Source organism: Watersipora subatra, chromosome 7 (assembly GCF_963576615.1).
Source record: "Watersipora subatra chromosome 7, tzWatSuba1.1, whole genome shotgun sequence".
NCBI classification, from domain to species: Eukaryota; Metazoa; Bryozoa; class Gymnolaemata; order Cheilostomatida; family Watersiporidae; genus Watersipora; species Watersipora subatra.
In genome coordinates, this window is record NC_088714.1 from 18,638,597 (window position 1) to 18,710,685 (window position 72,089).

Here is a 72,089-nt window from a genome sequence, read left to right on the forward strand (position 1 = left end):
AAGATAGTCTTCAGTAAACTTGCCGTGACTACAGAATCTTAAACAATTTATTTTGTAGCTCAAACAGTAAAAGACTGTTTTCATGTTTCATCAAGGTAAACACGTCTGTTTGGCTAGATGTACATCTACTAATATTTTTCACTGGGTTATTTAGACTCTAACAACAATTAAAATGCTGATTATTCATTTCTGCTAGTTTTTGTTTGTTACAGTTTAGGTCTTTCCATCATCATTTGGACTAAATCGCAAACTGGTTTTAAGCTTCCTGAGTAGCTTTGCTTTTAAAGCCTATTGCTTTTTTTCTTAAGTTAAGCTTATTTACAAATAATTTACTGAGACAATTTTATTGCATCTCAAATTTTTTTATAGTCAGAAAGTTTGAATAATTTTGTGATCATTAAAAGAAACTCCATATTATTTTTTTCGGTGACTGTCTGAAGCTCTGTCAATATTCTAAAATTTTAGGGCATTTAAGGAAAGTTTCCAGCAAAGCAAGTTTCTATCAAAATTAAGCAGCTCGTTTTAAAAGATAAAAAAGCAAGTTTTCAAAAAAAATAATGCAGATTATAAATTTATACAAGATGCTGGAGACTTTCTTCGCCACTAAAATTATTAATGATTCTGAAGAAAAAACTATTTACATGTTCAAAAATTCTGTAGAACTAACAGCTTGGTTATGGACATATATCCTGAAAACACATAAAATATTTTATTACTATATTAGACATATTTATTTTATGTAATTAAATTCACAAGTTGAAAGTTGCAAAGCAAGAACATATTGTTGATGTTGGACACGAATAAACTGATAACCAGTGTGTGTATGTGATTCGCTTATTACTGAGTACTACACAGAAAGTTAATAAAACTGTCACACTTTTACATAACAATGAGGTGAACAACATAAAATTGGTAATAAGTCTAACTATCTATCAGAACTACAAAGATATACACCACCAGATTACAACTAAAAAATTGGAACTAAAATAGATTTTTAGCGGCCGGATGAACTTGACTAGTGCAAAGTGACTGAAGCCTACTCCAAACCGTCTGTACATATCCACGATTTACAAATGCATACAGAGAGATTTTTGCGATGCCAAATGCCGCTTGAAGAACGTTTCTGACATACTCTAGAATATGAAAATATTCATCGATTTTCTTTTCATCTTTGAATGTCCGTCAGTGTTCGGGGATTTGTTCATATTGCCGCATGATCGTTACAAAGACAACCTTTATATTCGGCTGCTTCTGCTTCAACTGATGATGTGCCCAAATTCTAATTGTTGTGAATTACATTGGTTATTCTCATTTATTGTCAACGATTTGAATATCGAAGTTGCTTGTCGTAAAAGTCAGCAAATCTCATGAGAAAAGTGGTCTGGTCAACATTGATTGGTAACCACTCTTTGTTTAATAACTTGCTTTAATCTTACTGCAAAAAGCATGAAAAAGCATGAAAAAGCATGAACTATGTCCAGTTCAAATAATCATTTGTAGTTGAGATAGATTCATTACAACTACAAATGATCACATCTGCAAATGGATCATCAAATGCTATGTCACAGATCCAAATAATCGTCTGTAGTTGTATTATACATTCATCACAAGCTAATCGATAGCACTTGAGCACTTTTAATAATTGTTCCTGTAACTATACCAGCACTCATTGTTAATGGGTATTTAACAAGTTGCAAGAATAAAATAGCATATAAAAACAGTCACATAGCACTTCATGAAACTAATTTTATTACATTCATGTGATAACTTAATAACCATTTGTGAATAACATCGGAAAGGCTACTTTACTTACACCAAACCAAATCTTGATCAACAACCAAGTTCTGTTAAGATAGATATATATGCAAATTCGCAAATAATAATAATAATAATACATGAAAAGTCTCACATAGACGCAAGGCTCAAATCTGCTCTAAATGGTTTTCTGTATTGTTCTCTCTATATATGAAGGTCATCATTAGGTTCCGCCTGTTTGCTAATCAGGCTCCAGGTTGAACATATTTGCTTCCTTGCTGAAAGTCCAAAAAGTTAACAGAACTTCATCACTACTGCATGCATTTATCAAAATATACATGCTTGTAGACAAACTCTATAGAAATCAGAAACATAGATTATTTTTGCAAGGTAAATGGTCAATCATGTCAAGTTTATCAATGCTAAATTTTTATCATTTGAAATTTTCTTTGTTGTTTTAGGTGATTTGACTGCTAGCATTTGTAAAGAGTTAAATTTGTAAAACTTGATCGTAATCAAACACTTAAAAAAATGTCTTTTTTTTGTTCATAATAAATAAATCGGCATCAGTGTACGCTAGGTGTGATGTATTCCATGTTTCATCTTTTCTTTTTTTACCTCTCCAACATTACCGCAACGGACTTTCTAAAAACTCTGTGACCACCAAAAGAGTCTCATTTTTTTGACTTGGCACCACCTTTGATTCAGCCGTGAGTAGCTGTAGTATTATTTCTACATCTTTAAAAATTTTGTTAGCCTTGTTTAGTAAAATAGGTTTATCAATAAGTGTGGCTTCATCCCACGCTAATCAGCAACAAACTAATCAAACTTTGGAAAATCGCTTAAGATTGATGAACTTTGATATAAAGTACTGACCTTACCTTCTTTTTCTCTTTAACTCATGTCCACACGGTACTTTTTAAAAGGTTTTTCTTTTTTATGGCTGATAGTTTTTAATCAGCATTAATCTCATCAATGATTTTTGGTACATCCGTAGATTTTAAAGATTTCTCTTGCTTTTGTGAAGTCATTGCAATCTGGATTATCTTGTGAAATATTGACTTGCAAACCTTTAAACAAGCCGTTTACTAAAAGATTTTGCTGACTAGAGAAATAATAACATAAAAAGCACTAAAAATTTTAATTTTTGTTTTTATGGTTTAAAATAAAACAATCTTTTAAAGTCGCAATTACAGTCTCAATAGCTGTTGAGCAAAACCCACTGTCTGAATTATTAATGTTAGATTCAAGTTATCTAAAGCAATTTATCATTGCGCGAGACTAGACCAAAGTAAACTGTCTGAGTTAATAATGTTTTTGAGTTATTTGTGGGTGATTTATCTATGTTTGACTGTATTTTATTATAAAACTTGGCAGGGGGAACTAGCATCGGATAACACATCAACAGCTACAATAAGCAAATAGCCGTCTTTGTAATAATAAAGCAAAAAACTTTTAACAAGCTCCTATTTGGAAATTGCTCAAAACCGTAAAAAGATTTAAAACCGCAGCTATTGAAATATCGTTTAACCTGACTTATACTCCAGTGCTAATGATGTGTCACAACTAATTAAGGTAGTAATTCAAAATTAATACTTTGCTAGGACATTAACTTGCGCAAGAAAATAACAGATATGGTCTTTTTTATGCAGCTGACCATAAATTTTAATTTATTTTCTAAACATCTTAGATAGTTGTATCAACGCTTTGTATTCAAGTAAATTTATCCAATCATATTGTCATTTTCATATTATTCTTGACATGGGAGGTAAAGGAGTTGTCTATACTAACAGTGGCAGAAAATTACCTCTTAAATTTAGAAGGAAGAAATGTGCTAATACAGTAAGTGTGATAAACACACAGCGGCAACTAGCAAAGAAAAAAACCCAAATGTTTGTATTCTCAGAAAAAAAGGATTTTTAATTGATTCTGTTGAGTCAAGATTGATCAACATTTTCCCCACTTACGCAATTGTGTATTGAGCATTACGCAGATATACTCGTCATAACACACGTTATGAGAGGCCATCTCTAAAGCAACCACATATTCATCAAAGTTCTACAAAGTACACGGTCTTCCTGTAGATGGTAGCAGCATTCTTCAACCTATCTGCATATGTAGACAGGCGCACCACTCGCAAAATTAGCAAGTTGTTTATGCAAAACCATCCTTGAAGATGTCAATAGAAGTTTAAATCTGTTGTGAAGGCCATAGTTGCTTTTAGGGCGATATGATGTCAATCAGTGGTGCCATACCAGTACAAGTTGGTCTGCAAAACAATACAGGGCACTGCTTCTCAATTACTTATATCAATTACTTAATCATAGTCAAAGCAATTGAATAAATCAAATCTTAGTTTAATTTACACGATAGATGAACATACCGGCAGACACAGTTTTGGCCACATCAAGGACAGCTTTGCGAGTAGTTGATTTGTGTGAATATTACCGCACTTTATTTTCACAAATCATGCATATACGTTCAAATGTAGGTCTTGATGCATATAAGCGAACAGCAGAATTTGATATTGAGATTTTCTTTGGTAGCTTGTCTTCATCTTGACAAGGTGTATCATGAGTAGCAGGTTTCCAACTCTCTTCATGTGGCTAAATAAATACCTGGACAACATTGACTGAGGAAATTATCCCAACTTAGTCAGTTTAGACCAATAAACTAGAGCGAATATATGCATGATTTGTCATTTGATAAACGCGGGCAAGACTAATGGATAATGCCTTGCTGGATCGAAATTTAGTTAGTTTTCAAACTGAATACAATCATCTTGATCAGTAGCCACCACTACTGATTTGTACAGATTACAATGTCAGCATTTCTTCCATCTTAATGATTATGAATTTGTAATTAAATTACATAATAATTATTGCTTAGAATAATTATAAGTCCTGTTATTTCACCTTAAATGTTTGAGAGGTAAAGTATCACAAGTCTAAAAAAACACTCATCTCACTGTGTTTTCTCCTAGCAAGCTCAACTTTGCTGTTGTTAGTCAGTTTCTGATAGCATGTTCTGTGAATCTGAGAGCCCTTGCAGACAAGTTGAAGGCATACACCATTGGAAACAGACCTTTCAGGCTTTTTAAAAAGTGTTTTTTCAGCTTTCTAGACAGTGTCCATGTGTTTGACCTGTGTGCTTAGTCAATGTTTATCAAATTAATTTCTTGAGAGCCATGTTTGTGGGCTACACAAGTCATGTCAAAGCTCAAACCATGAATGCACTTATCTTGTATTTTATTATTTTCTATGATTCATCAGTGTCAGGTTATAAAACATAATTATAGTGTTTTGAATTTTTTTGTAAAATAAAGCTATTAAACCTTACAATTATATACACATGTACACATACATACATGTATATAGTTTACATGTGCGTGCAACAATCGTAGAATATGGAATGTTCGAAAATAGATAGAAGATGAATTTTGACTTCACTACTGACATCCTAAATGACTGCAAAATAATTATGATAAAAAGTTGCAAATCTGATGCTTCTACGGAAGGAATTTTATTTATAGTGCAGATAAGTCCTAAAATATCATTTTTAATAAATTTTTCATAGAAGTGGGAATGGCAGCTGCGGCAACTGTTCAGTTTTAAAATCTCCATACCAAAGTTGGTCTGAATCACTGCAACAATTGCCACTGAAAGGGATGTCTACGAAACATAATTTCTAGAGATCTTTTGCCTGCTCGGCCCACAGCCTAATAATACTTTTTACCTGATTTTATCATCACTTCTGATATAGACCAAATTTAATGCTTTAGCAATTTTCGTCGGTCATAAGAGTAGGATAACCATAAACTCAAATTGTTCAAATATTTCACTCATAAACCACTGGCTAGCATCTTCTCTGCATAAAAACACTACATGGTGACTGTAGTTTAGTGTGGAGAAGTGACTGGGTCTGTTCATTATGAAATATCCTACCACAGACGAGCAGCCTAGTACTGCTCCTGTCACATCAACAATGCAGGCAAGTGCAGCAGCTACATCCAATCTAATGGATGACCCTCAGGGTGCTATTGACATTACTAATCACAAAAAAGAACATTTTAGACTGCTTTAATCCAGTTGGACAATATTTTTTGTGCTTACTTAAAAAGATGAAAGTGACCAAGTAGGTATTTTAAAACTTAGCGTCAAACTAGAATATTTAAAATATATGTATCTAGCTCTGACTATTTGTTTGAAAAGACTGTTTCACAGGTATGCTAAATATTATCTATTGTTTGTGGAGGAGAGAAAAACTATTCACAACAGCTGATTGCTCAACTTTATAACTCAGGCTTTTAATAAAAACTTTGAGACAGTTTATAGCAATCTGAACAGCAGGTTGCAGATGCCATTTTAGTTTGAACGGAATGAATAATGGCAGAATTGTACTTGTGCTTCAGGAGAATGACACGAGAAAATGGCTTATAGCCTCATGGAATGATTTAACATTTGATAAGACTGAAAGACTAAACACAAATCTGAAGCTAAGTTTAGTATGTATTTTGATAAACTGTACTGTAACTTTATCCTATATCTGCTTCAGGTTTTGTTGTCCATAGAAGCTATAAGGAAAAACGTTGAGCTGAAAGAAAGCAAGCATTTTATCCTTGAAGCATTTTGACGGTTTTGTTATGCTAACGTTTTTATACAATTGATTATCAATTTGAATTTTAAGATAAATATTCGCTAATATCATTTGGCAAAAAAATGTCATAGAGAAGGGACAAAAAACATTGGTTCCACATTGTAGGCAAAATCAAATAACCATATCATGCAGGTGCACTGTACTCTGCAAGTGTATCAAACGACGAGTAAATGGCATTAAAAAAATCTCCCTGACAAGTATTCATATAAGGTTTTGTTCTTTCTGAGAGAGCAATTTTATTTTACAAATTTTTATGTATGCAAGACTCAGGATTACCACCAGAGGATTACCTGTACTAGTTTACCTAATGGTGCACCTCTTTTTATTACTGATCAATGTCATACATAGTTAACAAACATTTAATTCCCACACTTACTTCACATTAACTTGTCATGTCAGGGGAGATATTGGTAATCCTCTCAAATTTTCTGATCCTGCAGATATTCATTTATTGTTCAGAAACTACATATAAATAAATCTTTTAAAAGGCATCATGTCTATGCTTCACGATTTAGATGGCTAATAGGTGCTGACTTTACTAATTATCAGATCAAACCAGGTTATGCACATTTGAGCTCTGTAAATTCTACACTTACACTGTCAAGAAAGATTTCATTACTGCAGTAGGTAATGGAACTTTCAAAACTATTTATCAGATCAACAGACAAAGCTTCAGTGAATACAACTTTTTAAACAAAATTTTTCTACTCTATGTAAGACCGCTAACACTCTTGACAAAAACTGTTATCACTAGGCTGAGAATTTGCTGCATTCAACTTTAAAAGATTGATGTAGAATACGCGTTTGTTTCTGGTTATGATATACTGTGTAGTTAAGAAAAGCATTCAGTGATGCTTTGACATTATATTTTCAACAATAATATCATGTTAATTTTCAATCATGCAAACTCACCAGATGTTTATGATTGTGGTAGTTTATGGTGGTGGTGGTAGGGGAATCTAAAAATTTCCCTGTCATACAGCCCACCACCAATGTGATAATGGCAAAAGAAAGGGTACTGTCGGTTGAGAAATGCAATATTAGCAGCCAAGTGGCACTGGAGTGCAGTAGGAGAACTGCAATGGTAGCTGCAATGGTAGCTGTAATGTACTGGGTGTTATTATGTACAACAAACAGCAATAATAAAAGGAAAAGATTATATGTTTATATCTCTTCCCTGTAATAAGAAAATGTAATACTAGAAGTAAAATGGCAAGCTGCTGTGTAATATACACAGGCTGGGAGAGCTGTATATCATAGGTCATAGCAACCAATATCAAGAAGTTGTGATATTTATCTAGACTTCTGTATTTATGTCTAAAAAGGTTATGCTGAATAAAAAAATCTAAACAGATTTTAGCTGGTTGTCATAGAAATAGATGTATATTTAAAAGAAAATTTAGGCCTATTACTTAATTTTGTAGATATTAAAAACGACTTGGCAGTACCGCGATATTGGGTACCGCGATATTGGGCACAGCCGCAGTATCTCCAACAAAATCTTTAGAAAAGTAATAAAAGCAACATATTGCATTGTCACTATATACTTCAATTTTGTAAATCCAAATCATTATTCTTATAACTAAATATTATAATAATCTCATAAAATCGAATAATTATTCTTACAATTAAATATTGTAATAATCTTTTAAGAATCATTAGAAAAATATCATCATTTCCTTTACTTTCACTCTTTTGGACATCAGTTGAAATACCAAAGCACTCATTATAAGAGTCCAAAATTTCAGAGTCCAGTAGAATCGACAAAGAAGAAATGATTACTTTTCAGTACTTCTACGTTAATTTCAGAAACTTTCGGCAATTGGACAATGCTATCGACTGGTGAAATGTGCACGTTTTTTTTGTGAAATACGCAAGACTTAATAGTTCTACTATTTGTCGCACGTCCTTATTGGCGTTTTGTTGGCCAGTCTTAATTTTGAATAGAAAAAGCTTGTCAAGATTTTATCGCGATTTTTGGCCAAATTAATCTGTCTATTCATGTATAATCCGATCAGATGGGTTAGTTTTAAGATATTGCAGTAACCTTTCAAAGACTTGGTAACATATTTAAATAAGTTTATGAGTGTTTTGTATTGTTATTATACTTAAATGGCTCTACACAAAAATGGTTAAATTTGTTGATGAGACTTCGGTACAAGGGTTTGCAACGACCGTTAATGAATATTTTTCGTGAGTTGTGTGCACATGTACATTTATCAAAAATCTCCCAACCAATCGCTCCGCTCGTGTTTGGTCGCGGGATTATTAGAGTATGGAAGTATTAACTGGTTTTTAGTTTGTGTTATTTTTCACTGTAAAAGAGCTATTGTTTAGGTGCAACTAGACAACTGAGGAGCCAAACTCTCATCATGCATCAAAACATTTCCTACCACTCTATCTCACAATTAGTTTTAGTGCATCCACACTAGAATAAGCAGGTTTGTTGTGTAATCAGGTTCCGCTCTACCAGCTTAGTCACTCACATTATTAATTATGTCATATGGAAGGAAAAACAGTTGATTGTCTTTCCTTTATGCGCTCCTAGTCTTACTAAAAAACACTCATCAAAAACTAGTATAGGGCCAACTTCTCAAACATTATTATGATTAAGTAAAAAGTTAATTCAATTAGTTAATTTTTATTAGTATGAGTAATAATTGAAAATAACATGTTGCTCAATATATTATTTTAATCACGGATTTTAGTGAGAGTATTGTTGCAAACTCGATTGTGCACATTAATAAGCTTACAAAGCATTCTAGAAAACCAAGGAAAAACTATTACCTACAGGTATATTAGACAATACAGAGAGAAGAATGTTACTTGATGATGATTTGTCTCCCTTGCCACCCACTTAATTAGTGTTTGTGGTCAATCGTTTTAATGCAATGGTGCTTAGCTACTTGGCTATTGTTTCAGTCACTCTGACTCAGTTGGGTGATTTATAAACATTGAATTAGTAAATTTGTTTATTGATAACTAAAATATGTTGATACTGATTTGGCACTGGAATGAACTAGTTAAATGTAACTAGTAATAATTGCTCCATTAATAAGTAAGGTAAGGTCATACTCTTAGGGATCATTTCTATAGTATGTATCGCAAGGATCTCAACATCATGTTTTGTTCTAACCCAAACCATGGTGAGGAGAAACAATGCTAGTTCCTGAGCGTGAAGCGAGCTCTGAGTGTCATTCACTGTATTGACTGCTCACTGCTATTGAAGATCGTTTCTCTAGCTCTTATGTTAGAGGTTGGAACTAGCATATTCTGAGTGGTTTTACAAGTTACTAAAACCATCACCATTCAAAAGAGCAATACACTGCTTATCTGTTAAATTGGTCTGTCTTTAGTACTTAATAAACACAGACCAACTCCAAGTGTATCAAGTACGAGTACACTACGAGTGAATGATATTAAAAAAATCCTCTTGTCAAGTATTCGTGTAAGATTTTGGTCTTGTTGAGAAAGCAATTTTATTTTACAAAATTTATTTTTAGTAATATTTCTAGTAGAGAATTACCTCTACTAGTTTCACTGGATGGTGCACCTCTTTTTATTACTGATCATTGTCATACATAGTTAACCAACAGTTAATTGTCACACTTACTTCACAATAACTTTTCATTTTAAGGGAAACATTAGTAATCCTCTCAAATTTTCTGATCCTGCAGTTATTCATTTATTGTTTAGAAATTACATATAAATAAAACTTTTAAAAGACATCATGTCTATGCTTCAAGATTTGGTTGGCTGATTGTTGCTGACTTTATTAATCATCAGATCCAACCAGGTTATGCACATTTGAGCTCTGTAAATTCTACAGTTACACTGCCAAGGAAAATCTCATTCCTGCTGTAGGTAATGGAACTTTTAAAACTGTTCATCAGATCAACAGACAAAGGTTTAGTGAATACAATTTTGTAAACAAAAATTCTATACTCTGTGTAATGACCGCTAACACTCTTGACAAAAACTGTTATCACTAGGCTGAGAATTCGCTGCATTCCAACTTTAAAAGATTGCCGTAGAATACGTGTTTATTTTTGGTTATGCTATACTGTGCAGTTAAGAAAAGCATTCAGTGATGCTTTGACATTATATTTTCAACATTAATATCATGTCAATTTTCAATCGTGCAAACTCACCAGATGTTTATGATGGTGGTAGTCTATAGTAGTAGTTGAGGTGCATTGACAAGACGTTAAATTATTCACACAAATTCTTGAGTCACCCTCACTTCTGTTCAAGCCATAGTCTATTAAGTTGAGTGCAGCAAAATTGGTCACCTAATATTATAGAACCTTGATCGTAGCCGTACACTCTATTATAGTGATGGCTGCACAAGTCAATGTTTTATGGCTCAGAAAATCCCCTAATGATGGTGCCTGACTTGACTGACCACACTGGCAGATAATGCATGGTAGCCTTTTTTCATGGTGCTTCAAACTACACTTACTAGCATTAATACTAGTATTAATATTAGCATTGTTAGTATCATTATTATTAAAATGAGTTTTTTCCTCAGCTCTTCAACCAGTTTTTGTTGATATCTGGTTAAAGCCCTTAACCTACAAAAGCCAACACCTTTTCAGTATTGCTGCTGATCTTAGTAGGACAGAGAACTGAACTCTGTTTAATCCTCCTTCTTGATATCTAACATACCCAAGTACTCCATTATTATTATCATGATCCATTTCTATAATCGTCTATAAAGTTACGCAATCAACATTTTTTTGTTAAAAGGGGACAAAAATTAACATATCAGTTGTGGAGGTTTTTCTAAATACAAAAAGTCTGTTCATAGGTAGGATAACTAGATCATATAAACTAAACTGGTTTGAACAACTACTTGCATGGGGAATTAAGTACTGATGCAATTGTGAAAATTTTCTGAACAACTCAATAACTACAGGGTTGTAAATGTAGCTACCCTTTTAGACTTTACCAGATTGGCCACAAAACTCATAGCTTATTTTAACCTCTTGAAGTAATTTGTACATATCTGTTGAATATTATAAATGTGTGTAGTTTTGGGTATTATATTTGTGACTTTGGTGTTTTCTACCTTACTGTATCTGCAAAAATATCAAGTACTCCAATAGCTTTTGTAATATTTAGTATTTGATTGTAGTTATAAACAATCATGCAAATTGTAGTCATTTGTGTACAATGCTGTAGAACCCATGCATGTGATATCACCTCATACATTTGTGGGCTTAGATAATGCGATAAAATTTGTCTTCCGTCTTGTTTTGGTTAACAATCATTTTGTACCATGGTTAAAGAATATCTTGTTGAGTTGCTTCAGATTAGTTAATTTTAACTGCTTCATTTTTGTTGCAAAACAATGCATCTTGGTTAAAAACCTTTCACATGTTCTTGTATATTTTATTTTTCTGTAATGTTTGATGTTGAATAAAGTTGAATGTTTTAGGAAAGTTTTGTGAGAGTGGAAAACATTATTGAGTTCCATTTTTATTTTGGAATTCTCTTGAATAGTTCATCAACTTCCTATTATCATGCTATAAAAATATGTTGTAGATTTTAGTTAAATGTTAACATTCACACCTTATAAAACCAAAATATCAGTTTTTCTAACAATAATTTGTTAATATTTGAGCTGGCATGCTGCCACAGTTGAATTTTTAATAGAATTCTTTACACTTGAGCAAAACGAGAATTATTCCTCACATCTTTCCCATAAACCCCAAGAACCTGGGCATCTGCAGCTTCGACTTTCTCCAATACACTTTCTGCAAATGAATCTGTAACCTAAAAATATGAGTAACAATTAATAACTGATCAAAAACAAACAATTGAAACAGATTTAAGACAACATCTATTAATGCCCATCTTAAATGTTGTCCATCGTCTATTAGCTGCGTAAACAAGTTTTTGGAAGTCTGACTCAGCAAAGCAGTGTCCGAAAAATTTAGTAAAGATAAATACAATGCAAAGACAGCAAATATAACAGCTGAAAGTATACTGAAATAAATATTAAAATTTGAGTATTAAATGCAAAATTTTGCCACACTAACAAGTAAAGGTGGCCGTCATTGATACTACTATTTTAATATAAAGTTTAAATGACATTTGAGTTTATTTAAACCATTTCAAAGTTTAAACCATTCAAATTAACATTTACGTGTAGATCATACTGGATTTATTGGATTTTGTACTTGTACTTATTAAACCCGTACTTACTAAACGTGTTCTTTTTAAACCCGTACTAACTCAACTTGTACTTACTAAATTCGTACCAACTCAACTTGTACTTACTAAACTCGTACCTACTCAACTTGTACTTTCTAAACTCGTACCAACTCAAAATTTACTTACTAAACCTTTACCGGCTCAACTTGTACTTACTAAACTTGTACCAACTCAGCTTGTACTTACTAAACTCGTACCAACTCAACTTGCACATACTAAACTCGTACCAACTCAACTTGCACTTACTAAACCCGTACCAACTCAAATTGTACTTGCTAAACTTGTACCAACTCAACTTGTACTTACTAAACTCGTACCAACTCAACTTGTACTTACTAAACTCGCACCGACTCAACTTGTACTTACTAAACTCGTACCAACTCAACTTGCACTTACTAAACTCGTACCAACTCAACTTGCACTTACTAAACTCGTACCCACTCAACTTGTACTTTCTAAACTCGTACCTACTCAACTTGTACTTTCTAAACTCGTGCCGACTCAAATTTTACTTACTAAACCTTTACCGGCTCAACTTGTACTTACTAAACTCATATCAACTCAACTTGTACTTTCTAAACTCGTACCAACTCAACTTGCACTTACCAAACTTGTACCGACTCAACTTGTACTTACTAAACCCGTACCAACTCAACTTGTACTTTCTAAACTCGTATCAACTCAACTTGTACTTTCTAAACTTGTACCGACTCAACTTGTACTTACTAAACCCGTACCAACTCAACTTGTACTTTCTAAACTCGTACCTACTCAACTTGTACTTACTAAACTCGCACCGACTCAACTTGTACTTACTAAACTCGTACCAACTCAACTTGTACTTTCTAAACTCGTACCGACTCAACTTGTACTTTCTAAACCCGTACCGACTCAACTTGTACTTACTAAACTCGTACCGACTCAACTTGTACTTTCTAAACCCGTACCGACTCAACTTGTACTTTCTAAACCCGTACTTATTCAACTTGTACTTTCTAAACTCGTACCGCCTCAACTTGTACTTACTAAACTTGTACCGGCTCAACTTGTACTTACTAAACTTGTACCAACTCAGCTTGTACTTTCTAAACCCGTACCAACTCAACTTGTACTTTCTAAACCCGTACCAATTCAACTTGTATTTACTAAACCCGTACTAACTCAACTTGCACTTTCTAAACCCGTACCAATTCAACTTGTACTTACTAAACTCGTACCAAACCAACTTGTACTTACTAAACTTGTACCGACTCAACTTGTACTTTCTAAACCCATACCAACTCAACTTGTACTTTCTAAACTCGTACCAACTCAACTTGCACTTACTAAACTTGTACCGACTCAACTTGTACTTACTAAACTTGTACCGACTCAACTTGTACTTTCTAAACCCGTACTTATTCAACTTGTATTTTCTAAACTCGCACCGACTCAACTTGCACTTTCTAAAGTTGTACCGACTCAACTTGTACTTTCTAAACTCGTACCGACTCAACTTGTACTTTCTAAACCCGTACTTATTCAACTTGTACTTTCTAAACTCGTACCGCCTCAACTTGTACTTACTAAACTTGTACCGGCTCAACTTGTACTTACTAAACTTGTACCAACTCAGCTTGTACTTTCTAAACCCGTACCAACTCAACTTGCACTTTCTAAACCCGTACCAATTCAACTTGTACTTACTAAACTCGTACCAAACCAACTTGTACTTACTAAACTTGTACCGACTCAACTTGTACTTTCTAAACCCATACCAACTCAACTTGTACTTTCTAAACTCGTACCAACTCAACTTGCACTTACTAAACTCGTACCAACTTAACTTGTACTTTCTAAAGTTGTACCGACTCAACTTGTACTTTCTAAACTCGTATCAACTCAACTTGTACTTTCTAAACTCGTACCAACTCAACTTGCACTTACTAAACTTGTACCGACTCAACTTGTACTTTCTAAAGTTGTACCGACTCAACTTGTACTTTCTAAACTCGTATCAACTCAACTTGTACTTTCTAAACTCGTACCTACTCAACTTGTACTTTCTAAAGTTGTACCGACTCAACTTGTACTTTCTAAACTCGTATCAACTCAACTTGTACTTACTAAACTCGTACCTACTCAACTTGTACTTACTAAACTCGTACCGACTCAACTTGTACTTTCTAAACTCGTACCAACTCAACTTGTACTTTCTAAACTCGTACCAACTCAACTTGTACTTTCTAAACTTGTACCAACTCAACTTGTACTTACTAAACTCGTACCAACTCAACTTGTACTTTCTAAAGTCGTGCCGACTCAAATTGTACTTACTAAACTGTGTCTAAGCTGCTAATTAATCAAGAATGATTCATTACAGGCATTTGGTTAACATAACATATGGCAAACATTTTATGGTCACCACTTTTAAACAAAATCTTTTTAAGAGTGAAAACATATATTTTTGCCTATAGGTGTTGTAGCATGATCTTCAAGTCCGCTGACATTTCAAAGATATGTTGGTATGCCACAACAAACTTTTAGCTACAGCAGTAATATAGATGCTATTCACATAGACAAAATTAAGTTGGGTAGAGTGGTTTGTTGTTCAAGAAAGCCAAAGTTAAAAGGGAGTTAAGAATAAAGGTTCTCTCGGCATACATACTGTAACAGCAGGGACCAATGTTAGCTGTCTCCCAATAACAGGTCGGTGTTACATCTCCTCCATCCCGCCAGAGATTAAGGTCAAGAGCTGGGAAGTTTGAGCAGTTAACAGTCCGAACACCCTCACTAAAATTTAAGTGTTCAAAACATTCAAATATTTCGCATCCAGATCATTTGAGAATTATGGGAATCGCGTAATAACAATTTATTGATCACAAATACAATAGTGCTGCCATTTTGTTCACTAAAAACAAACATTTTTTGATGGCTGGACCAGTTAACAACAAACCTGAAAAAAACTAGCAAAAAAACACATAAATTTTGAGGCTTTCAAACTTTTTCAAGCAACTAGGATATGTATTTAAAAATATAAACATGAAATATTTTGTGGCTTCTCTTTCAATGCAATTGGATGGACCATTGTGTAGCAGCCTTTAAATACTTATATCAAGATATATCTAGAGTTCAGGTGAGTCAGCTGACACAATCAAAACTCAAGTTGAAATCTTGAGGAGATCAGAGCCTTTATAGTAGTTATGACTATAACTCAAGTACAGGTGAATTGTTATACCTTTGTCTGTGTACATCAACAGTACCTGAATATACAGAGCAGAGAATCAATGACTTGCTTTTTTTTTTGTTTCTTATCACTTTGTTTGCTGCAAGGTTTTTAAGTATTATTTTTCCAACTAAGTAGGTAACTATGGTTATAAGAGTTGCAATAATGGAATTTAAAACTTACACTTTTTCATTGTAGAATAGTTGGTTGACAATAGTAGGCAGACCTTGGGCTTCACAAGTCAGCTGAGCATAAGAGTATCGTCTGATTGCGTCCATTTGAGCTGAAAATTAGACCAAAGATATATATCCTGAACTCTATAGTATTGGCTAATGCAATTTTTATCATGATGTCAATTACTGTGCTAAAATCTAATTTTTATTATGGTTTAATAACCATAATAATATTACTAACAATTCTCACCTGAAAAGCTTAATAACGCGAAACAATACATATATATATATATATATATATATATATATATATAGCTATTAAGCTTATATGATGAAATAACTATATATATATATATATATATATAGTTATTAAGCTTTTCAGGTGAGAATCGTTAGTAATATTATTATGGCAGGAAATCAACTCTCATTGGTAATGGGATTTGTGTCCCTTGCCTAAGCTCTGAGCTGCACTGATGAGGCTTCAATAGCCGAAACAGTACTGTCTGGAGCATGAGTATATATACAGTCAAACATGGATAACTCGTCCACGGATAGCTCGAACACATGGTTAATTTGAACATTTCCTTTGGTCCGTTCCCACGTAATGATAAATTGCTATAGATAACTCGAACTCAACACTGTTAATTCGAACTGTTTTTTTGCCCAACGGCTACCGAAACGGTTGTTATCGCTTTAGAAAATCACTTTATTCAAAGCCATAGAGGTAAACATCATCTTTTCGTAATTCATAAGCGTCGTTATTACCACCATCGACAAAATATTTTTGTCAACGACTTTTCTAAAAGTTTGGTGAAAATTGATTTATACTGCGATACGATGAATAGCACGGGCTAGCCGGGTCACGCGTGCAAGGATTTTCGCCACGCACATACAAAACAAAAATCGCATGTTGGTTTGTATGTGCGTGGCAAAAATCCTTGAGTGCGTGACCCGGCTAGCCCGTGATGAATAGTTTTCCGACGTTGATTCCGTGATGAATCAACGTCGGAATGTTGAATGTTTAAAACGTCTTAAAATTGGTGTAATTAAACGTATACGTTGTCTGAGCTACAAAAAACTATTCATCATTTGACCTAAACACAGAATACGTGTGTACATTCAATAAGTATCTATTAAAAAAGCGTGAGTGATATAGAATGTACCGTAAAACCTCGTAAAACTTCTAATTGAACTGCCTCGGAGTGTTGCTCTTAACGAATCCCAGGTAAAGTAAGGTAATCTGCATAAACTTCAAGAAGAAACGGCAAAATTGATCGTGGGTAAAACCCCAAAAGAAAAAAATGTCTTTTCTTTTGAGCATTTCAACAACGATCAAGTTTTGCCAATGTCAATCTGAAAAACGTCTGGCGATAACATCACCTCAAACAACAAACCAATCTCAAGTGATAAAAAAATCTCTATACTTTTTCATGAAAACGTTTTAAACTTTACATTAGAAGCATTTAATTTGAAACAAGCCATTCGTGCTTTTGATTTATATTATAGTTTGTATATGTACATGCATCTACTAATAAATAAGTAAATATATGGACTTGTGACAGTGCTCTGATAACTTGAACGCTCTGATAATTCGAACACTTTTGCTCGGTCCCTTGAAGTTCGAGTTATCCATGTTTGACTGTATATATATACAGCGGCACTATTAGCCTCTGTGCAAAGCTCATCACTTCTGTGATTTGAGCACTCTGGTGCCAGCACATTGACTTTCTTAAAGTCTGCGAGGCAACTTAGTTGTTTCGTGGCAGGAAGTCAACTCTCATTGGTAATGGGATTTGTGTCCCTTGCCTAAGCTCTGAGCTGCACTGATGAGGCTTCAATAGCCGAAACAGTACTGTCTGTAGCATGAGTATATATATATATATATATATATATATATATATATATATATATATATATATATATATATATAATAGGTGCAGTGTTTACAGTCTTTTGCATGAAAGTGCCCACTCTTACAATGGAACCGTTATATCATCTTTTGAACATGGCACATAACGTAATTGTCTTTTAAAAATCATCAATAAAAGAATAAGAATCATTTTTATAACTCAATAAAATGATGCAAAATTATTTGCTACTTACCACTGTTTATTGAAACGATCAAATACAAATAATCACAAACAGTTGAAAAGCCTGTCTTTAAAGATTGTAAAATAAAGCTGCGTATAGATAAGGCAACTCTAAATTTAACATAATCATCTGACTATCTATGCCAAGAAAAGTTAATGAAATTGCGAAACAAAGAATGACTAACCTCGAGATAGACCACTAGTAGAGCTCTCAAAAAAAAATCTGTCTCCTTTCCTGGAGTTTCTAAATCCATCACCAAGTATATTAGCAAAGACCTCTCCTATCAGACCTCCTTGTACTGGAAACTCTGTCACTCCTTATAAGAAAGAACAAGAGTGACTTATTTAGTAGACTACTAGTAACTCTAAACCAACACCATAGACATAGATATCAATAAACTGAATGAGTTACTCAGAGACAGCTATAAAGCCTATTAAGTATGACATCAAGAGTTTGTTATAGAATTAAAATGGCTGCAAAAAGCACAAAATTTAGATTCTAGTTTATAGTGAGATTTTTGTTTTTTTCGTATTCATAAATTTATTATTTACCAAACCTAATTTGACATATCAAAATAACTTTTAACCAAATAAGTTAATGTCTATAACCAAAAATGAAGTTTAATCATGGTGCAAACGCTACAGTCTTCATGTAACTATGATAGTTGGAATATTGTTAAATTCTCCTCCAAAATGCTCTTAATACCCAGCAAAAGATTCTAATATGGCAGTAAATTATGGAGCACACAGACCTTCAAAAACTTTTACGCAATAATAAAATCCAATTAAAAGAGCAATAAAGAAAAATGCATAAATAAAGTTAATAGACAGTTTGCTTACAGATATTCCCGGAAATGAAACTTATGCCTGACATTTTTAGCTGCCTAGATGAATTATAACAAAAATGGCTGCCTAAATAAACTATAACAAAAACCATTGCTTTGAAATATGATAGCTTAGCACAGAGTGCTATTGAGACAACACACAAAACTCTTTTGCTTTATTAAACCACTGCGTCACTTACATGTAGTATGAAGCTAAACTGATTTGAGGTGCAAAGCGAACTAGACTCAAGGTCGCACTTGTATAATGTTTACCTGCGATGTAGAGCTCAACATCATCAACTGTTGTATATAGACTACTCAGCTGATCAACAACTTCTGAGGGGTGAGTAGCACGGAGGTCGTTGAAGTTCCGTGGTACAGAGAGTCTATAGTGTCTCCTGTAAAAAGATTTGATTGACCATAGGCATAGTGTCCAGTTGGCAATAACTTTCTCTGTAGGTCTCCTATGAACCTTTGATAGTTTAAAGCAGTTATCACTTTTACTGCTACTGATGCTGCTAGTAATACTGCTACTACTACTACTCCTACTAGTACTGCTACTACTACTACTAACTCCTACTATCACTGCTACTGCTAACTCCTACTACTAATACTGCTACTGCTAACTCCTACTAATACTACTACTACTGCTGCTAATACTGGTACTACTACTAATACTAGTACTGCTACTAATACTATTTTTATACTACTATTACTACTACTACTTCTATTGCTGCTACTACTACTACTACTGCTAATACTATTACTACTACAATTACTACTACTGGTAGCCTACTGCTACTACTATAATTCCTACTACTATTATCACTATTATTATCAGTACTAATAATACTAATTTAATAAAAGTGTAGTACATAATACTTTGACTAAAGTCCACTGATGTTTTCTATTCTTTCTAATTTGAGGCAATGTGGAATGGCTAAAATAAGAAATAAAGAGCCGTCTAACAAGATAGAATTCACATGTAACTGTTACTGAGAGTAGAAACTTGATAGTAAAACAAATTCAAAATTCTTAGCACTTGGGCTCTCAATTAGGAATCAACACGCCTCTGAACAGGCTAAATGCCTACAGGAAGCGAAACCAAGTCAGCTGGGAAACATTTTCAATATTATGTTTTTAAAAACCTTTTGGCATGCGCTTCAGCCGGAGAGCGTTCGTGAAAGTATTTTAGGCTTGAGTGAGACAGCTTAATTAAGACTCTCTAATTTACATATATAAGGAACCAGTAGGCTGTAGCAACCAGTTTAGCGTGACAAGTGGGATGAAAGGGTATAGGTGAATAGCATAGAGAACGGATGGGTGCTACCATAACAGGTAAAGTCATACCTGATTGAGATACTATGACAAACTTGGAAAAGTGTTAAATCTAATAAGTCAAAGTTTTACCACTTTGCTTTGAAGTTTTACAAAAGAGATAAATGAGTTCTATAAAAAGGTATGAAATATGAAGTTAAGTTGCCAAATATTTCCAATTAGGAAGTTGAAGCCACTCCAGATTCTCTTCATAACGACTTTTACCGCTGCTTCAAGAACTTTATTAACTGGATGCACTGATTTAATCAGACTTATAAAATGCACTTTATATATCTTAAAATACAAACTTTAATAGTTTAATTACAATAAAAAAATTGTTTCCAGTAGTTTCTTTTGAAGTCACATAATTTTCAGTTTATTTCATTGTGCTTGTAAAAAGATAAAGTTAAATGTAAGGCCGAGTTTTGGATATTAGTTCTGGTTTAGTTTTTTGAACTTTAACAAATACATGTAACACGACGAACTCACCTGTAGTCAACATACGAGTTGAGCCCATGGTCACGGCCACGATTGATGTTCAGAGATACAATATCTATCATTTTGTTAAACAGGAAGTCTCGCATCTAAAATACATTTTTAAGAAATCAAGAATGTGTGTAAAAAAAATTATATCCGTCTCGGCAGCATGCGAACAAGTTTAATTTGAATCCACAGCATTTAAATGATCACAAGGAATTACTCTCATCCTGTTCCTTGTCATTTAGCATTTAGGTGTAAACATTTACAATCAAGCAGTTGGCAACTAACAATCTGGTTCTAGGCGCATACATTCACAATTTAGTTACCAGCAAGTAACAGTTACCATTTAGCATCTAGCAACTAGCATTTATTATTTGTCATCTAGCCACTACCAGTTATCAATTAGCAACCGGCAACTACTATTTATTATTTATAATCAAGCAACTAGCATTTAGCATCGAGCAACTGGCATTTATCATTTAACAACTAGCAACTACTAGTTATCATTTAGCATCAAGCAAATAGCATTTAGCATCAAGCAACTAGCAACCACTAATTATCATTTTAATTTTAGAGTGAAGCCTAATTGCATTTTTAACAAGGAATATAGCACCAATCCATAAAGCAAACCTTTTGCAAATACAAACAAAGCTTGATTCCCTAAGAATATTCAGCAGATTTGTCAGAAGGTCTCCTAGCATATCGATTAAACTTACAGGAGCAGGAAAGTTCTTGTCAGCTCGCCATGGTATATCTCTGCTAAGACCTCTAATACACTGCTTGGTGCCTGCAATGTAACCACAGTAATTTGCCAAGCAGCAATTCTGAATGAAAACCTTTTTAGAAGTGTCAACTACCATCAAATACTTGCACTACTAATAGCAAGTCTGATTGAAACCAGTGAAAGTTTGAGATCAAAATTTAACTTAATATTACCAACTTCAAAAAAGGTTAACTTGATTATAAATAAAAAACTAAATAATTAAATGCATGATGTTCAAAGGTAGGCAATTATCCAGTCATCTAAAAACGTTTTCGTGAAATATCTGAAGGTTTTCATAAATAGTTTTCATTCAATACTCTCAGTCAATGGAATCTTTTTTCTGGTACTCTGCTCTACTAAAATTGCTATTTACAGTAATTGTAAGAACTCGGAGTTATCATCTGCTTGAGACTTATATTTAAACACCTCGGATTTGGCAATAAGGGTTTATATCATTTTTAGGCAATATCTGCAAATTTTTAAATATCACAAGAATTTCACACTTCAGTATGAAACACAGTACTTTTTTCAATGTTTTTTTTTCAATTAAAAGACTTGGGCACCAGGCACTCTACAGTAACAAGCTGTTCATTCATTCATCATGTTTTAAAAAGCTCAAATATGAGTTGGCAGCTGCAAAAAATCCAAATATTTTTCATTTTAAAATTTTGGCATGTAAAGAACCAGTAGATGAGAGGCAGATCTTTGTTTGGAAATAAAATGATATCCTGAAAAAGCGCACCGTCGTTATAAATGCTGGTGACATTGTTGAAGTTGATTTGCAGGTCAGCGGTCACATCTATTCCATCGTCCTTCTCCAAGACAAACCTCCCATTGATTAGAGAATGACCAAATCTGAAGGCAGCTGCAGCTAACTCATTACTACAAGTAGTATTAGTTGTAGGGAGACAACGCTCAAGAAGCTAACTCATTGCTCTAAGTAATATTAGTCGTGAGTGGAGAACGCTCAAAATATGGTCTTGCATTGTTGATTAGTTTCAATGAAATTTAGTTGAACTAATTTAAAATTTGATTCAAATGTTCTGAAGGTGCTTCATATAATGAGATTTTCTGTTTTGTCTTACAAGTTCAGCTGGGTTACTACTTTCTCGACTGTTCCAAAAATGTACTACAAATTGCTACAAATTTTATTTGTATCATTTGAATAGAAATTTTAGCAAAGGAACAACATATTTTACCACATATGGCTCAGAACTACACGGAAATGTATGAGGAGTTGTTTGCTCTTGAACTGCTTATAAACAAGTATTTTTTGATATAACAGCCAATGAATAAATTTGATGTAAAAAGGAAGAATGTGATAATTCATGGGGTAAGTTGGTTTTTTATTGTTGTTGTTGCTTTGTTACAGTTACAATTGTTGCTGTGGCATATATTGGTATGAGAGTGACACTGCAGACAATCCGTCACCTATTATATAACAAAAATTGGTATCATTTTTTATGCGTATCATTCGATTTAGTAAGCTGTCCTATAGTTATATGATGAGATAATTTTTATATTTTTGTAATATTGTAGTAAAAACTACTGAGACCCCACTGCCATTCGAGATAAATTCTTAGCCGAACATCAGTCCAACCGGTCACAGGAAGGGGCGGAGCTCGATGCTTAAAAATTTATATATAAGGCTGCGTTCACTCCAAAACAGTGCAGTAGCAACTCTTACGCCTGAAATCTATTTTATGCCATAATATATTTGTTCAGCAATATATGTAACATATTATTGCTATGAGCACTTATTGTTGCTAGCACTTCTAGAGTTGGTTGCAATAAGGATGAAGCCTATATTACCAACTGGGTTAAGTCATAGACTGGCCGGAATATAGGCTCCTTTACAATATATACTATAAGTAGTATGCCATATTAGGTTAAATTGTGGTAAACTTTGTAACACCATGACCAAATCTAGGTATATTTCGCTAGTAAACCAGCTACCAATGTTTGAAATGTGTTTGCTATTTTGCATTTGAAAATTCCTTGCTACTTTGCGGATTCGCTTTTTTGCGGTCAGTACTTCATGGGGTGAAAATATTCATTAAAAATTCAAAATTAACAAAAATTTATAAAAAGATAAGGAGAATAAAATATATAAAAGACAGAAATTTGTCTTAAACTCTGGTCCAAGGAGATCTCTTCCTAGGCATCATTGGAAGCGATCATATTTCGCTATTTTCCTATTAAAATTTTGTAAAGTTTATATAATTTCAATGCGCTTGTGATACCCTTTATGGTGTTTTTTAAACACCAACTACTCTTAAAGTTTTCCATCAAGCGTGTAAAAGTGGAAAATGCTTACAAATAATAAAATGTGGCTTTATTAAATTTATTTAAATCAAATCATTGTAATTTATTAAAAATTTATCAGCTTTTATCTCACAAACTTTCACTTATCGAGGGAAGCACCAGTTTTAACTCACAACAAAAAGTGAGAGATTTCTGCCACTCATAATCAACATATGATTGGCTGTTCTGCTTGAGTCAGCAGCTAATAGAAAGGTAGCGTGCAAGTACTCACTAAATGGCTGGATTCACATTGCTGTCATAGCCATCATATCTCTGTAGTCTGTACTTTCTGATAGTTGGCTCCCCCAGAACTATCGGCAGCCACTCATAGAAATGAATGTTTGATTGTATGGCAGCGATTATTCTTCTTGTTTCCTGTTCACAGACATAAATTAATTGTTTATGATATCAGTATTCCTGTCCACAGACATGTTATGCTATCAGCATTCCTGTCAATAGACATATATATTAACGTTGTATGCTATCAGTATTTCTGTCAAAAGACATATATATTAATGTTGTATGCTATCAGTATTCCTGTCTACAGACATATATATTAATGTTTTATGCCATCAGTATTCCTGTCCACAGACATATATATATTAGCGTTTTATGATATCAGTATTTCTGTCTACAGACATATATATTAATGTTTTATGTTATCAGTACATCTGTCTACAGACATATAGATTAACGTTTTATGCTATCAGTATTTCTGTCCACAGACATATAGATTAGCGTTTTATGCTATCAGTATGTCTGTCCACAGACATATATATTAACGTTTTATGCCCTCAGTAAGCCCAGTAAGGTTTAAAATTATTTCTTCCATGTTTAATTAGATAGCCTCGCCTAGCGCAGTATACGTAGTTTAATCACATGTTTAGCACACAAATGGCTGTTTAAGAGGTTGTTCTCTGGTTCACAGGAACCAGGCAGAATTTTGAAGCCAAATGATTTTAGTGACCTTGCGAAAGGCATGGAACAAATGAATGTGTATTTTAGTGACCTTGCGGAAGGCAGGGAGCAAATGAATGTGTATTTTAGTGACCTTGCGAAAGGCAGGGAGCAAATGAGTGTGTATTTTAGTGACCTTGCTGAAGGCATGGAACAAATGAGTGTGTATTTTAGTGACCTTGCGGAAGGCACAAAGCAAATGAGTGTGGAGTTTAAATAAAATCGATCAAAAATGTGAAAACACATACCATCCAAACAGACTAACAGACACGTACTCTATGACAGAGTTGAATTTATTTGATTACTCATTACTACAAGTAATTTTAGTCATGGGTAGATAACGCTCAAGAAGCTAACTCATTGCTACAAGTAATTTTAGTCATGGGTAGAGAGCGCTCAAGAAGCTAACTCGTTACTACAAGTAATATTAGTCATGGGGAGACAATGCTCAAGAAGCTAACTCATTACTACAAGTAATATTAGTCATGGGTAGACAACGCTCAAGATATGATCTTGCATTGTTGATTAGCTTTAACGAAATTTAGTTAAACTAATTTAAAATTTGATTCAAATGTTCTGAGGGTGCTAAAATCATAAAAAACTAAAATATGAATGTTTTTTTACCACAAATATTAAATATAATGCTTACAATGAAATTGCTTTGACTAGTCAAATGTCAGTAACCTGAAAATCTTGAATAGAAGTTGTATTCCAAACATCTTCTTATGGAAAACAGAATCAGGTACAAAAGGTTTGTACTGATAGCTGACTACTCTCAAACAATAGTCAGCTTATACCAACCACGCAAACAGAGATTAGTAAGATCAAGCCAAAACTGTGATAGCTATTATAGCATCTTAGCAATGTTTTTATGACGATTTGGAAATTATTGGGAAGTAAATTAGACAGTAAAATATAAGATGACTCATACTTGGGGCCTAATTCAGAGGATTAAATCTTATATATTGTAGGATAATGTGACAGATGAGGGGCTAGAAGTAAATATTTTAATGCTCTGGTATGATTGGTTGATGGATTATTTCTGCTGTAGTTATGTCAAAACTAAACCAAGTCAAGTTTAGGTGTAGTTATTTCAATGTAAATGTGTTGATCAAAGACATTTAATGTACTTGCATAAATGTCTTTATCATAGACATTTATTGAATAAGGACACTGCGCAGATGGTTTAAGTACAGCTCAGAGCTACTGGCAGTGCTATAAAATAAATATGAGTTCATTATAAGCTGAATTATTTATCAGTCCAAAAGTACAATTTCCTCTGTCTGTTTTTTGAGATTATCAGAGTTAAGAGTGTTTGTGTACATACACCTGAGTAAATTTTCAGTGGAAACAAAAAACTTTTAAAGTCAATGCAGTAGCATTTATAGAGAAAGCCTCGTGATCTCAGCATTCTCCTAAATTTGAAGAGGTCTACTCTGTTATCATTTTTTATATGTTTTTACTATTATAGTTTATGAGAGTACAGCTTTTATAGTTTTTGTTAAATTATAAGTTACGCAAATTTATACAGATTTTATACAAATAATGACATGTCACTTGTTATGTGTTAAGTATCAACAATTAAAAGCAAATTTAAAAATCCTCCTTTAACTTATTTGTCTTTGACAGCTTTAAGAATTGTAATGTCAGTTGTGAATTGCTTTGTATCTAGTAGCAACCTTTTTTATTTTGAATAACTGGCTTTAAAAATTATAGCCTAGATTCACAGAATTTTACAGCTTGTTAGTAGTTTCTTGGTGCTACTCATAGTTTTCACTATCGTGTTGCGCCCGTATATCCTACTACAGAAAATATCATAACTGAATAATTTTCAACACTATCAAAGAGTTCAATGTTCCACTAGCATAAAGTGGGCTATAACAAACAATGCGCTGTAAAATTTATGCTATTTCAAATTGCGACAACAAGTTGAATAATATTGTTGATAGTAATAGTAGCAATAATAACAGCACGGAAAACTGACCTGAAAAAGCCTCTCATCATCCCAATTCCTGTTGATAGCAGCGAGTCCATCGGCTATCTGGTTGTGTTTGATAATGAAAGAGGTGTGAGCTGAGACTAGATTTGCTACAAAAATGCCAAAATATATATGTTTGCAAAATAATTTACATAATGATTAAGCTACTTAGCTATATTATTATTGTTAGCTATATGCTAGTATTGTATTTCTTCGCATGTATACTTATTAAACACACTAAATAAATTCTCAAACGCAGAAGTGTATGATCAAACCTTAGCTATCTTTTAGCTTTTGCTAGTAATTTTCACACTTTTGCTAGTAGTTTTCACAGTTTTAGTAAAGATCTAAAATGCGCATCAAACCATACAATGTGTTATTTGCAAAATAATTTTTTAGGTGCTCTGAAGGTAGGTAAACTACAGATTTTATGTCAGCTACAAGTCAAGTGTTAAAAATCAGATAATTTGATTCTGACATAAATAAAAACAAACGTCGGCGGTTAGTGACTCTTATTAAAACGCTCTATATAAAGCCTTTGCATTCTTTAATAGAATTGTTACAAAATTATTCTGAAAAACTATTTATCAAGTAGGAAAAATGCAGCAGGTGTAGCAAGTCTAACAGCTGTGACAGAAGTGTCAGGTAGAGCAAAATAATGAACAGAGAAGGGTAAGTTCAAAAACAACTTAGAATGTTTTATCAGTAGGAGCCTGATTAAAGAAGAATAATTTTATTATACTTGACAGCTAAAGTTCATAAGTTCAAACTTACGGGTTGTGTTGATTCTGTTGTCTCCACCCGCGAAAGGACACCTATCAACATTGGCAGGACAATTTGCTGTATCGGCAGGAGGAAGTACAATGCCATTAATTGTTTGAGTCGCCATTCTACCTCCGGTGAGTGCCCTTAGCGTACTCTGAGTTTCTTGTGAGCTGCCATAAACGTTGGATGCATCAAAAACATGAGTGATGGAATTCATCTGCTCCCTCTGTCCTAAAATACATGTGACAGTGAGAGAAATTTTTTGAAGGAGGTGCACAAAAATGCAGTTTAGAATAATTAGTAAGAATGATTCAGTCAGATTTTGTTTCATGAAATGAAATATGTTGATTTGTTGTTAGCTAGGAATGATCCTTACTTTTGGAGGAAAAACTGCAATTTAAAGATGTTCATAACAACCCTGACAGCATGCTGTCATGCTGACAATTGTTTACATGGTTACACCAAGCCATGCACATGGTAACACTATACAGTCAAACATGGATAACTCGAACTTCAAGGGACCGAGCAAAAGTGTTCGAATTATCAGAGCGTTCAAGTTATCAGAGCACTGTCACAAGTCCATATATTTACTTATTTATTAGTAGATGCATGTACATATACAAACTATAATATAAATCAAAAGCACAAATGGCTTGTTTCAAATTAAATGCTTCTAATGTAAAGTTTAAAACGTTTTCATGAAAAAGTATAGAGATTTTTCTATCACTTGAGATTGGTTTGTTGTTTGAGGTGATGTTATTGCCAGGACGTTTTTCAGATTGACATTGGCAAAACTTGATCATTGTTGAAATGCTCAAAAGAAAAGACATTTTTTTTCTTTTGGGTTTTTACCCACGATCAATTTTGCCGTTTTTTCTTGAAGTTTATGCAGATTACCTTACTTTACCTGGGATTCGTTAAGAGCAACACTCCGAGGCAGTTCAATTAGAAGTTTTACGAGGTTTTACGGTACATTCTATATCACTCACGCTTTTTTAATAGATACTTATTGAATGTACACACGTATTCTGTGTTTAGGTCAAACGAAGAATAGTTTTTGTAGCTCAGACAACGTATACGTTTAATTACAACAATTTTTAAGACTATTTAAACATTCAACATTCCGACGTTGATTCAACCCGGAATCAACGTCGGAAAACTATTCATCACGGGCTAGCCGGGTCACGCACTCAAGGATTTTCGCCACACACATACAAAAAAAAACAACATGCGATTTTTGTTTTGTATGTGTGTGGCGAAAATCCTTGCACGCGTGACCCGGCTAGCCCGTGCTATTCATCGTATCGCAGTATAAATCAAATTTCACCAAAATTTTAGAAAAGTCGTTGACAAAAATATTTTGCCGATGGTGGTAATAACGACGCTTATGATTTACGAAAAGATGAAGTTTACCTCTATGGCTTTGAATAAAGTGATTTTCTAAAGCGATAACAACCGTTTCGGTAGCCATTGGGCAAAAAAACAGTTCGAATTAACAGTGTTGAGTTCGAGTTATCTATAGCAATTTATCATTACGTATTTACGTATTTATTTACGCCATTTATCATTAGCATCTAGTATATAGCTTATAGTATATAGCATATAGCATCTAGTATTTATCATATAGTATCTAGTATATAGCATATAGCATCTAGTATATAGCTTATAGTATATAGCATATAACATATAGCATCTAGTATTTATCATATAGTATCTAGTATATAGCATATAGTATCTAGTATATAGCGTATAGCATTTAGTATGTAGCATATAGCATCCAGTATGCAACATGTAGCATCAAGTATATAGCATCTAGAAAACAGCACCTAGTAGATAGTATGTAGTTTCTAGTATTTAGCATATGGCATATAGCGTGTAGTATATAGCATATAGTATATAGCATATGTCACATAATTAGTTTATATAGAGCATATAGTAGTACCTACCGTTTAAAGTATTGAATATAATATATTGCATATAGCCTATATATCACTTAGAATGTGCCATATAGAATATAGCATATATAGTTCATCATCACACCACCAATATTAAATTTATTAAATTAAATACTTTAACTTTCAAATTTAATTATTTAATTTATTAAAAATTAATTGCTATGAAAATGTAGAATATCTTACTAGTGTTAGCCTAGAGTAAAATAAAAACTTCATTTGTTGATATGTGAACAGCAGGCAGCACTTTACAAGCGACAACAAGGATATGATTTAACATTCAGTTTTGACTTCAATTAAATAGATATTAACTTTATTTACACAGGTCAAGATTAATTAATGCAAACTAGTCCATGAAACAAAAATAGTAAATTATGTGTATGGAAAGAAAAAGCCTTTTTGCATAACTATGTTCTATAAGGCAAATGTAAACTAGACAGTGACCCTATCATTGGCGTTTATTGCTTGAAACTAAGATTTCTCTTGTTGTGCCTTTTTATAGTTTGGTTTTTTACACAGGTAGCACAACTCCTGCCTACCTTGAACACAGTTGTGTGGAGTCGCTTCTGCAGACCTTATATGGTTTATGCAGACGTCCTGTCTATATACTGGATCATCTTCGAGTTCAATTTGCTGACAAACCTCTCCTCTTTCTTCTGCTACAAGAGCTCTGACCTCCGCTAGCTCGGCTCGAGTACCTGCACGGTTTTCAGTGGCCAGAAAGATTTGGTCTGGGCAACAGGCAGCTGTGGCTAAACAAAGCAATTTCTAAGTTTATTTTCAAGTGTTGAATCATAATGTCAGCGCTACAAAGTCAACCACCTAGGAACTGATATATTGCAGTGTCAATACTATATACATGTATATATAATATTGATATTACACTAGTTAATAAATTTTTTACACCAACCACCTGCGTACATATCACAGACACGAACATGATGGCCAGATGAGAGGAGGGGCTTTGTGTAAAGGTTTAATTCAACAAGACAAGAAAGGCAGTAGTTTATTGGACAAGTTCTGCCTCAAACTTACGGTCTGCTAGCGAGAGCTGGGTGAACTCATGAGCGATGAACTGTCCCCACTGCATGACGTGAGAGCTGACACCATCAGTGTTCAGTAAAACATTGGTCACAGTAACCGTAGTAGAAATCTGACGCGGAGACTTCAGAGCATTTCTTGATGCAATTTCTGTTATTCTTCTAGCTCCGTTTCCTAAGGTTAGCAAACGATATATTGATTGATTTATTGATATATTGATTTGAAAGAAGCAGAACAACTTAGTAGTTCCGGAAAGGTTAGACCAAACACCTTGCAGTGGTTATTTATTGACTGAGTCGATACGTAGGCGACCAGGTCATCTTTATTGGTGAATATACCTCGTCAAAATGGAGCCTGATCAGAAATAGCCAATCAGAATCCATAAATAAGCTAATAAACAAATGTATGTATGTAGAAGTATGTACATGCATGTATAGCGTTTTATTGGCTTTGATAATTATCAACAAAATAATTTTTCACATTAAATGCTAAAAAAAAGAAAAAAACGAAAAGAAATAAATCATGAATTATTGAGCGAGTTGAACAGAGGTGTTTTACAAGTTAGTAGTCTAATAGTATTGCAGAGGAGTTGGGATAGTAAATTGAAAGTTTTGTCTGTTAGCTTAGTAGAATAAGTTCATTTATCCTTTTGCTATAAAACTTTTCTTCCGGCTTCAATTCGGCTCATGGTGGTTTAAATATTAAGAATTTTTACAGAAACTGGATAACTGGATTGTCTCACATTAATTATAGCCAATCTTGCATTGCATCCATCAGCTAATATATTGTCTTGGTGGCGTCCTAATCATATTTCACTCACTTATTCAGAATTGACGTCTATAAAAATATATTCTTGCTACTCGTCAAGCTAGGATCAGTCGGGGTTGTTCTCCCTTTTTATCGAGCATTTAGGATGTTGGAAAAAGATTTATTATAAAATACATAAGAATAACACATTGCTTTACATAAATGCTTCAATAAACTATTTTTTAAATTTAAGTTTTAGTTGTAATTTTTTTAATTTTTCAATAAAAGATACAGCTGCGAAATCTGCAAGTACTGAATGCTTTTTTGTTGTACAATTCTATAAATTTACTCAAGTAGATCAGTATTAAATAGCAAAAAAGCTAAGATAAACACAACAGTTGTTGAAAATTCCTTGAAATGTAAAAGTAGGATGAACACTTGCTGTTCTGGTTTTTTAAAGCATCAGTGTACGATGATCTAAAAGCACTATTACCACTTGAAACATTTAGTAAGCTACCATCAGAGCTTGCAGGTCCTGTTTATGCTACAAAAACCTTTTCAAAAGCTTTTCTAATTAATTAATACAGAAGCTAGTTTTATAGAATTCATTTGATGCTTGGTGGGCAAAAAATTGAAGCTCAGGCTGCATTTATGTTACACTCTGACATGTTGTTAAATCCTTTCAAACATTGTTAAAGTTGTTAAAAATTATTAAATTGTAAAATTAAAATGTTAATTGTTAAAATTATCCACAATTGTTAAAAGAGAATTTCCTCTAGCTTTAACGCTTCAAACTTTTTTTTCAAATCAACATTTCTTATTCTTTTTAAACTTACAAGATTTTTGCTGTTTATAGAAGCTTTTAGGGTTTCAACACATTGCGTAGATAATAAGCCTGTGTGAACAATAGAATTAATACTTCACTGATATTAGTAGAGTTCTTCAATATTATATTTATTATTTATAGAAACTACATGAAGCAATTAAGACAGAATACTTACTGTTGGGTATTTAAAAGTAGGTTTTTTGTGAATTGTTGTTTTCAATTGTAGATTACAAAAATTTTTGAAATGCAGGTTTGGGTAAAATGTAATTTTGCCAAAGATTGATGTATCAGTGTGAGCAGACAGTTGAAAGTTCTTGTGTGAAAATAAGTTGCGTACCTTTTATAGTGCAGAGCACAAAAATGACAATGTAAAAATGAGTTGAGTACTTTTTTATACTGCAGAGCTGAAGCATTTAAATAAACAATCAAGTTTGGAGTATCTGCTATTACCATTTTCATATTTGGGTAAAAGAATTCTGTTATATGGTGTTCCAGCCATTCCCCATGTCTTTGTCCCAGTCTGTGTGTTGGTGCATCTTGCGTTAGGCTCTCGGTAACGTGAGTCACATGCGACAGCATTGTCCTCCTCGTATTCACACGCTCGAAATTCTAATAATAAACAAAGGTTGTTAAAAATTTATGCAAAACAAATTGTAATTCCTATGGTAAGTTTAAAAGCTTTGGGATGTGTGAATGAAAAATTGTATATTAGTTGATGGAATGCAGTGAGCATTGGATTAGAGTATGCCCTAATATGACGCTCTCTCTCTCCCTCTCTCCCTCTCTCCCTCTCTCCCTCTCTCCCTCCCTCCCTCCCTCTCTCTCTCTCTCTCCCACTCTCTCTCTCCCTCTCTCCCTCTCTCCCTCCCTCCCTCCCTCCCTCCCTCCCTCTCTCTCCCTCCCTCCCTCTCTCTCTCTCTCTCTCTCTCTCTCAAATTAGTACGATGTAGTTTTGCTCAATGTGCTTTTATTTAATGGCCTCACTTATCAGCATTGCTCTCGTTTTTGACTATCATATCTTTAGTTGCAAAACCATTATATAGTGACTCCGTAGAAAGTACACAGGCTATGGAACCTTAACTGCAAGACATGAAAATACAGCAGAGACAGATAGAAACAGTAAATTGTTTTGGATATTTTTACGACACATTTTCAATTTATTTAGGAGCCCATGGCTGATCAGAAAAACAGCAGCTTTACAATACGTATTATTGGATGATCAATCGGGTCTTAATTAGGTCTTAACCAATCAAAAGGATTTTATCCATTCTTTATTTTTGATAAAAGATCTTTATATAGAATATTTGAGTTAAAATAAAAACTACTTTAGACTTAATGCGACAGCAAAAACATCGAATCATTTGTGTTAACAAAAATTAATGAAATTGGTATGAAAATAATAATAATATCTCAGTTTTAATTTTGTCAAGAAAAATTAATGATGGTATAATATTTACCTGGTAGTCTATCTCTTCCAGCTTGACCAACTAGACCCCTAAAAAACCGAGTTAATGGATAAAAAAATATAAACTACATTTTCAGCGGTCAATGCCATTTAAAGCAATTTAGACCATAAAATAAAACAACAATAAACAAAACCGAGAATAATAAATATTTAATTGTATTACTTTAAGAAACAAATAAGAGCATTGTAAATGAAACCAGTAGTTCTGAATTTGATCTAATAGACAACATTTTCTCCATTTCTATAAGCGTCGGTTACCATGCACCATGTATGGGATGAGTGCTTGAGCAAATGGAAGTGAAATGACGAGCCTAGGGATTGTAAACCACGCTTTGTGACGAACTAAAAGACATTTAACTGTAATAGCTACATCAAACCGATCATGCATCAAGAATATGATAAGTTTCACTCTTTAACCATTTCAATGAAGCTGCACTGGCAGCTCTACTGCTCTCAGTTAATACGTCAGCGTTTCACTAATAGATCATTGACTCAAAGCAGCATTAAATCTGCAGAATTTCAGGTAGCTGTTGAAAATGTCTAAATTATGTGCGTAGAATTTCCATCTATTCCTATTTATTGTAACAGAATGTTTATTAAATCATAGATAAAGTTGGTAAACAATATTTAGATATAATTCATTAGCTCATAAAGTATAAAAATGTCAATTTTAGTACATTTATAATTATGAGTATTGTCCATTTTACTATTGTCAGTTTGGTTTATAAAAATATTATTGAATTCCTATGATAATGTATTAATGAATCAATAAATAGAAACTAAATTAATTTATTGCAAACAAAGCAAATTGAAATCAAACAATTAGGTATCACCTTTGATCATATATACTTACTCAAGCCAACACTCTACACAAAATATATATTCCTAGGTAGTATATCCGTAGGTCGTATCTGTAAGTTAGGAAAGCTGAAAAGGACTTCAAGCTTTGTGCTTTGTTTTTCTAAAAGCTCGGGATAATTTGAGGAAATGTTTTTTTCATTCAATACAATATCCTGAAAAGCCCAATTGAGCAGTTTTACTTTTTTCTTCCCACTTTTGGTTTAGGTAAGATCCCAAAACTATTACCGCTTTGTGATTGATGTTTTCATAATAATTCCAAAATCTCGTCAACTAGGCTAGTAGTTTTTAAAAAGCCGTTAAGACACTGAGGACATTTCAACCTGACAGAATGATAAACAATGGCTGCTGAAAGATCAGTAGCCTTTCATGACACACAGATTGAAAATTTTGGTCATGAAATTAAAGTGAAATAGGAGTACATAATTTCATTCTTTTTGTGCGTAACATCTTCTCAGTATAATGTTGAAGTATTCAGTCAACTGACCTACTAGCTCTGGACATTTGCTGAAATACTGATGGCTTTTCCACCTGACAGCAAAATAAAAATGCCAGCTGACTGAATATTACTTACTCATGACATTTGGATTGAAATTCTTGACAATCAAAGCTCGGAATTAAAAAAAATTAAAAATCTTATTATCAGAAGCAAAAAAAACACTAAAACTAGTTGCTTTTCATTCGTAACAAATATACTTTTTCTGCTAGACTTGGTCTACCGAAACCATTATGTTTTTTTTGCTATACCTCTGAAAGTATGAAAACTATTTACTCTATAAGTTTTCTGTTTTTTTATTGCATTCTACAAGTTTAGAGATTCAAAATGATATTTAGTTCAAAAGGTATTAAGCTATTCTAAGTGTTTTCACAACCAATAGAAAGTTATTAATATGACATCAGGGACCCGGCTTGTATATACAAAGCTAGGCTTATAAGCGGTTAAACAGAATTCTTGATTTTAATCATCACAAACAGGCAGTAAGGACTTTAAACAAAATCATTAGACATTCTGTCAGATTTGCAAAATAATCTATTAGTAATAAGGGTTCATGATGAGGAGGTTACTCCCAACCATTTATTTCTTCATTAGTTTATTATAGTTCATTTCTTGTGCAGGAAAGTTATTTGATAAAATTTCATAACTTTTGCCTCGGCATTCAACTTTTTTCAGTAAAAGCTGCACTGGTTTTTTTATAGCTGTAGCAATGATAATTTAGTTTTACATTTTTCTATTCGTCAATGTTTGTTCACCAAGAATCTAAAGAATAATATAATCTAAATTAATAAATCCCATTTTGTCACTGCCTGTCTGTTAGCCTGTAGACATTATGCGTTTTCGCATTTTTCAGCTGATTTCATCCAAACTTCACATGCATATGCTCTGTGCCTCTCTCTAGGTTGCTAATAAGAATTGGTTTTTAAACAAAAGTTGGTGTAGTTTCTTAAAACAGTCGCTCAAACACCCACCTGCAGGCTACCAGATATAAACTACAAGCCCTGGGCAATGCCATGCTTGCTGCATGTTTATTCTAAAGCTACATCAAAAACTGTTCAGACGTCACAATAATACAATAAAATGCAAACATTTAAATCATTGATGCTTCAAATATGAAACAATTTTTGCAAAATTGAGCAACATCATCAAAGTTTGGACTCCGAAAAGTTTAAATCTTGCAAGTTAACCAGTTTATTAACTCCGTATCATGGAGCTGCCGTATTATGAGCAGACGTGGTAGATACCCAAGATAATCATAAGCTAGTCTGTAACCACTGTTAATTCTTGCTTGATTTGCTATCAAAATATGTTGTTTGCTTTTATAAAGTTCCATAATAAATCTATAACATGACACTTACGCATTGCCTGTATTCTCATAATATTTACTTACTGTGCACCGGTGGGTGCTAGCACTACTGTAACAGGGGGTCGCTCACCAAACTGACCACGAAAGTTGTTCTCATTAGCATCCCGGGCTAATTGGGCATCAGCAACTACATGAACAACAGGCTATGTTAGTAACATGTGAAATCAGATCTGAGCCTATTCTATCAGATGACATTATTATGATTTCATGTATCTGGCTTAAAGCTTCAGAATGACCTTGCACAAAAATTTAGTAGGTTTTGTCAGAAAGTATCAGTATTTTTCTATTATTTGTGATTGTTTTGTATGTTTGAGAGGTGAGTTAACTGCCAGGATGTTTCAAGAAGAAAATTGACAAAATTTGATTACGGTTAAAAAGCTCAGACCTACCAAAAGTGCCCTTATGACGTTTGTAGTTACAAAGAGACTCGCAGAATAGATACGCATAATGCTGCAACTTGAACACAATAGCTGATATCAACTATAGCAATGATAGCAACTAGTGATGTCATTCCTGCACATATTTTCCTTGCGATGTTTTAACCGTGATCAAGTTTTGTCGAATTTAGTCTTGAAACATCCTGGCAGTCAGATCACTTTAAACATCAAAAACGATCGCAAATGATAAAAAAACACCGACACTTTTTGATAAAATCTATTAAAATTTTGTGCAAGTTCATCATTAAAGAAGGTTTTGCTGTACTTCTGTGCATGAATTTACATACAAAGTCTGCCTTCTGTATGAATCTATAAGGAACTAGTAAACTATGTCATGCTAACTAAACTTGTAGTAAGTATTGTCAATATGCTTATCCAAGGATGAAGCAATTTGTTTCGCTTAAATGTCTAGCAGGCTGCCTCAGCATGACTTTGATTTACCTGCTATCAGCACCAGCATTTCTGCTTATGACTATTTATTGCAAGTATGGTTAGGAGAGATGGTTGTGAGAGATAGTTGTGTGAGATGGTTGTGTGAGATGGTCGTGAGAGATGGCCATGAGAGATGGTTGTAAGAGATGGTTGTGAAAGATGGCTGTGAGAGATGGTCGGGAGAGATGGTCGTGAGAGGTGGTTGTGAAAGATGGTTGTGAAAGATGGTTGCGAGAAATGATTGTGAGAGATGGTTGTGAGAGATAGTTAGGAGAGATTTTAATTAAGAACTAGATGTTATGCCTTTTCTCTTTGTTTACAATTCTCAAAAACTTTCTGTCAAGTCTCATTGGATTCAAATAATATAAGACCAAAGAATTACACCAATCATTTGCTATTTAAAATTGAAGATATGGTAAAGAAAATTCTCACTGTAATAAGAACACGCTTACTAGTGGTTATATAGTAAAGAATACTCTTACTAGTAGTTATATAGCAAAGACAACTCCTACTAGTAGTTATATAGTAAGGACAACTCTTACTAGTAGTTATATAGTAAATAAAACTCTTACTAGTAGTTATATAGTAAGGGCAACTCTTACTAGTAGTTATATGGTAAGGACAGCTCCTACTAGTAGTTATATAGTGAAGACAACTCCTACTAGTAGTTATATAGTAAGGACAACTTTTATATATAGTGAAGACCACTCCTAATAGTAGTTATTTAGTAAAGACAACTCCTACTAGTAGTTATATAGTAAGGACAACTCTTACTAGTAGTTATATAGTAAATACAACTCTTACTAGTAGTTATATAGTAAATACAACTCTTACTAGTAGTTATATAGTAAGGGCAACTCTTACTAGTAGTTATATGGTAAGGACAGCTCCTACTAGTAGTTATATAGTGAAGACAACTCCTACTAGTAGTTATATAGTAAGGACAACTTTTATATATAGTGAAGACCACTCCTAATAGTAGTTATTTAGTAAAGACAACTCCTACTAATAGTTATATAGTAAGGACAACTCTTACTAGTGGTTATATAGTAACAATTGTTTTGATTGTTTTCCAAGTTGCAGATATTATCAGAACTTTCTGTAATGCTCTCTGTTTTTGTTGCATTTCCAAATAGAAGCAAATAGCTAGCTTTCTTGCTTCTTGTATTTGCTTCACCCAATTGTTATGTATTAAAAATTGTGACGTGCCAGGTGATTTTGCATTTCTATTTATTTTCTATTTCAAGAATCCCTTGGAAAATGATTTCATGAATTTATTTTGAGGCAGAAACAAACTCATCAGATTGATAAACTTTCGCCCCTCAATGTTTATTTACAGAGTAGAAGAAAGTGTGCTATTTAAGTATCATATTGAAATCATCCATATTTAGGTAGCATGTTAGACATGAGATAATGCAGAAACATAGGGTAATAAAGACTAGCTGGAAACTTACTGCTAAGTCTGCTAGCATCAAATTGACTCGAAGCTGTTGCCAGGCATCCAAAGAAGAACAACCTAGAAAACATAAATGTATAAAAGTTTAACAGCAAACAAGCCAAAGTTGTGACTATCTAAAATGCTAACCACCTGCCAATACTAGTCAAATATAATTATCTTGTTGCTCAAACATTGTCACAAATCATTAAAAATTTCATTACAAACTTTGAAGACTTTTTAAATGCTTGTTACTGGGTGTAATATCTTTTTCCAAATATTCTTTATGACTCTTTAATATCTTTTAAAACACTCATACTTACTAGCCATATTGATGATGTAAGTCATGGTTATTCTTTTAAAACCTCGCAGCAGTTTGAGTAATATTACCCAAATTAGAACAGTTTACATTTTAGCTTTAAAAACCCACATTGAGGTATAGTTATTGTTTATTAAGCTTGGACTCTTAAATAAAATTTAGAGATAAAGTCAGCAATGTATGATACTAAAGTGTATCAAATGTAAGTTGAGCATGCATAAGGCAAATTAGAAAACCAAATGTCACAGATCATTATTTTCTACTTTTTGTGTTTTTATCTAATAAAAAAGTTTTTTATGTGATATGCCATCTGAAGTTATAATAAAAATACTTAAAAATCCTTTTGGATTTCAATTTATGGGTGTTGTGACAGAAAAAAAAATTTATAAGATAAATTATAAAGCTATGTAAAAGTGTGTCATGATACAACATGAAAAAAGCAAAGACCATACAAAGTAGTATTACTTACAAAGTTGTATAAAGCATCCCACTTAATGGTCTTTCAGCAACTGAAACAAATTCAAACTATTCTCCCTACTCTTCCAAATACTCCTGATTATCAAACAGACACACCTTTTTATATGACTATCGTGTGTGGGTGGAGCTAAAATCATTCATGCATAGATTTCAGCGAAAGGCAAAAACTATCATTAATGTTGGCACGCTTCAGTCTCGTTGAATAATTCAAAAGTGGCATTTATGACAGACTGTCACAGGTTTCTCATTTTTAACATGCTTAACAAATTTGCTCTTTTATTCTCTGCGCACAAATTAACCATTTTTATAAGAGGTAAACTTATTGGAGACTAAAATGTATTTATTCATCAACCTCGCACAATATTATGTCTATACAGTTCAATAAAATTGGATAAGTAAATTTTTTGTAGGACTAGCCTGCTTTGTTGAAAACTGAAATTTTATAGTCTAGATTAAGCAGGTTTAAAGAATAGAGAAAGCATAATATTATTATGCTTTATTAGTTATCTTGAGGTGTTGACTGATGTTCTAAAAAAAGAATCAAGGAAATTGACCCACTAGAAGCTGAGATATAGCCAGCCAAACACAGGTCTACCTAATAAAGAATCAGAGGAAAACCCTTCAAAAATCCTGAAAACTGTGACGTATGAAATCGACTTAATGTTCATGTGCCGGAGTTGTGCACCCTTACCGCCGTTACGTATAATGATTGTTTTGGCTACGAGATGTGAAACGCTTCTCGCGATATTAAATAATTTACAGACTAGCTCGGGTTTTTCAGGAAAATCAAGCAAACGTTGTGTAGTAAAGGCATTTGCCCACAACCCCTCGCCATGATTTTTCAAAACAGAAGAGCAGATTTTGACTATTGTGCTTCAAATTTTAACTCGATCTCCACGGATATGATCCGAAGATCCTCTGTTCAACGAACGGCGCGTGTATAGTCTATATGCGACATCCGCGATATGCAGTTCGTTTAGAATAAGAAATGAGAATGTGAATTTTTGTTCATTCATCATTTTTCTATTGTGTATCTACTGCAGCATTTAGTTGAATTTCATGATTACCGTCACTATTAACATACTCTAAATTCACTACAGCCAGAATCTTAAAAAGAATAACTTGACCTTGCTGCTCTTGCTGTGAGAAAAGAAAACGATAACTTTTGATTTGATTTTTCTATTGATCTATTATCTTATCTATGATTATTTTTTATGATTAGTATAATAATCATAATGCATATTATACAAAATAATAATATAACTGCGTATAGAATAAATGATGTAACTAATATAATTTGTAGAAAGTGATAGCAGAATGTTGCGAAATAATAGATGCGTGTAATTATTTTATTCTAAAACTAATCTACACGTCAGAGGGACTGGTTCGGAATTCTCAGAGCATTGATTGTTAGGCCCAATTTGATTGTTCTATACTTCCAGGGATTAAACCAATTAAAACTCCGTGATTGTTATAGGAGAGCGCATTAGTTGGCTTAATTGACCAATGGCACACAAGTCGATTTCATACGTCATATATTGATGATTACCAAAATACTTATGTTTTTTGGTAGAACTGTGTTTGGCTGGCTATATCTCAGCTTCTGGTTGGTCAATCTCCATGATTCTTTTTTTAGAACATCAGTCAACACCTCAAGATAAATAATAACGCATAAAAAAATTATGCTTTCTCTATTCTTTAAGACCAATAAGTTTGTAGATAATTGAATCCTCATTTAAGTTGTCTAAGAGTTTTGAATCACTCTGAGAAAGTCTAGCAAATGGCCTTTCCTTGTTGCAGATAGCATCAGTTGCTATGGACACATTTCCAGCGGTTAGTTGTGTCATTATGTATATTCTGGTAGCTAATAGCTATGGTCGTCAGCTAGCCACTTGAGCTGCTCAGTAAATAAAGTGTGTGTGTGTGTTGTAACTCCTACCTATAAAGTGTTAAGGTAAAAACAGTTTTGATTTCAACTTTGCAGAAAGAAAATAACAATTTTAAGGTAATTAATCAGGTTTTCAAGCAAAAACCTCTTGTGTGCCTTTTTGTACTTTGGATTATCTAGAAAAATTATTATCATCGATAGAGGGTATACGCAGAGCCTTTTAAGCAATACAAATAACAGACCTAAATACTAAACTGTAGGATGCAACATGCTTCCGATTACGCCTAGTAGATCAACATCCAACTAAAACACTTAAAAATCTAAATGTATATTTGAATCTTGCCGATTATCTTCCTTTTCAAATATGGACTTGTTATCAACATAAACCATTTCTAATTAGTGAAGTTTGTTTCTTGCCGTAAATATTTGTAGATATTTACATTTTTGAATGCACAAAGGGGATACGTCTAATTCACATAGTAAGTAAGATGTCATTTGAGCTGCTGCCAAATAGCTATTGTAAACCACTATTTATTCACTGCATTGTTTTACTGCTGAAGAAGCATTTGAGGCTAGTAATTGTCAGCTAATGCCTCATTCCAAGAAGTTTCAGAAGCGCAATCAACTGCAATTCATGTTGTCGTGAAGCTAAGAAAAGTGAAGCTGCACTTTCTGGTGATTATATCTTTACAGACTTCTTCCAAACGAACTCATTTTACAAATCTATGATTTAGGTCATTATTTAGAAATATTTTTACAAATGACTTAGTGTTGATAGATATTTGCCTAGCTTCAGCTGTTTTCAACAAAGAAACTGAGAATGGAAAATTTAAGAACTCACTACAATTTGATCGATGAATAGCTTTGACTAAGCTATGTTTAGGTTTTACAGCGTTTCTTTATTGATGCCATGGTTTTGAATTTAAATTATCTGAACAGCAACTAGATAAAAAGGTTAGTAAAGACTCCACAAACCTTTGGAGTAAAAGTAAGTAGTTTGCTATAACTGTTCACAAAGTGAAAATATATATACACTAATAATGGCCACTTAATTACATTTCTATTTAGGTCATAAAGATAAATAAGTCTTTGTTTTTATGTTTCTTAACTGGGCACTTTTTCTTTTAAAACTATTTAAAAAAGTGTGAGATAGCTTACACTATAAGTTGACCTGGTATAGTTTAGATGCTCATAACTATGCAACTATACATGAATAAGCATAGTTATATTTTTGGTGAAAAATGCCACATAATATATAATATCCAGTTTAAATATCTGATTTTAGTTGCTGAGACATTATATTATGTGCAGTTGGTTATGGTTTATCCTTGCACACAGCCAAATGTTGACATGAGAAAATGAGTGTTTAATCTATACAAATTCATCATGATTATGAAGTAAGCGGCTTGGATATCTCTATCACCAATTGAACTAGAATTACTGTTTACTGCTAAATGATTGGTTAACTTAATGAACTCAGGTCAGTGTTAATTGCTGAATTCTTGCTTTAAAACTAAACAAGAATTAGTTATTTCTCATGCACTAGAGTTGTATACTTTTACCAGGCCTCTGGTTAAAGCAAGAAAATTACTTTTACTTACAGTAATTTTGAAATATGATTCTTGTTAGGCACTTCACACAAAGACACAACTTCAAAAGAGCAGTTTAACTTACTTATGATGTCAAACAAAACCTTCTGTCAGACAGGATTTAAAAATGTGTAACCTAACCGTAAATAAGATTTGCATTTCTCAGAAAGCTTAAGCCTTTTTGTATAAGCATCTGTGTTTTAGCTTTTTGTTGAGAGAACATAAAGTGGGGTTTTAAAACTCGAGTGTATTGATACGATGGCTGAGTATACAATGGCTGAGTAGTGTTGATGTTTGACTTGTGTCTTGCTGCTTATCTTAAAATACATGTGGCTTTAAAGTTAAATTGCTAAGTTTGTGTCAAAATATGATCTATTTCACATTAGATATATTATATAGATATACATTAGATATATATTTATTAGATATATATTATATATCTAATATATCTATTATATATATTATATAATATATTATTATATATATATATATATATATATATATATATATATATATATATATATATATATATATATATATATATATATATATATATGTATATATATATATAAAATATGTAAAAGTGGAACTTCACTCTATAAGTTAAACATTTTATTACTAATAGTTTCATGTGGTACAATATATTCATATATATATATTCATATATATGTATATACAATATATATATATGCATGCATGTATATAATATACATACATGTACCATAGTACAAAGAAACTGTATCTCTAAAGTATATGCATAGATGCTTACATTCAGTAGTTATCAGTTCTGTCTAATGTTTATTGTATATTTTTCTAAGGCCATTTTAAAGGTTGACTTGCAACAAAATTCACATTACAGTTATTTGGTATCAAAAGGTTCACCATGTCTTACTCTGTTGTGTTGTAGGTAGAAAATATGTGGAAATGTGATTACAAGCTCTTAAAAGCTCAAAAACGAAAAGCCGCCGTAGATTGGAATCTATTTTTATTTCTCTGACATAGCCATGAAATTTGGTTATTGTCTTGTCACGTGATGTTCTCACGTGAATTGAAAGGCCAATAAAAAGCTCAATATAAACTTATCGTAGCACTAGTTTATGACAAACACTTCGGGTTTTACCGAAGACCCCGTATCAAATATAAATGCTCGCTACTTTACAGTTTTGTTTCGGCCTGGTCTAAGCGGCAAGTCGCAACCTGATCATGTGACCCAATACTTCGTAAATAATTTTTGTAGAATTTTTTGATTATCACAGGTGACCAACAGGCTCGTCATGATTATCAGACAATGATATGTACTCCTTTGAGGTAAGGCTAAAAAATTAACTAAATTTTTACGGCAAGTTATAAGATATCACTGTTAAAAGTGACAGCATTACAATGACGATAAATCAGGCGCGTAAGAAAAATAGTCATGGTTTTATTGAATGCGTGAAGTATATTTGGGAAAATATTTCAATGAATAAGGTTACATGAAAGTGTAAACAGAAACCATCTCTCACAACTACGTCACATTTGAGCCGTTTTGGAAAGAGAATCCAAACTAAGGCGGTCTCGTGTGGCTGCGATTAACTGTTCGTTTTTTAGTTTGTAATCACATTCCCACATATTTGGCACCTACAACACAACAGAGTAAGACATGGTGAATCTTTTGATACCAAATAACTATAATGTGAATTTTGTTGCAAATCAACCTTTAAAGGCTTCCTAGAAACATCAGGCTTTAGAATTTGGCAGTAATGTTTGCAGCCTGCCATGATTTATCAAGCCACTGTCACATCTCAGGATAGTGAGCCAAACTAAATTGGCCTTACAGAAACTGCATTTAAAATGCGCTATTACAACCACAAAGCGTCGTTCACACAGCGAAACAAAAGAACTGCCACTGAACTTAGCAAATCCATATGGCAATTAAAAGACTCCTGTCCTGTAAGTTTGGTTCCATTAGAATCAAAGCTAATTTCTGATCTTGTTATTGAGATACAACCTACAGCTGACTAACTAATTAGGAGTTACGCTCTCCGTATAGTCAACTCCATATCATATCATTACGCTTATACGATTATCTACATTTGCCAATCACATTATTATATTAATTAGCTGCTTACTTAACGCTCTCTGCCTGTTATGTTGCAAAAGCAGATAGTTCTAGAAATAAATACACGTTATGCTAATCTCAATGTTACATCACTGATTCTTATCACCTCTACTCAGAATGAGTAAGCAAACCAGAAAAATCACTCAGTCAACACTTGCAAAGCATGATAAATGTCCCACAATCCTGCACTGAATTTGTTTATACTTTGAAGGCTTTCTTTGAAACTAACTGTATAACTGTGTGCTAGGAACTGGTTAGAATTAAGTGTGGAAGTAATGGGGTTAAAGGTTAGGATATTGACATCCATGATACTGCTACTACACACAGACATAGCAAATAGCTCGCTAAGTTATATAAAACTTTTATACAGCACGATGGTTACTGAAAGATCTATATATAATGTATATAAAAACCAGTAAAACTGACTATAACTTTAAAAAAAACACTTCTTACTAATAGTTACATGCTTGCTGAGAGCAATCTTTAGCTAAAATGTTTGTACCAGCTTTGGTTACTTTATGGACAGCACTATTAAAACTACTAAAACTATGTAGCTGGATGATTATGGTTGTTGAAGTCTTCATAGAAACATCAGGTTTTGAAGTTTGACAGTATGACTTTGCTAGCGTGTCTACAGGCGCTGATGAGTTCATTATGTTTGTTCAAAGATATGGGTTTGACCTGTATATGATATAGAACTTTTTTCTTAGACAGTTTTTAGAGTCATTAGTGAGCGGTTATTCTCCAGTTGATGGAATAACTGGTGTTGTACAGGAGTCTTTTAATTGTCATATGCATTTGCTAAGCTCAGTGGCAGTTCTTTGTTTCGCTGTGTGAACAAAGCTTTGTGATTGTTATAGCGCATTTTAAATGCAGTTTCTGTAAGGCCAATGTAGTTTGCTTCACTATCCTGAGATGTGACAGTGGCTTGATAAATTATGGCAGGCTGCTCACTATCCTGATATGTACAGTGGCTTGATAAATCATGGCAGGCTGCTCACTATCCTGAGATGTACAGTGGCTTGATAAATCATGGCAGGCTGCTCACCATCCTGATATGTACAGTGGCTTGATAAATTATGGCAGGCTGCTCACTATCCTGAGATGTACAGTGGCTTGATAAATCATGGCAGGCTGCTCACTATCCTGATATGTACAGTGGCTTGATAAATCATGGCAGGCTGCTCACTATCCTGAGATGTACAGTGGCTTGATAAATCATGGCAGGCTGCTCACTATCCTGAGATGTACAGTGGCTTGATAAATCATGGCAGGCTGCAAACATTACTGCCAAATTTTAAAGCCTGACGTTTCTAGGAAGCCTTTAAAGGTTGACTTGCAACAAAATTCACATTATAGTTATTTGATATCAAAAGATTCACCATGTCTTACTCTGTTGCGTTGTAGGTGCCAAATATGTGGGAATGTGATTACAAGCTCTTAAAAGCTAAAAAACAAACAGTTAATCGCAGCCACACGAGACCGCCGTATTTTGGATTCTCTTTCCAAGACGGCTCAAATGTGATGTAGTTGTGGTAGATGGTTTCTGTTTACACTTTCAGGTAACCTTATTCGTCGCAATATTTTCACAAATATACTTCACGCATTCAATAAAACTCTGTCTATTGTTCTTACGCGCCTGTTTTATCGTCATTGTAATGCTGTCACTTTTAACAGTGATATCTTATAACTTGCCGTAAAAATTCAGTTAATTTTTTAGCCTTATCTGGAAGGAGTATATATCATTGTCTGATAACCATGACGAGCCTGTTGGTCAGCTGTGATAATCGAAAAGTGCTGCAAAAATTATTTGCGAAGTATTGGGTCACATGATCAGATTACGACTTGCCGCTTAGACCAGGCCGAAACAAAACTGTAAAGTAGCGAGCATTTATATTTGATACGGGGTCTTCGGTAAAACCCGAAGTGTTTGTCATAAGCTAGTGCTACGATAAGTTTATATTGAGCTTTTTATTGGCTTTGCAATTCTCGTGAGAACATCACGTGACAAGACAATAACCAAGTTTCATGACTACGTCAGAGAAATAGATTCCAATCTGCGGTGGCTTTTCGTTTTTGGGCTTTTAAGAGCTTGTAATCACTTTTCCACATATTTGGCGCCTACAACACAACAGAGTAAGACATGGTAAATATTTTGATACCAAATAACTGTAATGTGAAGGACATGTAATCTCATTAGTCACGTAGGATGTTTGCATGTGACTGCAATTATGTGCTTTTGTGGCTTTCAGGCTTTTCATGAAAGTCAACATTATTGTTCGGCATAAACAGTTTAATGGTAATTTTATAGCTATCGAAGCCATGCTATTGTTTTACCTTCAGGTACGAATTGCGTTCAAAAAATTTTAACGGACAATTTAAACGAATTTTTAACAATTTAAATGAGTCGCAGCAAAGTTTGTGCTAAGCTTGCTAACTGATGACCAAAACGAGCTCAAGATGCACGCTTGCAACAATTTTAAGAATCTATTTTTATTGCATTTTCAATTCATGAGTATTTTAAGTGATAAGATAGTCATCAGTAAACTTGTGGTGACTACAGAATCTCATGCAGTTTATTTTGTAGCTCAAACAGTAAAAGACTTTTTATGTTTTATCATGGTAAACACTTTTGTTTGGCTAGATGTACTGCTACTAATATTTTTCTCTGGACTATTTAGACTCTCACAACAACTAAAATGCTGATTATTCATTTCTGCTATTTTTTGTGTGTTACAGTTTAAGTCTTTCCATCATCATATGGACTAAATCGCAAACTGGTTTTAAGCTTCCTGAGTAGCTTTGCTTTTAAAGCCTATTGCTTTTTTTCTTAGGTTTAGCTTTTTTACATGTAGTATACTGAGACAATTTTACTACATCTCACATTTTTTATAGTCAAAAAGTTTGAATAATTTTGTGATCATTAAAAGAAACCCCATATTATTTTTTTCAGTGACTCTTTGAAACTCTGTCAGTGTTCCACACGTTTAGGAAAGTTTCCGGCAAAGCAAGTTTTGTATCAGGACTAAGCAACTTGTTTTAAAAAATAAAAAAGCAAGTTTTCCAAAAAATAATGAAGATTTTAAATTTATACAAGATGCCAGAAAATTTTTTCGCTACTAAAATTATTATTGATTCTGAAGAAAAAACTATTCACATGTTCAAAGATTCTGTAGAACTAACAGCTCGGTTATGGACATATATCCTGAAAACACATAAAATATTTTATTACTATATTAGACATATTTATTTTATGTAATTAAATTCACAAGTTGAAAGTTGCAAGGCAAGAACATATTGTTGATGTGGGACACAAATAAACTAATAACCAGCGTGTGTATGTGATTCGCTTATTACTGAGTACTACACAGAAAGTTAATAAAACTGTCACACTTTTACATAACAATGAGATGAACAACATAAAATTGGTAATAAGTCTGATTATCTATCAGAACTACAAAGATATACACCACCAAATTACAACTAAAAAATTTGTAACTAAAATAGATTCTTATTCGGTTAGGATTGAAGCCTACTCCAAACCTTCTGTACATATACTCGATTTACATATGCATACCGAGAGATGTTTGCGATGCTAAATGCAGTTTGAAGAACATCTATGACATACTCTAAAATATGAAAATATTCATCGAGTTTCTTTTCATCTTTGAATCTCCGTCAGTGTTCAGAGATTTGTTCATATTGCCGCATGATCGTTACAAAGACAACCTTTATATTTTGTTGCTTCTGCTTCAACTGATGCTGTGCCCAAATCCTACTTGTGAATTACATTGATTATTCTTACTTATTGTCAACGATTTGAACATTGAAGTTGCTTGTTGTAAGAGTCAGCAAATCCCATGAGAAAAGTTGTCTGGCCAGCATTGATTGGTAAACACTTTTCGTTTAACAACTCGCTATAATCTTACATCAAAAAGCATGAAAAAGTATGAGCTACATGTATGTCTAGTTCAAATAATCGTTTGAAGTTAAGATGATTCATTACAACTACCATATGATCACATCTGCAAATGGCTCATCAAATACTATATTACAGATCCAAATAATTGTCTGTAGTTGTATTACATTCATCGCAAGCTAATCGATAGCACTTGAGCACTTTTGATAATTGTTCCTGTAACTATACCAGCACTCCTTGGTAATGGGTTTTTAACAAGTTGCAAGAATAAAATAACATATAAAAACAGCCACACAGCACTTCATGAAACTAATTTTATTACATTCATATGATAATTTAATAACCATTTGTGAAGAACATCGAAAAGGCTCCTTTCCTTATACCAAACCAAGTCTTGATCAACAACAAAGTTCTGTTAAGATAGATTTTTATGCATATCTGCATATAATAACAATACATGAAAAGTCACACATAGACGCAAGGTTTCAATTTGCTCTAAATGGTTTTCTGTATTGTTCTCTTTTTATATGAAGGCCATCATTAGGTTCCGCCTGTTTACTAATCAGGTGCCAAGTTGTACGTCTTTGCTTCTTTGCTGAAAGTCCAAAAAGTTAACAGAACTCCATCGCAACTGCATGTATTTATCAATATATACATGCGGGTAGACAAACTCTATAGAAATCAAAAACATAGATCATTTTTTGCAAGGTAAATGGTCAATCATGTCAAGTTTATCAATGCTAAATTTTTATCATTTGAGATTTTCTTTGTTGTTTTAGGTGATTTGACCGCTAGCATTTGTCAAGAGTCAAATCTGTAGAACTTGATCGTAATCAAACACTTAAAAAAACGTCTTTTTTTTGTTCATAATAAATAAATCGGCATCGGTGTACGCTAGATGTGATAGAGTCCATGTTTCATCTTTTCTTTTTTTCACCTCTCCTACATTACCGCAACAGACTTTCTAAAAACTCTGTGACTACCAAAAGAGTCTCACTTTTTTGACTCGGCACCTTCTTTGATTCAACCGTGAGTAGCTGTGGTATTATTTCTACATCTTTAAAGATTTTGTTAGCCTTTTTTAGTAAAATAGGTTTATTCATAAGTGTGGCTTCATCACACGCTAGTCAGCAACAAACTAATCAAACTTTGGAAAATTGATGAACATTGATGAACTTTTATAAAACAGTGACCTTAACTTCTTTTTCTCTTTAACTCATGTCAACACGGTACTTTTTAAAAGGTTTTTCTATTTTTATGGCTGATAGTTTTTAATCAGCATTAATCTCATCAATGAGTTTTGGTACATCCGTAGATTTTTAAGATTTCTCTTGCTTTTGTGAAGTCATCGCAATGTGGATGTTTTGTAAAATATTGACTTGCCAACTTTTAAACAACTAGAGTAATAATAACATCAAAAATTCACTAAAAAATTAATGTTTGTCTCTATGGATTAAAATAAAACTATCTTTTAAAGTCGAAATTACAGTCTCAATAGCTGTTGAGCAAAAAACCACTGTCTGAATTATTAATGTTAGATTCAAGTTATCTAAAGCAATTTATCATAACGCGAGACCAGACCAAACTGAACTGTATGAGTTAACAACATATTTGAGCTATTTGTGGGTAATTTATCTTTGTTTGACTGTATTTTATTATAAAACTTTGCAAGGGAAACTAGCATCGGATAACACATCAACAGCCATAATAAACAAATAGCAGCTAGTCATTGTGATAATGAAGCAAAATATTTTTAACAAGCTCCTATTTGCATTGTTCAAAATCGTAAAAAAGGTTTAAAACTGCAGCTATTGAAATATCATTTTAACCTGACTCATGCTAAAGTGCTAATGATGTGTCACAACTAATTAATGGAGTAATTCAAAGGTAATGCTTTGCTAGGACATTAACTTGCGCAAGAAAATCACAGATATGGTCCTTTTTCTGCAGCTGACCATAAATTTTACTTTCTTTTCTAAACATCTTAGATAGTTGTATCAACGCTTTGTATTCAAGTAAATTTACCAATCATATTGTCATTGTCATATTATTCTTGAGATGGGAGGTAGAGGAGTTGTCTACACTAACAGTGGCAGAAAATTACCTCTTACATTTAGAAGGAAAAAATGTGCTAATGCAGTAAGTGTGATATACAAACAGCGGCAACTTGCAGAGAACAAAAGCCAAATGTTTGTATTCTCAGAAAAAAAGGATTTTTAATAAGAGATATCGAAGGAGTTTGTTTTATGGCAGCTATCAGTTTCTAGAAATGCTAAACCTTTTTACAGCAAATATTGTGAATTGTTGCTGATCTCATTATTCATTGGTTTAATGCATTCGGTTACAAGCTAGCTTGCTAACCACAATAAAATGCTTCAAAGTACAAATAAAATAATGAAATGTATGCAAATTATTTTGTTATCAAATTGTTGATAAATTGCCAAGCTAAGCCTCATTTCATAACTTTTCAGGTCATAGCGTATAAAAAGTGGTCAATTGATATCCACTATTTACTCAGCATTTACAAATTTAAGCATTGCTTTCCAATACTATCATGGAGCCTCCATGTTGCAGTTTTTCTATTAACACTGTTGCAACCACCAGGTTTTTACCAACAAACCAGTTTAGTTGTTATAATTATAGTTATAATTTTAACTATTATTTTGAGCTGTATTTCACTGATGAGATATAATATTTATGTCAAACTGTTATATATACATGCACTTAATAAGGTTGTCAGTTTGAAGAAAAATGTACAATAGTACAATAACTATGGACCTTAGCTATATGCAATGAAACTATAACCGGTGGGTGCAGTAACTAAGTCTTCAGCGTAACATTTCATTGGATACTTGCGAGTGAATGAACTCCATTCGCAATACTTTCTTTATTAGTATTGAAATGTTATTCACACAGATGTATTACTGTTTGCTATAATTTCACATAACAACTCTTTGTATATCCACTGTACTCTATGTATATATAGTAACCTAAGCGTACATGTGTTATTTTATAAGCCTATATCATTTACTCTTGTGTACTGCATGTAATACTATTACTCATTTCTGTGTACAAATATTGCTGTCTCATGGATTGCTGTCTCGGTGTTTATTACTTAGTGGTTATTTCATTCATTACGTCATTCGTTATGTCATACCTGTTATTAGGTCATTCGAATACAAGCGGTCTTGGTGTCAGATTAGCTGGTGGATAAAATTACTGATTACATCCACATTTATTGCATACTTGAGATTGTATAAACCATACTCGTTATACTGCTTTTTGTTATTATTCATACTTAAAAACATGACACTTTCTTATGAGATAAAGTGTACATCAGTTGTTGAATTATTAAACACATCTCCTAAAGCTCTAAAGGTACTATTTGAACTAGCTATCTAATCATTCATCTACTGCTGTTTGTTCCATACACTTATTAAAATACATTTCCCTAGTATCACAGTGTGACAATATATTCACATACTGACTGTTTTCCTTTAAAAAACTCCTACAGACCACACCATTCTGCTAACTTAGTATCAATGATGTAAGGAATAAAGTTAAATATTTATGCAGAATTTTGCTGGTTTGAACACAACAATCAAACAAGATTAGCAAATCCTAATACATTGAAAGTATGTTAATCTCGTAAGACTTTATGAAGAGATGAACTTTGTGAATAAACCATATATTTCAGCCACCGGCGGTAATAGGTGTACTTTTGAAGCATTAGGGGAAAGTTGGGTGATATGGACCTACTGGGTGATATGAGACAGTTTATATCTCACTAGGCAACGGTAATAGGATACAGCTGAAGGTAGTAAAAGGTCAAGGTTTAGTTACCCTACTTTTTGCAAAATGGCTGCAAATACATTGAAGTATGTTAATCTCTAAAGACTTTGTGAAGAGCTAAAATATTTGAATAAACTATATATTTCAACCACTGGCGGTGATAGGTGTACTTTTGAGGCCTTAGTAAGGCAAATGCTAAAGATCTTCAATACTATTTTCAAATAGTTGTTTAACATTTCTTATTCATAAGCTACAGTGAGGTTTTTGAATAATGGGACACCTTTACTTTTTAAAGCAAAATTGTGCTTCGAACTTTGAAAACTCTCTGTGACATACTTTCTTAGTGATGCTGCATAAAGTTTATTGATCAGCAGAAAAAGCTCATCTTTTTTTTTATTTAATTTAAAATTTAATAAGATCAATTCATGAGAGCTTTACTAAGATTTTTAAAACTAATCCTGATCATATTAACTAAAACAATCCAGTTTTCTCTCCTTTGTCTTTTGTTAGTAAAATATCTGTTATGCTGTTTAGCTTGGAAACTCCAGGAGACAAACATTGTCGATAGCATTATTTTGTACACAAAGCCATGACTTGGTGCTACGAAAGTACAAAAGCGAACCAACGGAGTTGTCACTAACACAGGGCTGAAATGGAAAAACATCTCACCAGTGAAAAGCATGCCATTATCATTCACCTGCACAAATCTGGAAAATCTCTCAAAAGAAATTGCAGCAGAAGTTAGCTTACAAAGGTCAATTGTTGGAAATATAATTAAAAGATAAAAGGAAACAGTTACAGTAAATGGGACATGTAGTAAAGAAAAAAAGAAGTACAGAATAAAAGTTGTGGAAATTTTGACTAAAAACCGGTTTTTAAACGGGAGGTTAACCAGTGTAGAGATGAGTAGAGAAATAAAATAATTTACAGGCGCAGTATTAGCACCATCAACCATCCAAAATATCCTCCTTAGAAATGGCCTCTATGGCTGCAAAGCAAAATAAAAACTTGTTTTGACGCAGCTCCAAAGGAAAGCAAAACTGTGTTGGGTAAAAAACTTCTAGTTATGGATTAAAGCGAAATGAGCAAAAGTACTGCTTATTGGCTGTTAGCACTGTTTAGGTTGCAGTTTTACTGCAGCAGCAACAATTTCATTTTGTAAAAGACCAGGTGGGAAATATCAACCTAACTGCATTCTCCCAGCCATGAAACACCCAAACTCTGTAATAATATGGGGCTGTTTTGCTGCTAGTGTATGTCTGCATGTGGTTGAGGTAACCATGAATGCAAAAAATATGGTAAAGAGCTAGAAAACTAAATGGTTCTATCTGTAAGATATTGTTTTAAGAAGACTGGTTCTTTCAACAAGACACCACACCTTGCCAGATAATGAGCTCTTTTTGTAGATATATAGTTTTGATGTGGTAACGTAATAGAAACAGACATATGCTATAGTTAAATTATTCATGTATGTTTATGGCCAAGTTTTCAAGGCGCTACATTACTGAAGAACAGCGCTGTAGTAACTAGCGCTACTAAATACTGATATTTATATTTGGATTGGAAAGCGCGATTGTCTTCTTTGGAATAATTGTCATTGTCAAATGTTGAAAACCGTTGTTCACCTTGGTGGTTCAAAGAGTCACCAGCATTTCCCAAGTAGCTTCCTACCTACATGTACATTAAATTAGACTAAGGTATAAAAGTTACCATAGTTTACAGCCCTCCAAAATGCATATTAAATATAATAGAAGACTGCATAAAATATGTTTAGTTATTTGTTCATAAAATCATTGTAGTGTATCAGGGTCATAAGCATGCCACCCGAATCACACTGTCAACAATTGCAATAATGTGGCAATATGTTTGTTTCTTGGTGCTGTTGTCTTTGCACCTGAAATCGTCACTATGGTGAATCATTGATGACTTGCATACACATATATATTGCTTGTAATGTAAAAATAAAACAGTCTTGAATTAGCCAGCCACCAGAAGTCTTGATACACTAAATTGGCAACGAGGATGCCGGATAATAAAGCCATGGCTAATTTGCCAGAGTTTGACAACTCTACGAGTGTTGAGTCATATTTGGAGCGGTTGGAGATATATTTTGCTGTGAACAAGGTTACGGGAGACTCTCGTCAACACATGCTGCTCATGGGCTTGAAAGGCTATCAATACGATACAATACGAGATCTGGCAGCCCCACAGAAGCCTAAGGATTTGACATACAGTGGCCTAGTTGACCTTGTATGCAAGCACTTTGGTACGTCAAAGCACTGGCTGGTGGAACGACTTTCATTCAGAGAGATGAGACAGAATTCGGGTGAGAATCTCAATGAATATGTCAGCCGCTTGAAAAGGACAGCTCGCCAATGTGAGTTTGCCAGTAGTCTGGACGTCAACCTAGTGGAACAATTTCTACGTGGCATGCGGGACACAATGCTGAGGTCGATCAAAGCTGATCGCACTTGAGGAATCAAAGCTAACTGATATTAGTGTGTTATTGCAAGAAGCAAATGCCAAGGTCGCTATAGAGCAGAGTACACTTCCAGATGTGAAATCTGAAATGAATGCAGTCAAGAGGAATTGTTTCAGCAAGGGACAAGCAATCTGTGGTGATTGTGGTTTAGAGCAACGGATTAACCACAAGTGCCCAGCAAAAGGGTGCACATGTTTTAAATGTGGGGGCAACGGTCATTTAGCAAAAGCCCCTGCCTGCCCAAAGAATAACATCAGAGCTGTTGAGAAGGCACAGAAATTATTTGACTACGAGGACGACGATTCCCTGTTTTAAGTCAGTCAGCTTAGCCAGTAAATCTACTAGTCAGTTAGCCAGTCAGCACTGTTTGCTCAATTTTGAAATGTGACGTTATTCAGCCATTCACTGTGTGTGATGTCTCTCTGCTATCTACTGTGTGTAGTGCTTCTAGTTTAGTCCAGCCAGAATTTGAGTTAGTACTGTGTGAACTTCTCAACCGATCTTGCATTTGTTTCATGTGAATATTTCTGTTTTTGGAAGAAAAGGAAGGAATATGTTTATATGTTTATTGAATTGTCAAAGATTGTCATATTCTCTTTTGTAGCTTATGTACCTTATTACGTAAGCATTCAATTTTGTAAAATTGGTAAGGGATGTAGTGTATCAGGGTCATAAGCATGCCACCTGAATCATACTGTCAACAATTGCAATAATGTGGCAATATGTTTGTTTCTTGGTGCTGTTGTCTTTGCACCTGAAATCGTCACTATAGTGAATCATTGATGACTTGCATACACATATATATTGCTCGTAATGTAAAAATAAAACAGTCTTGAATTAGCCAGCCACCAGAAGTCTTGATACACTAAAATCTTTAATCTTTTTTATCAATTTCACCAGTTATTCTTCAAACTATAAAAACTACATCACGTCTATTTTCTTCAAATAAGATATAATGAATATGGAAATAATAAAATAATATACATAGAAATAAGTAACTCACCAATTATGCATTTTTTTCATGTGTATATTAAGACAATTTTAAATGAAATTAAAACTTTCATAGAAAAGAACTTTGAAATGCTCCAAAGCAACAAAAAACATTTTTTTACATAAGTCCTCAACATAATTATTTTTGTAGAGAATGACACGCACTATAAAAAACTTTTTTAATCCTAATGCAAGTTTTTTCTGATAATTTAAAACGTATTATTTCATTTTTGTATCCAGATGATATTTTGCCTCAAATGTTTTAAGTTCAGACACTGAAGGGATACCACGTTTACATAAAGTTTTACAAACAATTCAACGAACAAATCATCAAACTAGTTTTTGTTGATTATTTTGTTGAACCATGTACCATCTAGATGTATTCTAATCAGTGAGTGACTTTAACAGTATAAATCACATAGGGTCAAGTAGGGTAAGTACACCACCACAAAAGAGTAATCCGACTTCGCAGTCCTACTGCTTTGCTTTAATTAAGTATTTGATTATAATATTGAACATTGTAAAACTCCATAATGTTCTGAGCAAGAATATCAGCACTAAAATATTGTTAATTAAATATCACTGCTTGATATGAGGCGCTAAAAATGTGTATAGGTTGTGCCTTTACCCCATATACAGGGTTAAATGTACCACCTAGCCTTTTTTGCTATTTTTATGCATTGGTTGATAAACAGAGGCAAATGCACCAAAGTGCTGGGATTGCAATTAAATAAAATTCAATGAGAATGAGAAAAAATAATTTATGAGCTTGTATCACACCACTGAAGTATTGATCTTATTGAAAATAGGAATTTTTAAAATTAGCAGATTTATACCATTGCAATGCAAGTGAACAGTTTTACTAAAGTGAACCACAGATTTGACAAAGTCTAGCTCAATAATATACCAAGGAAGTCTACAGAGATTGAGAGAACTTGAAATGAAATTGAACTGTCTCCTATGATGAGGAACTACATGTGTGCCTGGGTGGTGCACTTGCCCTTGCTCCTGTTATATGGTAATACTATACTAGCTGTGCTACTTGGCGTAGCCCAGGTAATAATTAAGTCTGGACAGAAAATTGATTTATGTTTAACATATAACAACATTTCCCATTCTAACTTTGAAACTACACATCATGAGGGAAGTATTTTGTGTAGTTGAGTGAGTTAAGAGAAAAATAAAAACAACGGTAAAGGTTTTAAAAATTTGTCAAACAACTGTAACTTTCAAGCTATTGGCCTGGTACATTGCCAATAGAAAGTTCCAGTAAGCTGCTAGGCTTCTAATTATGGTACTCCATGACGTTGCGCCAGCATTGTTGTCCAGCTACAATTATTCTAATAATAGCTATAGCTGGAATGCAGACAGACATTCAACATACACACGAACATACTTTGAGAAATATATACATAGGTGTGAGATGTATTAAAATTTGATATTTCTAACTGTGTATTTATTAATAGATGGCCTTATATCATTAGAAATTGTACAAAACAAATTCTAAAGAAAATGTTGCATGAAATGCAAAATTTATTGTATTAAATAAAACATAAATGTGATTATAAAATATAATATTATGAATGTACTATTAAAATAAACAAATAAGTTGGTTATGTGAAATGTTATTTGTACAACAGTGATTACATAACTCAACTGCTTTGGACGAATGAGTTCACCGAATGTCGTTGCAAATGTTAAATTTTAGATATGCTATAACCAAGCTATTCCGTATTAAAGGTTGAGCAGTCAACTTAGAAAATGACTACACTCCAGCAGCCATTGGCCGGGGTAGGTAGTGTCATCATTACAGCATTAGCATCTACATGTATGAGCAAAATATCCTCTTGTTCTGGCCAAACAAAGACACTCTTCTGTGCATCTTGAATCCTCAGGTACTTAACAGAGTACTCTAAAACTTGATTGTTGTCAAACACTTAAAGAAACATCTTTTTTTTGTTCATAATAATAAATCGGCATCAGTGTGTGCTAGGTGGGATGGAGTCCATGTTTCCTCTTTCTTTTTTCACCTCTCCAACATTACTGCAACGGACTTTCTAAAAACTCTGTGACTACAAAGAGAGTCGCATTTTTTGACTTGGCACCTTTGATTCAACCGTGAGTAGCTGTGGTATTATTTCTACATCTTTAAAGATTTTGTTAGCCTTGTTTAGTAAAATAGGTTTATCAATAAGTGTGGCTTATATCACACGCTAGTCAGCAACAAACTAATCAAACTTTGAAAAGTCACTTACCATTGATGAACTTTGATAAAATAGTGACCTTACCTTCTTTTTCTCTTTAACTCATGTCAACACGATTCTTTTTAAAAGGATTTTTTATGACTGATAGTTGTTAATCAGCATTAATCTCATCAATGATTTTTGGTACATCCGTAGATTTTTAAGATTTCTCTTGCTTTTGTGAAGTCATCGCAATGAGGATGTTTTGTAAAATATTGACTTGCAAACTTTTAAACAAATCATTTACCAAAAGATTTTGCCGACTAGACTGATAATAACATTAAAAAAGCACTAAAAAAATTAATGTTTGTCTCTATGGTTTAAAATAAAACAATCTTTTAAAGTCACAATTTAACTTTAAATACTTGCAAGATTTCCTGTCATTGCATCACTTTTACTTTGTCCACAAAAAAACTACTTGAAGATTGATTTGCAACAAAATCTACATTTTAGTTATTTAGTATTAAAATTACCATGCTTTACGTTGCTGTTTCGTAGGTTAAAAAATTGTGGAAATGTGATTTTGAGCTCTTAAAAACCAAAAAATGAACGGTTAATCACAGCCATCACGAAAACAGCCGTAGGTTGAAATCCCTCTCAAAACGGCTTAAATGTGACGTAATTGAACACGATCTGCTTCTGTTTGCGCTTCCATGCATTCTCATTCATCAAATTATTTTCACAAATATACTTCACGCATTCAATATAACTATGTCTATTGTCTTTATGCGTCTATTTCATTATTATTGTAAAGCTGCCACTTTGAGCACTAATATATCAAAACCTAGCCTAAAACTAATTTAATTTTTTAACCTTAGCTTGCTAACCTTACCTTTAACGTTAAACCCAACTTTTTTAACCTTAGCAGACGATTCTCTGATAACTATAAGGAGCCTGTTGGTCACCTGTGGTGGTCTAAAAAGCTGCAGAAATTGTTCTCACCGTTTGACCGGAGATATCGGACACATGATCAGATTACGACAAGATGATTAGACCAAGCTGAAACAATACTGTAAAATAATGACCATCTATATTTGAGAAGGGCTTTCTGGTAAAACCCAAAGTGTGTCATAAACTAGTTCTACGATAAGTTTTATATTGAGCCTTTTATTGGCCTTTCATTTCACGTGATAACATCACGTTACGTGTGATTTTTGTAAAATGTTTTGAAGAGAAATGGTAAGAACTTGAGTCACTTGTGGTTACTGAAACTAAATGTTTAATAGCTATATGGTAAATTGTGTAAACTGGAACATTACCTGTTAATGGATTGGTTAGTATCAAATCCATCAAATCCATAACACAGATAAATTATACATACACTCATCCAACTTTTTTCTGTTGTAGGTACAAGTACATACAATCCTAGATGCCATAAACTTTATTACAGTCAGAGACAAACCCCTTCTATCTCGCAGTGCCTACTCAAATTATTCAACTGATGGTTTAATACATGGAGTGGTATTGATAAGCAGACGTTATTTGAATTACTAAGCTGACCCAGCTTTCATGACTATTACATGTATTAATGAATGGTTGCTTTTTAAGTCAACTCGACTATCTTAGCGTGTGTTTTGTTAGTTATGAGATAATGACTGCAGAGCCTCAGGTCAACTGGCTCAATATATGCCAACAGATTCCTCAAAAAGTGGATTCAAGTGTTTAATAGGTTTGCCACTCTGTTTTTGTAAGTCAGGACTCACTACTACTAGTACATTTTGTATAAGTGCATTCTCATGTACAAAGGTTTTCAACTGTGACAGTCACTTGACTCATTGAAATAGTACTCATTAAAATAAACCAGCATCTCTTATAGTTATACCGGTTTCTTTGAAGGCTTTCGTCTCACCTGTTACATCATGAGGTTTATTTCTTTTTCTGGAGTTCAATATATGGTTATTGCACCCATTTTGTTTGAGGGCATTTCTATCTGACAAAGTTGAGTTCAGTATTTATCCAGTCATTTGAAGTCAAATTATCTACTATATAAATGGCAATCGTTGTCTGTCTGTGTGCGTAATTGTGTGTTCGCCTTATAGAGTACCGTACATTTTGGACTATTAGCCACTACTAGGTATCTAGGGTGCATTAACTAGAATCTCTGGTTAGTGCGCCTCTATACATAACCTATTCATTGTTTTTTCACAAAAATCACGTGATTTCCAGTTAGCGTGTCTCTTTACACTGCCCAACAGCACTGTTCCGTTTTAAACAGCAAAGTTGCTGCCGTGTTAAATAAAAACCACTGTCCTGAGATCTGTGGCCTATATAAATGTGCCTATACAGCTATACAAGTGTACTACTCATTACATAAAATAAATTAATGAGTAGTAATTTACATGCATTTAATATTTACTGCCAACGCGCACCGAGAAGGTCACTTAAACATTTGTTTCTTGCGGTCACTGGAAAAAATGCAGTTCTTACCTACTAAATTTCCACATCAAAAAGGTAAGTACTTTTTATTCAATGTTGTATTGTTTTTGAATTGCCACACTTCCAATACATAACCCTTTCACTTGCGTCCATGTACAAATTTGGCTATCGGCTTTCTGCCAGCCATTTTGCCGATATTGTCTCATGATATTTTTTTTAATTTGAAACTCTATCTAGAACGTTTGTTTTGGTTATATATTTCATTTTGCCAACATGTTAAGAGGCACTGTTTTGCAAAAAATTAATTGTACCTATACTTTGTGCATTTTAATTATCTGTGTGATCACAAAAATCTGAATCAGCTATAATGTCATCAATATAAGTAATTGTTTTCTAACTCGGTGGCGTTTTCAAAATTTACACAAAAAATTGTTGTTTTTAAGTTGGAAATTCTCAAACAAAGATGTAAAATTAAATTTTAGGCTAATTTTATAGAGAAATTTTTGGACAACATTATTACTACCATAAAAGTCTTAAAGATCGTTGGTTATGTTATCAACAAATAATAAATCTCAGTTACTAGCTATTGTTGAGAAAGTCACAAAAATGTGTTTACGTCGGTCGCCCATCAAAAACGCATAAATGAGTCTACTTCAATGAAAGGGTTGAAAACGTTGGATTCGCCACGCTTTGTGATAGTAAACATGTTCATTTCCTTTCGCCGCTGAGTTACTTTTACTCATTTTCAGCTACAAGTATTACAGAGCTGCAGCTACTACAGAACTTGCACAGGTACTGCTACTGCATTTTACTTACTAAATTTCTACACCGAAAAGGTTAGTACTTCTTGTTCATTGTTCTATTGTTTATTAATTGCCACACCTCCACTACTTAAAACGTTGGATTTGCAACCGTTCGAGATAGTAAGCATGTTCATTTCCTTCCGCAGCTGACTTAATTTTACTTTTTTTCCAGCTACGAGTACTACAGCTACTACAGAACTTGCATGGGCACTCCGAGCGTTGCGATAGGCGACGGTAAAAAAAAAGCGAGCAGCGTATATTACAAAAAAGCACACCATCTCATTCACTTTTAGAAACGCTTGAAGCAGTGCAATGCATCCCAAAAAGCTTTCTGCCCAAACGCAAGAACAGATTGATTTCTTTAGAGAAAAGACTGAATTCGCAAAGCAGCAGCTAGACGAGCAGAAACTGCAGAGCAAACACAGCTATGCCCACAATGAAACAGAACTGCTACTGTAGCTGCTAGAATTGCAGAAACTGCAGAGCAAACACAGCTATGCTTATAACGAAAAAAGAATAGCTACTGCATTTGCTAGAATTGCAGAAACTGCAGATCAAGCACAGGTACATCGAGAGCAGGCCAGAATAGATGCTGCAGCTGCTAAAAGTGCAGAGACTGCTGAGCCGACCCAGCAGCGACTCAGAGCAGCCACTACAGCGGCCAGATGTGCAAATACCTCCGAGCAGTTTCAGCAGCGACAAAAACATGATGCACTAGCTACAACAGCTGCTCGGCGAGCTGAATTTTCAGAGTAGATGAAACGGTGACAACAGCAAGATGCACTAACTACAGTAGCTGCTACCAGACGTCGTGTATGGGCAGAAAACTTCGCACTTGACTACATTCCTGCAACAGAGTATAGGGCCAAATTTTTCTATGGAACTAATGTCCAAAAATGCTCCAGATGTAATGCGTTACGTTAGAAAGGCGAGAGGCCATATATGAAGTTTATATAGTAGATTTTATTGATAATAAATTTTATCAACACAACCACATTACTGCTGCACAATTTGTATATACCATGTCAAAACACAGGCTATAGACGAAGAACTGGTGAGTCATGATTAGTGTTTTAAGCATGTAGAAGTCTCAATTCAATAAATGCTGGCGATAGCTTAGCAGTGCAAAAGCAAAATATCTAGAATTTCTTAAAATATGTTAAACTTCAATATTGCAAGTTTGAAAAACTTCAGTTTGCCTAGCAATGTCAATTTCATTATCAGTTGTGTACAAAATTAGGACAACTCCGATTTGAGTGGTTTAAGACTGATGCATTATAGACTAGATGTTAAACATATTGCATATTTCCATTGGTCTCCCCAACATTATTGACATGTATGACTGCATATGTGTATGCAGTCTGATCTGCACAAAAATTTTACTAGATTGCATATTTGGAGTTGTTTTACAATATGAAAGACAACTCTCAACAAAACTGTTGCTTTACGTAAATCTGTTCCCGAACACGAGTAATGCAGTTAGTTTACTATATAAACGGCAATCGTTGTGTGCGTGTGTCCACCTTATAGAGTACCGTACTTTTCGGACTATTAGTCGCGACTTTTTTATGGTTTGAGCCAGGCGGCTTATATAAGGGTGCGGCTATTTTGTGGTTTTTTCATTCATCACTAGAGCGCACTAACAGAAATATCCGGTTAGAATATACATAACCTACCTATTCATCGTTTCCAGTTTTCACACAAAAATGACGTAATAATTACAACTCTATATGAATTTCGTTTAGCTTCATGACACGGGATGCTTTTTGTTCTCGACGTATTAGGGCTAATTTGTTTTTGGCAAACCGATATCGACAATAGACTCTTTCGATATTAGAATTTGGCGATTAAATTCTATTAACTTCATAAAACACGATGCCTCTTTTGCGTTTTTGTGAACCTCTATTTCTGGATTTTTTAAGGTTCATTTGCTATAAAGATTAATACTTTTCACGCGGACAATTGTATCATCTCGAGTAGAAATAGCCTCTAAAATCTAGATTCTCCCACCTTAGATCAGACAAAGACACTACAATATTTTATTTTTACATTACATATCGCCGTACCAGTATCTTCATAACTAGAGTTTCGATGGATAGCTGTTGGTGGAACAGTAACTTTTTAATCTATGCAATAATTGTTATTATTAATTCAACATATTCAGAATTTTTATTCTGTTTCTCAGTTCGTATTAATTGTATCATTACCGAATCATCTCATTGTAATCGTAGCAAAACACACTCAATTTAGCTACTACTTGCCGATTATTTCACCTTTACATTTAAACCATTCTATAGTCGTTTTATTTTTTTAATTTATGTGACCTGCACAAAACATTTTTCTCATGATATGAAGTTTATCAGTTTATCAAGTTTATCAATGATAGAAGATATCAATTTTTTGTTCACAGACTTGTTTTATTCAGCTGTACAACTCAGCTGTACAACGCTGGGTTGTACAACTAGATGTATTTGTCTACACATCTTTCCTTTTAGACTTAACCAATTAGTTTTTTTGTAATTAATTTCACATTTTTCAACAAACATTCGTAAGATTACTGTAAGATTTATCATGTAAGATTGCAAGTATCAGTTATTCTTCACTCTTTTATATTTACATACATTTACATACTTTGAGAAATATGTATATAAATATATAAATTTGCCTTTTCTTATTACATTTATTACATGTAAGTTTTTTAAGTTTGTTTCATCGTCGTTATTATTTCAACTTGCATTCTTTTAAACATAATTTGAGTATCGTGTTTGAAGTTTAAAGATTATTCATTTTCCTATCACTGTTATTATTACTTGATTAGTTACCAATTTTTATTATTAATATTATTCTTTTATTCAACCATTTTTGGCAGAAATTGTTTTAATAAAATTGCAACTACAAAATACTACCATGTTTTGGTCATATTTTTTAGTATCGTTGTATTCAAAGTTTTGACGGATAGCTTTTGATGGAAACGTAACCTTTTTATACCCACACACTTTTATGCAAAAACAGCTATTATTAAATTAACATATTCACAAATTTTATTTTGTTTTCTCAGTTTGTATTAATGTATCATTACCGTATCATATTTTATTGTAATGGTTGAAAACCGACTTAATTTAGCTATTAATTGCTAATTATTTTAAATTTACATTTACAACTGTTTTATTTTTTTCAATTTATCAGACCGTCAGAAAACATTTTCCTTATGATATCAAGTTTGAAAGTTACAGATGTTTGACAAAGTTTGAAAAACTTTACAGTTGTTTTATTTATTTTTAAATCAGTTGTCCTGCACAAAATCTTTTCCTCACGATATGAAGTTTGAAAGTTGAAGTTGTTTGTAAAAATTTGAAAACCTTTACAGTTGTCTCATTTTTTCTCTTTATTTATTTCAACTACACAAGACACTTCTCTCATGATATGCAGTTTGAAAGTTAGAATGGGAAATGTTGTTATATGTTAAACACAAATCAATTTTCTGTCAAAAGGCTTTTTTTACTACCCGGGCAACGCTGGGTAGCACAGCTAGTTAATATATAATGTACAAGAGAAGCATAAAACATCTGGCAACTTTAATTTTGAGATAATAGTCAAATAAAACATAAACGGCTGCAACAACATAAAAAATAAACCCACTTATCTTCTAACTCAGGGGTGAGAGCAAGCTAATGTAGCGTTCAAAACAATCTGCTAGGATTGCATAGATTTCATGTTTCTGTCTGATCTGTTCCCATGAAAGTAGTTCAAACCAGCTTTTTTACAACTGCGTGTTTTTATGTCAATAACAGCACAAGTAGAAGTCAGTGTATATTCATGCTCAAATATTTTAATTGTGAATTTCTATTTTTATACTGCTACGAAGGTTTCCAAAATCATTTTCTTAATAATCTACCGTAGTTTTAACCTGCGGGTAGATTTATGTTAAAAGGTTTTTTTCATCAGTGTAATAAATCTTTACCAAGTTTACATAAATGACCATGATGACGAAAACACTAACATATGCTGTAATTCCTTTTCCCTTTGACTTACCGTGCTTCTCAAATCAATAACTAATCTTCTTTATGTATTCATCAAAGCTTAAAGCCGCGCTTTACTAGCGATGACCTTTACTGATTTCGAGAATATATTTTACTACACTTTAATCCATTAGTATTGTAAGGGATAAAATAGTCATCAGTAAAAATGTGGTGACTATAGCAGTTAAAGCAAATTTTTTGGAGCTCAGACAGTAAGAGATTGTTTCCATGTCTCATCGAAGTGAACACGTTTGTTTAGCTAAATGAACATCAATTGATACATTTCACTGTAGTATGTCGACTCTCACAAGAACTGATATACTGATTAGTCATTCCTCGTAGTTTTGGCGTATTACTGGTAAGAAGGTTGTTCATCATCATATGGACTAAACTGCACAATCGGTTTTAGGCTTTCTGAGTTGCTTATTTTAGGTTTGGCTTATTTAAATGTAGTTCACTGAGACAATTTTATTACATCTTAGAACTTTTACAGTTCAACATTTCAAAAAAATTCATAATCAATAAAAAGGACTCCTTATTTATTTTCTCTGCCAGGCTAAAGCTCTGTTGATGTTCCAAACTTTCCGGGCGTTTTAAGAAAGCTTCTCGTGAAACAGTTTTTATTTTCTTAGAACTAAGAAAACTGTTTTAAAAGGAAAAAGAGCAAGTTTGGAATAATATTTTGCAGATTTTAATCCTATACAAGATGCTGGAGATTTTCGTTGCTACCGAAACTGTTTATGATTCTGAAGAATATATGGATCACCTGTTTAAAGATTCAATAAAAGTAACAGCTCGGGTTATAGACATATGTTCTAAAAACACATAAACTGTATTATCACTATAGACATATTTATTTCAAGTAGTTGTGTTCACAAGTTGAAAGATACTAAACTAGAACATATTGTTGAAGTAGGACACAAATAAACTAATAACTACTGTGAGTACCTAATTTCCTCAATGCTGAGTTCTACACAGAAATTTAATAAAGCTGTCACACTTTCACATAACAACATTAAAATGAACAACATAAGCATTGTAATAAGTGTGCCTAACTATCAAAGCTACAAAGATATACAACAACTGATTACAACTCAATCGACATTGTAACCAATAACCGATTCCTATTCAATGGGATGAACTTGACTAGTGCAAAGTGGCTGAAGCCTACTCCACAACTTTTATACATATCCTTGATTTACATATGCATACAGGGAGATGTTTGCGATGCCATATGCGGTTTGAAGAACGTCCCTGAAATACCCTAGTCTATGCAAATATTTTTGAAGCTGCTTTTCATCCTTGAGTGCCAAAAAAGCAAGTATTGCAGCAAGCGCAGTAGAAAAGGTTGTGTAAAACAGTATACTTGTTCCTCTAATATACTGAGAAGCTCTAATCAACTCTTGATCATCTTCTTTTAGGTTACTTCTTGCTTTCATTCTTTTTAACTCTCGTGTGATTCTGATCAGCAGCACCGTGGTAGAAACTATTATTATTACGCTTATCAATGTATAGATGACTCTCAACATACTCTTAGCTAGATCAATGTTATTACTATCGTCATTGAAGTACGTAGGGTAAAGCAGAATTAGAAGTGCCATCAAACCGATGATGATGATCAGAGCAAGGCAAGACAGCTTTCCAATGTTCTCCACAATTTTAGAAGTTGAGTACTGAAATGGCTTACACAGTGCATAGAACCTGTCTATGCAAGCAATCAAAATCTGTAAATATCGAAAGAGAATCGCACCTTGTGTTAGGCTCTCTACCACAAAATTAACTTGCATAATTTTGTGAGAAAACTGGGATGTTGTGAGAAGCAACATAAAACCAATGATATAGAACCCGCTGTACAGAATATCAGCAAGACCCAAGTATACAAGGACCCAAAAGAAGCTCAACTTCCGCACCTCAGGCAGGCTGCTCACCATGTATATATGTAAAGCATTCAGTCCTATAGAAAACATGTTGAGAAAGACTAAGCAGATGATGAAAGCTTCATGCTTATCCCACTTTTCAACTAATCCATCGATATTTCCATCAGCGTTCAGAGACTTGTTCATTGTGCCACGCGACTGTTACAGAGACAATCTTTTTCTCTTGCTGCTTCTGCTTCAACTGACGATGAGACCACATCCCACTTGCTTTAAATTACATTGATTATTTTATTTATTGCACATGATGCAAATGTCGAACTTATTTGTAGTAAAAGACAACAAGTCTCATATAATAAGTAGTCTGGATACGATAGATTAGTGAAGCTTTTCTAAACTAAAGCGAGTTCTTAAACTTTATGTTTAACAGCTTGCTTTAATCTTACATCAATAAGGATCAAGGCGGTATCACCTATGGCAAGTTCAAATATTTACTTGTAATTGTGATAGATTCATTACAACTATACAAAATATCCAATCTGCAAATGGATCATCAAATGATTTATCACAACTTCAAATAATATTCTGTAGTTGTGATAAATTCATCACAGGCTAATAAATACCATTTGGTCAGTTTCATCCCTCTCTGTAACTACACCAAAAAACACATAAAACAACCATACAGCACTTCAAAAACCTAACTTTATTACGTTCTTGGGATAAATTATTAACCAGCTATGAAGGAAGCCTGCAAGACTCGTGTGCTATGTCATATACCAAATCTTGATTAGCAAGAAGTTGTATTCAGATAGGTATATATGTATATCTGGGTATAATAATACATGACAAGTCATACCTAACAGCACTGCATAAGTTCTCTCTAGATGTTCTTCTGTATTGGCCTCTTAATATATGAATGCCATAATTTGGCTTTGCCTAAAACCTAATCAGGCTCAAAATTGGAAGTCTGTGCCAAAACTCCAGCTGTTCGGATCCGATCAAACTGAGCTGAGAGTCGACGGGAACCTATTTTATTTATATTTTATTTGAAGAAAACCTCGGTCAGCTAAAGTTAACAATTAAATTTTACCCTTTCCATACCAAAACCAACATTCTCGGGATTAGAGACTTGTTTCAGCCTACCAATCCCATACAAAGCAGACAGAATTCAATCTTTATTTGACTTTATTTAAATGATTTTCTTTATTTAGAAATATGAATTAACAATTTAATTAATTACTCGAGCATTTACGATAGGCGTTTTACTACTATTTCGGGGCTAAAAATTGTGCCTCTTTCGCCTGTGCGAAGAGTACATGTGGCAACGATTTGATCTTTCTTTATTGAAAGCTGTTCAGCATGAACGCATGCAATTATTTGATCTCTGCAAAAAAGATTCATTTAGAGAAAGACATTGACTGGTTTGACTTTGACTGATATATATATATATATATATATATATATATATATATATACATATATATATGTATACCATATGTATATATATATGGCATATATATATGGTATATATACATATATATGTATATATATGTGTATATATATATGGTATATATATACATATATATATATATATATATATATATATATATATGTATATATATATATATGCACATTATATGGATATACATATGCATATACAGGTATATATCTGTATATATATGCATGTATATATATACATGTATATATACATGTATATATATATATATACATATATATACATATATCGATACAGGACAGATAGCGCAGTTGGTAAGGTATCGGGACAGTGATCATTAGGTCCTAGGTTCAAACCCCAACAACTGCACCTTTCTGATGGTCCTTAGACAAGAAGGACAGAAGTAAACAAGACCCTTGCTTGCATAATGTCTACAACCTCTATGATGAGTGCAATAACCAAAGCCATGCCGGCTCGGACGTCGCCCGGTCAAACAAGGTCCACACTGCCTGTAGCTGAACCAGGACAAGGCAGTGAATAATGGGCTACTGGTTCAAAACGGATGAAATTGACTCCGTGTTGATACGGACTGATAACACGGACCTCACGCAGTGCAACAATATGAATGAACCTCAAAACTGAGGCTTTATGGGAAGGATGTGTCAACTGTGGATAAACATGCGCCCTGAATTGCCACTGACCGCTAAGCAACTTGTAGCTCAGAGGAGGAACATAATCAAGCGGCATCTCATATCAGAACTTGAAGTAGATAAAATTAGGGAACAGTTCACCCAAGTAACCTCGACCAACGAGGAGTGCATATCAACATCTTCGTCATATCAACATCTATGTAATACACAATGTTGTGTTGAGTCACAAGTTGAAGAAGACATGCACTTTGACCTTGACCCAAAGGTGAAGGAGTTTGCAGAAAATATCATCAACAAGTTGCCAGCTGCTAATGATTATGGAAGCTGGTGCTAACTCACTACGGAGAGTTAGCAAGACGTTAACTTGGCACTGGAGTCGATCTCAACTGGATCGATCAGTGAGACTAATGCCCTAATCTACAGTACGACAACCGTCTTGGAGGAGATGGGTATTAAGCCACTGTCAACAAGGCTTCAAGCCATTCCATCTTGGCAGCTGAGGCTATAAAATAAGATCAAGGACTTGCGCAAGAAAGTTGGTAGGCTCAGTGAAAGATCTAACCACAGTTTGGAGCGTCCAAAAAGGGAAGCCACAATAGAAGCTCTAGAATCTGCCAAACAGCAGCTAGTAGCACTCTCGGCACAACTGAAGCAGTACACCTAAAGTGTACTCTCAGTTCAAAGGTGAACTGCGGAGGCCAATGTCTAATCCTCCCCGATCCAGCACCTCAAAGTTCTGGAAGGAAATCTGGAAGAAAGAGACTACTCATAACACCACTGCAAATTGGCTGAAAAAGCTTAAAAAGAGCCACCAACACACTGTGGCTCAGCAAGGACTCACCATCAGCGAAATGGACATCAAGTACAGAGTGCAGCTTATGAAGAACTGGGCAGCACCTGGCCATGACAATTCAAGCCTTCTGGTTGAAGAAATTGATATCACTTCACACTAGAATGGCTAAGCAGATGGAATGCCTAATAGAAGAAGGCGACCATCCAGAATGGCTGACCAAAGGATAATCTGTACTTCTGATAAAAGATCCAAAGCAGGGGCTGATTCCCAAGAACTATCGACCAATAATGTGCTTGTCCACCACATAGAAACTGCTCTCAGAAATAGTTGTAGACAAACTGGAAGAGCACATGAGTCACTATATGACCAGGGCTCAGAAAGGAATTTGGCGCAACACCCGAGGAGCCAAACATCAGTTACTGGTGGATCGGACGGTCTGTCAAGACAGCAGGAGAAGGCATACCAATCTTGCCATGGTTTGGATCGACTACAAAAAGGCCTATGACTCAATTCCCCATAGTTGGATACTTGAGTGCCTCAGTATGTACAATGTTCACCCTGCTCTTGTGGCATACATCAAGATGTCAATGACCAAATGGAAGACGGAACTGGAGGCTAATGGCAAAAAGCTGGCGGAGTGTACAATTTAGGCGAGGCATCTATCATGGTGACTCCTTATCACCACTGCTCTTCTGCATATGCCTAAACTCTATAAGCAATATGCTAGAGAAGATTCAATATGGGCACCAGCTTAAGAGTGGCACCAAGATAAACCACCTCTTCTACATGGAAGACATCAAGCTGTACGCTGACAAAGAAAGGGAGATTGATTCGCTAATACACCTCACTCAGGTATACATCAAGGACATCGGCATGACCTTCGGTATCGAGGAATGTGGAAGGCTAATTCTTAAGAAAGACCATTCTATGGTCACAGATGGCCTAAGAATGCACAATGATACCATCAAAGCTATAGAAGAAGGGTACAAGTACTTGGGGATTATGCAAAGCAACATCAATCACGAAGCCGAGGTACGTCGCAGAGCCATTTCTGAATACAAGAAACGCCTTCAGCAGGTCCTATGGAGCCAGCTCAATGCCAAGAACCAAGTCATGGCAATAAATACCTACGCACTGCCAGTAATAGGATATCCAGCAGGCATAATAAAGTGGTCTGAGGAAGCCATCAAAGAGACAGATATAGCAACTTGTAAACTGCTGACCATGCATGGAGCACTCTACCCCAAATCTGATACTATTAGATTGCATCTCGATAGAAAAGATGGCGATAGGGGACTCAAAAGTGTACAGCCGACAGTGAAGGAAGAAGAGCAAAGCATCAAAGCCTATGCAGCCTCCATGGCTACTTCAGATAAGTTGCTAGCTGAATTTCAATCGGCTGCTCTGACAATGGAGCTTCGCAGTTATGATGAGGAAACTGACTGGCACATGAAACCTCTTCATGGTGCCTACCACCGACAAATATCTATGGTTGGTGATTTTCACCAGACATATATGTGGCTAAAAAAAGGAAGCCTAACGGCAAATGCAGAGTCGCTAATCATGGCAGCCTAAGAGCAAGTGCTCACAACAAGGCAACTCCAAACAAAAATCTATCACACTAGAGACGATCCTAGATGCAGACTGTGCAAAGATGCACCTGAGACTATCCAACACATCATCAGTGGATGCAAGCAGCTAGCAGGAAGTGCATACACTGAGCGGCATTATCATGTCACAGGTGTTGTGTATAGAATTCTATGTGATGAGTATGGCTTTA

At 33.9% G+C, this 72,089-nt stretch overlaps 1 protein-coding gene and 1 non-coding gene across 2 annotated transcripts; one reads left to right on the forward strand and one right to left on the reverse strand.

Annotated features, from left to right (window-relative positions):
- Positions 1–9,476: 9,476 nt before the first annotated feature.
- On the forward strand, positions 9,477–9,693 carry LOC137401265 (small nucleolar RNA U3). The gene has a single exon (XR_010979312.1). It is a non-coding gene; the product is annotated as a small nucleolar RNA U3 (small nucleolar RNA).
- A 2,183-nt stretch (positions 9,694–11,876) lies between these two features.
- LOC137399390 (chorion peroxidase-like) lies at positions 11,877–32,584 on the reverse strand. The gene is made up of 14 exons (XM_068085481.1): positions 32,503–32,584; positions 30,474–30,653; positions 29,978–30,190; positions 27,496–27,717; positions 26,728–26,831; positions 24,019–24,161; positions 22,225–22,364; positions 21,436–21,506; positions 20,729–20,823; positions 19,196–19,320; positions 18,284–18,415; positions 16,019–16,118; positions 15,278–15,402; positions 11,877–12,189 (listed from the first exon to the last, which is right to left on the reverse strand). The coding sequence occupies exons 1-14, from the start codon at positions 32,549–32,551 to the stop codon at positions 12,098–12,100; spliced, it is 1,791 nt and encodes a 596-aa protein (XP_067941582.1). The 5' UTR covers positions 32,552–32,584; the 3' UTR covers positions 11,877–12,097.
- Between the last annotated feature and the right edge of the window lie 39,505 nt (positions 32,585–72,089).

Bases quoted from the DNA above. Each gene is read 5' to 3' on its own strand.
- LOC137399390 (XM_068085481.1), bottom strand. From the start codon at position 32,551: ATGGCTGGAACACCATATAACAGAATTCTTTTACCCAAATATGAAAAT. The intron at 16,119-18,283 runs GTTAGTCATTCT...TCTAATTTTCAG, and splicing joins TACTAGTGGTCTATCTCGAG to CTCAAATGGACGCAATCAGA. The intron at 15,403-16,018 runs GTAAGTTTTAAA...CTTAAATTTTAG, and splicing joins CTATTCTACAATGAAAAAGT to TGAGGGTGTTCGGACTGTTA.